General features: G+C 42.1%; 1 protein-coding gene and 1 pseudogene across 1 annotated transcript; both read left to right on the top strand.

Moving 5' to 3' along the window:
• Positions 1 to 29,942: 29,942 nt before the first annotated feature.
• LOC118584657 lies at positions 29,943 to 33,923 on the top strand (annotated as a pseudogene).
• An 8,986-nt stretch (positions 33,924 to 42,909) lies between these two features.
• LOC118584003 (cytochrome b-c1 complex subunit Rieske, mitochondrial) lies at positions 42,910 to 47,653 on the top strand. The gene is made up of 2 exons (XM_036187889.1): positions 42,910 to 43,211; positions 46,760 to 47,653. Exons 1-2 carry the CDS (start codon positions 42,998 to 43,000, stop codon positions 47,368 to 47,370), a joined length of 825 nt encoding a protein of 274 aa, XP_036043782.1. The 5' UTR covers positions 42,910 to 42,997; the 3' UTR covers positions 47,371 to 47,653.
• Positions 47,654 to 72,089: the final 24,436 nt, after the last annotated feature.

Genomic DNA, 72,089 nt, shown 5'->3' with positions numbered 1-72,089 from the left:
GCTTGCCTTTGGAGTGGCAGTGTGCTGGTTATTAAGTGGCCTGTTCTGCTGGAATGAAATGCTGGCCTTTACCAGCTCCATTCCTAACACAGACTTGGATCTCTTAAAATGAAAGCTAGCTCTTTCTTAGCGTCATCTGTCAGGTTGACACAGCCCAGATTTATCTGAGAGATTCTGAGTTGGGGATTGTCTCAATCAGATTGGCCTGTGGCCATGTCTATGGGGCATTTTCTTGATAATTGATGCAGGAGTGCCCATCCTAATGTAAGTATAAGAATGCTGCCTGAGCAAGAGCCAGAGGGTGCAAGCCAGTAAGCAGCATTTCTCTGTGGTTTCTGCTCAAAGGCCTGCCTTGAATTCCTGCTCTGGCTTCCCCCAGTGATGAACTGTAACCTGTAAGCTGAGACAGGCTCTTCCCTCCCCTAGGTTGTTTTGAGTAGGTGTTTTATCACAGTGACAGAGCAGCAAGCTAAAACAACAGGCTTATTTTTCCTTCCTGCCGTCTACCGAGACCTATGACCAACAAGTTCTTGAGAACTTTTCTATCTCACCGCAGAGCCCAGGGCTTCCAGCCCAAGCTGAGAAAGGCCAGAGCACCACTTTCCTCTGGGAATTTGAAAATGCCTTCCCACTTGGCTTGTTTCTTCACTGCAAGGTAATGTCAGCCTCTGGCCTGTGCACACAGAAATGGCTCCTGAGACCTGCTGTGAAGACAATCTAACCACATTTGACACTGACTTCAAAGTCTTCCTTGGCTAGTGGCCTTCCCTGTTGCTAATAGAAATCAAGAGGCCCATTGGCTAGTGTTATCTTGAACTATGTTTACATAGAACCTTCAGTACAGCTGTAGTTAGATCCTTGCCATCTGGGAAGCCGACTGGAGTACTCTGGATTGTTCCTTGGTCAGGGGCTAAGGTGAGTCACTCTCTAGGTATCAAGACCAAACCTACCCAGGCACTGTGGTGACTGTATCCTGAAGATCACTCCTCCTGTGCAGGTAGAGGGTAACAATGCAATACTCCCCAAAGCACTTAGGTTCCAGGGCACAGGGCTGTGTACCGTGGTAGTGTGAAGCTTCCAGGCCTTTCTCCATTCCATACTGAGCCAGAGAACTCTCTCACCTCCGTGTGTCCTCTCCAGGGAGGAGGAAAGCTGAGAGTGGCAGCCCAATCCAGGGGTGCACTGCCTTAATATTCAGAAATACGGCCATTTGCTCAATCACCAGATCACAGGTTCATTCAGTGCCCGTGTGAAAATCTTTTCCATGTCTCAGTGCTGGTTAAGGTGAGGAGGAAGACATGAGAAGAGATAGGCACAGCCAGCTTAGTGGGACTGACCTGTAAAAATAAGAAGCCCCCGATGACAGGACTGCAAAGCTCGGGCAGCCCTCATGGAAGACAAATGTCAGGGAAAGTCTCACTGAAGAAGTGAAATGGGTTGGCCTCCAGTGTGTCTGCCTGTTTGGAACAGGCAGACAAGGGCGTTCTTGGCAGTAGAGATAATAGCAGCTGGCCTGGGAAGTAACTAACTTATATGTGGTTCCCCAGAATCCACTGTATGTCTCCAGTATGGTCACTTACCAGAAAGATAGGCAGTGCTTCTGGGCAAGGCAGAAGCTTCTGACATCCTGGTGGAAAAATTAGGAAGCCACTTGTCTATGCTGAAGCAGCCAGAGCAATGTAGCAGTGTGAATAGATTATGATTTCAGGCTCCATGGGACTAGCTGGAGAGAGAGTCTAGATGTCACCTGCAGAGGGAGGTGCTAACGAGCATGTAAATGGAGTGGATGTGGGAGAGACATACTTGAAGATGGGGCAGGGAGTAGGAAGACATAAATCTTGAGTTTCTAGCCAGGAAAATATTATAACTTGAATAAACTTTTAAAAAATTACATTGAAGTGCAAACCTACAACAAATTAGGATGTGATCTTATTTGGGGGAAAAAGGGTCCTCACACATTTATTTAAATAAAAATTAGTTGATTGAAGGGAACACCAATACGATAATCTTACAAGACAAAGACATTTGGAGATAATTCCTGGCACCAGTGATTGCCTGGGTGGAGAGAGCAAGGGCTGTGCAGTGTGGAAAGTGTTAGAGAGAGCTTGGGGCTGAGGCCAGAAGAATGTGGGGGTATGGTCAAGAAGCATGAATGTGGGAGAATGTCACCTAAAGATGCCGGCAAGTTACCAGAAGCCCCCAGGCCTGGACCCCAGTCCTCTGGCCCTTAGATTCATGGCAAAATAAAGTTTCAGTTGCCTGAAGCTACCCACTCAGTGGTAATTTATTGAAACAGCTCTGACAAACTAACACTGTATCTATAAAAGGCTGGTAATTCCAGAGAGCTCCTGGCACCAGCCAGCTGCTGGGCTGGAGACAGACAGCAAGGGCTGTGCAGTGTGGGAATTATTAGAGAAGCCTTGGGGCTGAAGCCATCAGGAATGTCAGGTGCAGTCACACTTCACTGGGACCCTCATTCTGGGTGTGGAGCAGCAACTGAGCGGGGAGGGGACTCTATAGGAAACAACCAAACACTGGGGATAAGACTCTGGGTGGGAGAGTTTGCCACAGCATGCATGAGGGCCCGAATTTGTCTCCTCAACACCCATGCAGAATGCTAGGCACGGCTGTACACACCTTGGCATCCCCAAGTTGATGTAGGGGAGATAGGAGGATTTCTGGAGCCTGCTAGCTGCTAGCCCAGTGTACCCCATGTTCAGTGAGAGACCCTCTCTTAAGGAAACAAGGTGGCTAGTGATAGAGAACAGCATATGACAGTCTCTTCTAATTGCCACAGGTACTCATGGGTGCACCCACAAATATGTATACACACACACACACACACACACACACACACACACACACACACACGAGAGAGAGAGAGAGAGAGAGAGAGAGAGAGAGAGATCAAGCAAGCCAGTCACAGAGGTAAAAGTTAGGAGGAAGATGTGGCCACAGCAAGTCCAAGAGAAGAAGACATTGTCCTGATGTGTCTGTGGACCATCTGAGAGCTCCAGCTGAACAGAAGGTCACTCTGCTTCTCTGCAGCAGCCAGAAGCCACCTGGGAGACAGGGACTGCCTGCCACCTTCACAGGACTCAGTGAAAGCTCAGAGTAGAAGGCTTTTGCTGCCAAGTCTGGTGTCCTAAATTTGATCTCTGGAGGGTAGGCTGGAACTGACTCCTTCAGGTTGCCGTCTGCCCTTCACGCATGCTCTATGGTGCTCTACCTCCAGTAAAAAACGAAAAATTGTAAAAAAAAAAAAAGGAGCTAGTGAGCTGTTTGTAGTAAGAGCCCTTGTTGCAGGGACAGGCTGTTTCTTTCTATGAAAGTTGAATTTAAACCCAGCCCCTGAGCCTGAAGAACAAGATGACTTCTTCATTTTTCCCCTTTTGTCTCACAGGCTCTCTGACAATCAACCAGACCTCACATTTAGGTCATCAAAGCTGTGGACCATGAAGGATTTTCTGTGATACATTCACATTCTTAGTCATCTGAAGAGTCACGCTTCTATCAGCCTGGGAACTAGTTCTCCATGGAAGCCGAGGGCAGTTCTGGTGGCTTCATGTTCAGTGTCCTCTGTCACACGGCGCCTCCATTTCAGACTACCTTTCTCTGAGTCACATCAAGGGAGGGGAAAAATAAAAAGAACTGGGTCCTGAGAACTCTGTGGCAAGCCTCAGAACAGCAGCCAACATGAATCAGAACTCAAATGTGAGCAGGGCTTTGCCCAGAAGGACCCACTTACTGATCAGTTTTTAAAAGGCAGAAATTGTTGCCTAAAATCAAGAGCTATCAATAGATACATATTTCATTTCTACATCAAATAAGGAAAATAAGATGCTTGGAAAGAAAAAAAAAACTCTTATTTGGGGCATCATTTACAATTTATCTGCAATGATTTGGGAGTTGGCCGAGTTCCAATGAAGCCTTGGCAGGACACAGACTGCAGATGTTGCCGCAGAGGTGGTGGCCCTCCCACAGCCCTCTGGCTCCCTCCAGAGGACACTTTGCCACCGGATTAGTGAAAACAATACAGTTTCACACAAGCGATCTGACTGGCCTATTTTTGTGTCACCCGCCCAGAGCTGGGAGGAAGAGTCATCACATTTCCTAGGATGAAACTCTACACTCAGGTCCTTTCTGAATCTCCCTGTGCGGTTCACCCTTTCCCATGTGTGCTGGTGGTGGAGGGTTACTGTGTGGACTGGACTATGAACTCCTTGCTCACTGTTGTTTCAGCAAACATCGTGAGTGTTTAACAAACACATGTTTGTTAACGTAACAGTCAGTGGGCTTCTGTGGAATAAAGGGTTGACACTGGCAAGGTTGCTTTCCTTCAGCCCAGTCTTTTGTCTCTAAGAGAATGGAAGTAGGAGGAGAGTATTAGCTTTTTGTAATAGACGTGATCTAAGAGAGAGGCATGAGGTCTCCCAGGAGAAGGAAATTATTAACGAGATGACTAAGGTTTTAACCTATGTGATAAAAATATAAGCATCCTTAGTCACAGAGAAGCACGGGGTCCTGAGAGGATGAAACACAGGGCAGAAAAGTCTTGATTGTGACTTTACTGGGAAAGCCCGGAAGTGGCTCAGGGTAGGCAAGGGTGGAAGGGAAAATTGGAGACAAAGAAGGGGTCTTCAAAGCAGTCAGAGACATGTGCTGGGAGGACGTGTTTTCTATAGCTGAGCTGCAGTGATGGGGGAGAGTTGTGCTTCAGAGGCTTCTTGGTTCTGTCTTCTCTATAACATAATGATCCTAGAAGGGAAATGATTGATCTAAGTCACATGGTGCTAGGACCAGAACTCAGCAACCTGCCCTTTGCTTCGGAACCTCTGTCTCTAAATCATGCCTTCAAGTTGAGGGCCACCAGTGGAGGAATCTTCTGTGTTATAGGAACTATCCCTGTTCATCTAGATCATTCAAAACCATGGGCTATTAGAATATGACATCAGCAGTGGCCACTGGGCAGGGGAAATTATCAAGAGTCACCAGAAATCCAAGATGGCAGAGCTACATAGTTCTTCAGACCACAGGAGCATCTCAAGGATGTATCTTTGTATACATTGTGATTATTAGATGTAGGTTTTGGGTTAGAGTCCAATCAATGTTCATGATTGAGCTAGACACTGATCCCAGGTCTGTCTCTGGTTAGCTGGATGATTTCTACAGAAAGGTTGACTTTCACTTGCTTCCTTATCCTCTTTGAGACAGTATATCCCAGTAGTATGAGCCATGACCTGGAGTTTGACTGCTCATTTTTATTCCAACACTGCCACCCAGGAGCAGGGTGATTGCAGGCTTATTTCTCTCTTTGTGCTTTACTTTTTATCAGCTGTAAAATGAAGGCAATCAAATCACCCACACACAGAGCTGCTGTCCTGGTAAAACAAGTTAACAAGTGTAAGGAGCCTGCAAGAGTGCCTGTTACTTGTCTTTACTGTTGGCTACACATAGGGGTGACAATATGGTCTTAAGTGATTCACAGGGTTGTGATGAGCACAGATGTATGTGTAAGTACTTTGAGACTTGGAGCAGGGAGGGCTGACCATTTCAATGGAAACCAATCTTCCAGAAGAAACCTGTTCTGCCGGTACTCAATATATTGTTGTGGTTTTGATCTCTGTGGTTTTAACAGTAAGGTGATATCATTGCAAAAGGTCAGTCCATCCTTCAAACTGTTTGAAGAGCTTTATGCTTAGATATCACTGTTCTTTCCATCTAGCCACTGAGGGACATCTGCCAGTTGGTCCTGGCTCTCTCTAGAACTGGAAATAGAGATACAATACACAAACATCGTTCTTACTACCTCTATCTGTAGTCTTGTGGGGAAAGAGATACAAAACAATTTCAAATTGGTTTCTACAGTAAGATTAAAGACTAGTCTGGTGTTTGATTTTTCCCTACTTACAAGCTAGCAAGCCAGCCAGCTACTGTTTTGTGAATAGATCCCAGGGTCAGAAACCAAGGGCATTGTTATTGTAGCACATAAGCAGTCACCCACAGCAGGCTTGTGTTCACTCCACTTGTTCCGATTCCCACAGATATGCAGTATGCTCAAATTGATGCTGGGCATGTAAAGGAATGTGGAAGGTGGGGGGGTCCCCTGCTTTTACACCAACCAGTCAATTACAAGTGTTCTTTATCTGGAGGGCTCAGGGAAGGTAAAATGCTACATCATCTCTCAGGGTTAGAAGCTGCACAAGTATCCCTCAGAAATGGACTAACAAAAGCAACCACCAGTCAAGTTCAGGAGGCTGCCCCAATGAGGACTCTCACTCCCAGTAAAGACACTGCTGATGCGCATAGTGACTGTGCCTTTTCTTGTTAGTTTATCTTCTTTGAGAAGAGCCAGGCCAGCCCTACACATGGCAAAGAAGAGACATTGATGGTGGGCAGGGCAGACCACACCTCCATGTTTGCTTCTAGCTCAGCCTCCTGCTATCAGGGTTCTCTTCCAGGTATATGAGACTTCTGGAATCCCAAGGAGTCTTCTGCCTAGAACTGAAGACACCCAGGCCCCTGCATTCTGTGGAGGTGATATCTAATGCCAGTGCTGTGTCTTCTATATGTATAAGGTCTCTTTTAAAACATCAAGGGCAAGAAATGCAAAGCCAAGGAGTCTTCATTATCGTGTGCATAGCCCTTACTGGGAGGTTTGAGAGAAGGGAAATGGCCTGCTGTTGAGTTACAGGTCTGTGCTTGCTCACCAAGGGGACCATTGGGATTGGTTGGGATGTCTCAGCAAACTTTTTCATCTGGTTCTCCATCTCTGAAGCCTGAAGATTTTATCCACAGTGGTGTACACTACTGTATTGTTATCTCAGTAGATGTCTGGTGTGTCGAAGATCAACGTGTTTTTCAGGTTCTACATGTATAACAGATGATTAACTCAAATGTGAACACTAGGTCAGGGACCTCAGTGTGGAACATATGTATGGAATCCCAAAGGGAAGGAACGTTTACTCCTGCCTTTGTGTCCTTGTAATGGGGACACTTTTTAAAAACTCGTCAGACAGTTTCATATATTTATATAATGAATTTTAGTCAGGTTCACCCCCATTCTCTTTTTCACCCCCGTCCCCACACTGGAATCCTTCTCTTCCACAAATCCCATCTCCATGACTTTCTTCTCTCTCCCTCTCTCTCTCTCTCTCTCTCTCTCTCTCTCTCTCTCTCCCCCGTTCGTGTGTGTGTGTGTGTGTGTGTGTGTGTGTGTGTGTGTGTGTGTCCCACTGAGTTCAATTAGAATTTCTCAAAACAGGTGGAAGGTGATTTACTTGAGCAAGGGCAACTTGTCACTGGATACACCACTGAAGAAAATGACAGCTTTTCTCCAATAACTGTCAATTGCCAATAGTCCCTCAGGGAGGTGTGGGGCTTCATGGTCACTCCCCACGCATGATGAAATGTTAAACTTTTCAAGTTTGTGCTGGTCTTATATAGACAGCTACAACTACAGGGATCTCATGAATGCAATGGCGATGTCATGTCTGGAAGACAGCTTTCTGTGGGACATCTCCCTACCCTCTGGTCCTTGCATTCTTTCCACCCTTTTCCCAGAATGTTCCCCAAACATCTCAGAAAAGGGACAAATGTCTCTCTGGAACCTCTTAACCAGGGATGGAAATTCCTGTCAACCACCACCTTTCCCTTCACAACTTCACTTTTTGTTCCAGCAAAGGCTGGTCCAGAGCCGGCTTCCCCTGGACCCTCACCCAGATACTTGGTGAACGAGCACAAGGGATCTAGACCCAGCTTAAGGACTGGACAGGGAGGCAGAGGTGCTGTGATAGTGACACTCTTATTGAACAGTTCAAGTGTCCAGAGCCCCGAGAGGGCAGTGAAAGGGCCACATGGAGAGGACTGGAGACCCCTGGGCACACATAGCACCATCACAATGGAGTTGGACGTCTTCTCCTCCGGATGCCTACTGTCTAGATGCCAAAAGGCATTTGTGTCCCCTCAGAACTGTCCCCCAGTACCCCTGGCAGAGTGAACATAAATGAAGATTAGTTCAGAGATGTGGGAGGAAGAAATATGGCATGAGATTAAGGAGACAGTAAGTTTCTCAAACAGCACAGCACATATCCTAAGTTCATATCCTGCTAGAATGAGACAAGCATGAAAAACTAATCCTCATCAATAAGTGGGGATGATAGTAGTCTGACTCAAATTAGCTCAAAATCACTCCAGAGCCTTAACATCAAAGGTCAGCTGCAAGAGAATGAGCCTGGCCAGGTGTCTACAGCGTGTGACAGATTTCAGTGTTCCCCTCAGTTCACTTTGCTCAATGGCCAAGTCTCGGTTTCATCAGCTTCTACCCTCAGAGACCCAGGAGGGAGAAAAGGCTGCGAAGAGGTCCTATGGAGATCTAGTCTAGCTAACCTTTCTCTGTGACCTTTGACCAGTTCCTCCTATCTTGCAGTTCTTGGAAATATCGTTTTCTCTATAGCTATGTAATGGCCCAAAAGGAGGTCTCAGGCCACCTCAGAGGTTGCCTAGCACCTGTTTGATCAGCACATCTTCCAGCTGCAGACCTGCTAGGAAAGAACAGGAGTTAGACAGGGTGTCTCCCCAACCCTCACCCAGCCCTACAGCTGGTGCGGGTTCCTCATACTCTTTAATCAAATCTTCAGATGAGGTGAGGAAGAGACCAGCTACAGACCAGCCTTTCCTGGGGCAGGAAGGTGAAGTTCAAAAGGGAAGCTGGTGGAGGAATGCATGGCCCTCCTTCCCACATCAAGAGGTTCTCAGTAGTATACCAGTCCCTCTTCCAAATTATGAAAGTGTCACCTAGGAGAAGAGGGTAAGAACGAGGTTTGGAGAAAAGACCAAGGAATGAAATTTCCAGCTAGTGCCTGGCCCCAAGTGACACTTTGTCAGGGACCTTTTTGTGAGTCAGGTGGATAAGATACACAATCATAGATTTCTCTTAATTTTAAAGGGTGTGTAGAGATGAAGTAGTATGATAGAAGGATGCCTAAGGTGCTAGCATCTGGAAGTAAGGTCCGTGTCTATCCGAATAGTCTAGTTTGATGAGATATTAGAAAACCTCTACCTAAGCCTCCAGTTGAAGGGCCATAGTCACTTCCCGAGAGTCATTGCTATCAGAACTCGCCTATCATTTTGTTTTACACAGCTCTTGATGTCAGAAGATGCCACCTGGTGTTTCACCGAATAGCTCAAGATTAAATTAACTGCTGCTTCACTAAACAGGAAGAAGAACATATCAGCCTCGGATGTCTTGTGTTCAGCATTGAGTAACATTAATTTAAGCCCTGGCATTCAACCTTCAGTAGCAGGGACTTCAGGGGACACCACTGCTTTTGAGAGTTTTAGCCAGTAAATCAACTGGCCATGGGTTTTCCGCTTAGAAAGACACAGCTGGGGGTGGGAGCTGGAAAGGTGGCTCAGAGGTTAAGAGCACTGGCTACTCTTCCAGAGGTCCTGAGTTCAATTCCCAGCAACCACATGGTGGCTCACAACCATCTGTAATGAGATCTGGTGCCCTCTTCTGGCCTGTTAGGGATACATGCAGGCAGAATACTGTATACATAATAAGTAAATATTAAAAAGAAAGAAAGACAGACACATCCTGTCACTCCCAAGATAAACATTCTGTTCCTAGCTGAATTCATTTTAGGATGTGGTAGAACTGTATGATGTTTCACCAGACAAAACCACAGTATTGGAAGCCTTTAATGATGACTATTCTGTCATTAGAAACAAATATTAAATGGCCAAACCACCTGCGCTCTTCCTTTCTGGTGCAAGGCTGAACCATGCTGAGATTACAGTTCCACTACTCAAGGCTATTTTAAGAACACGTAGGGGAGTTTTAAAAATTCTTTCTGTGACTTTCATAAAGGAAATGAAAGAAGTATGGAAACTGAAACAATTTTGTCAGGTGTCTGTGTGGACCTGATTGTACTTGAAGGGAGATGACTGATTTGGGCCCTATTTCCTCTGATTTTGTTTGTGCTGAGATCTTATGCTATTACAAAGCATTTTTTTTTTTTTGCTGAACCCCACACAGAAGAAAGAAAAACACAGATTTTTACCCTGGAGACTGTGTCCCATGTGCTTAGGATATGTCCTAAGTGTGGTGCTTTGCCACTCTACGTCACTGGTCCGAAGCCTCTGCACACCTCTTACATTTCTCTGGTGGAAAATTATTATTATTATTTTTAATGAGAGAGGGGATTCTCTACTTTTTAAAAAAAGGAATTTTAACTTATTCATGAGTATCGGGTCCCCTGGAACTGGAGTTACAGAGAGTTGTGAGCTGCCATGTGGATGCTGGGAATTGAACCTGGGTCTCCTGGAAGAGCAGCCAGCGCTCTTAACCCCTGAGCCATCTCTCCAGCCCCTGGAAAATTGATTTTTAAAGCTAATTTCTGTATAACAGGTCCTCCAGCTGCCCTTTCTGCTTCTATATGCATCTCTACTCACAGGGTTTAACCTCTCCTGAATACTCAGTGGAGAACTTAGCTGGCACACAAGCCAGATTCTATCCCTTCAGACCTGATGTGTCCATGAGCAAGTCTTCTCCCAGGAGTTCCCTCCACTGTGTGCATTTGTGCCCCCTGCCATCTTCAGAGATGCAGATTTTTGTCTGTTTATCTGAAGTTTTACTCCATATTAATCCCCCAATAAGTCATGTTCTGGCAGGGACTAATTATTTTGTTGGCCAAAGATATTGGGTAGAATTGATTAGATAATGTTTAAGGCTTATGCATGCCTGGATCTCCTCATCTCCGATCACAGATGTTCTCGTGGCTATGCTGTTAAACCTAAGCATCCCCCTGTCCACTTCTGTTTCTGTCAACACCACGTGAGTGACTCCCACATACATACCTAACTTCTGGTGCATGTGAAATTGTATTTGAAGTTCAAAATTGAAATCGCATTTGAAAACCACAAAACATACTATTTGTAACTGTGGAGATCCCCGGAGTTTTTCATTTGACATGGACGTTACTATCTTCCCACTCTTTCTGATGCCTCTCCATTAAATCCACTTGGTGTCCTTGGTCTCATGAGAGTTTTATCTCCAGTCTAGATATCTCTTCCAAATCCTCAAACCTATTCAGGGTAGGGGCTTGGAGCTAATCCCAAACTAAATTTGTAATTCTACCTCCAAATCTGTTTCCCACTTTTTTTTTCTTTCTGGAGCTGAGGACCGAACCCAGGGCCTTGCGCTTGCTAGGCAAGGTCTCTACCACTGAGCTAAATCCCCAAACCCCTGTTTCCCACTTTTAACATGCCTGATGGTGATGGAACAGGTCATGGAAGCATGCTGCTTCTCCTCTCTTGTCTGGATTTGCAGACCTTCGATGCCCTGCCACATGCACTCGGCACTATTTCAGTTCACTTTAGACACCAGTTCTCAGGCAATGGAAGACCAAGAAAATGCAGAGCTCAAACCTAAACTCATGAATATTATGGATTTTGAAGGCAGCCATTGACAGGCAAAACCTTATTTTTGCTTTGGGATTATAATAATATATTAGTTTATCTAATTCTTAATCATTAATACATTCATTCACTCATTCATCCATTCATGTGTACAGCAATTTATTTATTCATTCAGAAAACACTGAGTTCTTCCCACACAATTAATTCTACACTTTCTGGACAAGTCACAGCAATCTTAGTTGACTCTTGAAAGGTAAGTGTGCTCACCAAAGACTGAAGCATTAGCACAGATACCACCTGTTCAGAGCAGAAGACACATTCCAGCATATGGTGGCACATGTACGTAGAGTGTATGGACATGGCAGTGTTGGCAGATAATACACCTGGAGCCTGGATTTTAACCTGCGAACAAACTGGAGTGGCATGATCTAATGGGTTAGGTCTGGGATCATGCTAAGGTAAAGCACAAGTATATGGAAGGGATGAATACTAGACAGGAAGGCCATTCACCATCAGGCATGTTAAAAGTGGGAAACAGGGGTTTGGGGATTTAGCTCAGTGGTAGAGCCCTTGCCTAGCAAGCGCAAGGCCCTGGGTTCGGTCCTCAGCTCCAGCAAGAAAAAAAAAAAAAGTGGGAAACAGATTTGGAGGTAGAATTACAAATTTAGTTTGGGATTAGCTCCAAGCCCCTACCCTGAATAGGTTTGAGGATTTGGGAGAGATATCTAGACTGGAGATAAAACTCTCATGAGACCAAGAACACCAAGTGGATGAGACAGTCTAGAGATAAAAAGATAGAGAGGAAGAGAGGAGGGTGAGGGACCAAAACAGAAAGGGGGGAGGGAAAAAAGGAGAGATGTAGAACAGAAACATAGGGTTCTGGAATCTGAGAGACCCTTAGGGGGAGGGTGGGGCAGGAAAATTAGAGACGAAAGAGGGAGAGGGAGAGATGTGACTAAGGTGGTAGCTTAGAATATCTGAGGGAGATGATTTTTATGTAAATGTCCCTGGTTTGCAGGTGAGGGGAACTGACCAGTTTAAATCAGTGGGTCAGCAAAGTGTACATGGATTGAAGGGTGTTGCACTCAGCCCTTGTTCCGTTCTGACTTGTAGCTGGAGTTTTCTCCAGTCCTGCCCAGCCCCACAGACCCCACAACCGCTTATAAAATAATCAGTCAGAAGCTTATATTAATTAAATTGCTTGGCCATTAGCTCAGGCCTAGCTCATTATCTAGCTCTTACACTTATACTCAGCCCATTTCTGTTAATCTATATGTCGCCATGTGTTCTGTGGCTTTACCTGCTGCCTTTTACATGCTGCTCCCTAGACAGCCAGCTGGCGTCTCCTGACTCAGCCTTCCTGTTCCCAGAATTCTCTTCTCTGCTTGTCCCGCCTATACTTCCTGCCTAGCTACTGGCCAATAAACATTTTATCTATACAGAGCAATATACACAGCACTGACCTCCATGCCATGCTGGTCCATCAGGAAAAAAAAATCCAGGTATGTAGACATCACCGTCGGACCAACACTTCTAGATGGCCGAGCTCTGGGGGAAGGGGAGGAGTGATGAAGAAAGTCTCTGCATCAAGGTTCCTATAAAAGATTTGGGGGGCCACAGATCAAGTATCTAAGAAGCAGCAGGCTACAACAGCTGCCATTAAAAATACACATTCTACGACAGCCTACAGAATGGGAAAAGATCTTCATCAACCCCACATCTGACAGAGGGCTGGTTTCTAAAATATATGAAGACCTCAAGAAACTAGACATCAAAAGCCAAATAAGAGCCAGGGTCCTTGGGATCGAGCCTACCTAAAGCATCCACAGGACCCTCTGATGCTATGCTGTTTAAACAGACAGCTTGAGTCCTCATGGTCCAGCCTGCCTGAAGCATCCACAGACCTGTTCGGCACTGCAAGGTGCTAGGCAGGTAAGTGCCATTATGATGAGCAAGTATATGATGGAGAAATAGGGGAGAAAGAGAGGTGGAATGTGTGCTGTGGTAAGAGGCGGTTCTGAAGAAGCGGGGGTCAGGGGTGATGAAGAATGGGCTGATGTTGGCAACGTGCTTGCTACCTGGGACCAGGGTGGAGTCTGGGCTGCTGCCATGGGCTATGACTAGGTATGTGGCCCAGCAGCAGCCAGAGTCTGGGTTTATATCCATGGCTCCTGTTGTCACCAGAGGCTGAGCAGATGTCCAGGATCTAGACAGCCACCTGAGACCATATTCCATGTTGGTTTCCAAGGGCATTGCTACTGTTGGGGTCATACAGATCTGGGTGGCCTGTGATGCCACTGGGGCTATGGTGATGTCCTGGCCCAGGCTGCTGCTGAGGGCATGTCTGAGTCCATGTTCCTGCTGTAGCTGGGGTCTGTGATGATGTCCATGGCCTATGTTACCACAGTGGGTAACAGGAACCATTCCTGTTGAAATCCAAGGGCCATGCTGAGCTGACCCTGCCCCTCACTGGCCCTGGGATAGCTAGCCCTCCCCCTCACTGGGCACTGCATCAGGAGATCTGGTCCCACCCCCACCCCCATGGTAGAGATGGGTGCTGCATTCAGGAGAGATAGTCCCACTCCTCATCACTGGTATGGTAGAGCTGGCCCTGATGGCATGGGCCTAGGAGAGCTGGCTCTGCACCTTGCCTGAGGGAGACAGTCCCAGTGGCCTGGACCAACCTGCTCAGCTACTACACAGACCCATATCCTGGGCCTTGGGTTGGCCCACTCTAAAGTCTACCATGTCTACAGCCTGCTGGAGTATGTAAAGTGACTGGTCCTTTGGAACAATAACCATAGAATCTTCATGACCCAGGGCAATAGCAGGATATCTGAGAGGAGTTTCAGGGAGGGTCCAGTGATGATGGTATGTCAAAGGACTTGAACCAGACCAATGACTCATAGCAATGAGCATTTTGTGGGTGAGGGACAAAAAAGTATACTGCTTGACACACTGCAGCTCCCAGTGCCACTAGGATGAATGAAGAGGTGTCTGAGAGATGTGAAAAACAGAGAGTCAAGGTGTTTTTTTTTATTGCTTTGTGTTTAATTAATTTGGGGGGTGGTGTTTCTTTTGGGAGTCATTGCAGGGTAAGAGGTGGAAATGGAGGGACTGGTAGGTGAATGGGACTGGGGTACATGATGTGAAATTTTCAAAGAATCAATAAAGAATTATGTTTAAAAAAACAAATAATGTAATGTTAAAGTGGGGTACAGATCTAAACAGAAAATTCTCAAGAGAAGAATCTTGAATGGCTGAGAAACATTTAAAGAAATGTTCAACATCTTTAGCCATCAGGGAAATGCAAATCAAAATGACACTCAGATTCTATCTTACACCTGTCATAATGTCTAAGATCAAAAACACAAGTGAGAGCTTATGCTGGAGAGGATGTGGAGCAAGGGGAACACTCCTCCATTGCTAGTGGCAGTGCAAACTTGAACAGCCACTTTGCAAATCAACATGGCAGTTTCTCAGAAAATTCAGAATCTATCTAACTCAAGCCTTAACTATAACTACTCTTGGGCATAGACTAAAAGGATGCTCAATCATGCCACAAGGACACTTGCTCAACCATGTTCACAGCAGTTTTATTTGTAATGGCCAGAAACTGGAAACAACCCAGTTGTCTCTTAATGGAAGAATGGATAAAGAAAACATAGTACATTTATACAATGAAGTATTACTCAGCCATTATAAACAATGGCACCATGAAATATGCATGCAAATGGATGGAATTAGAAAAAAAATCATCCTGAGTGAGGTAACCCAGACACAGAAAGACAAACATGGTATGTACTCACTTATAAGTGGATATTATCTGAAAAGTAAAGGATAACCATGCTACAATCTGTAGACCCAGAGATAACAAGAAGGGCTCAAGGGGGGAATGCTCAGGTCTCCTTGGGAAGGGAATATAGAAGAGATTTCATGGGTGGAATGGGGATGGGTAGGGAAGTAAAATGAGGGATCAGGTTGGGGAAATGGAGGGAGAGAGTACTGAAAGAGATGACTGGAAAGGAGGCACATTTAGGCATGAGGTAGAAACCTGGTGCAAGAGATGACCCCAGTTAAGACTCCTAGCAATAGGGGGGGCATGTAGCCTGAACTGGCCATCTCCTGTCACAGGCAAGACTTCAAGTGAAGGGATTGGGACACCAACCCAATCACACAACTTTTAACCTACAGCCTGTCCTGCCTATGGGATGTGCTGGGGTAAGGGTGGTGCAGAGATTGTGAGAGTGGCCAACATATGACTGGCCAGTCTGAGACCCATGCCACAAGAGTGAGTCCACCCTTGACACTGTCTGGAGGGTCAGGACACAGAGACTGGATGACCCAGAGACCTAGGATAGAACTAAACACGACTGGGGAAAAATGGCAATGTAATGATGCCTAATGATATTCTGCTCTGCTCAGAGATTGGTGTCTTGCCCAACTGTCATCAAAGAGGCTTCATCCAGCAACTGATGGAAACTGAGACAGAGGCCCACACCTAAACATTAGGCTGAGCTTGGAAGAATCCTGATGAAGAGAGGGAGGAAGCATTGTAGAAGCCAGAGGGGTCAAGGACATCACAGGAAAATCCACAGCATCTACTAATCTGGGCTCATAGGAACTCACAGAGACTGAACCTGCAATGGGAGAGCCTGCATGGGACTGACCTAGGCCCTCTGCATGTATATGACAGTTGTGTAGCTTGGTCTTTTGGTGGGGCTCCTAACAGTGAGAGCAGGGATCGACTGTCTGACTTTTTTGCTGGCTTTGGGTACCCTATTCCTTATATTGGGTTGCCTTGTCCAACCTTAATACAAGGTTACTTACTGCAACTTGATATGACATGTCTTGTTGATATCCATGGGAGGCCTGCCCTTTTCTGAATAGAAATGGAGGAGTGAACATGGGGGAAAGGACAGAAGGGAGGTTGGGGGGGGGGGACTGGGAGGAGAGGGGGTAGGGAAAACTTTGGTCAGGATGTAAAATAAATAAATAAATAAATTCAAAAATGAGAGAAAAGAAAGGGAGGAGAGAGAGAGAGAGAGAGAGAGAATATTCTACTGGGAAGGCCCAGAAGCTCATTATTCAGGCCAGGTGCAGTGCTGTTCAGAAATCAGGCAGTCTCAGAAGTTCCCTTTACATACGCCTCTTCAAGTATCCGGTGAAAAAAAATTGCTCAGGACTTTAAAACAGAGCTTTCTGTTTCCAGAGAGCACCTGAAGGTGCTTCGCAGGGCAGAGCTGTGGCCCATCTGGTTGGCTTTTTTATAGACACTTACCTCTCTGTGAACCATGCAAACCTGACATAGCTGTGCCCAAGCAGCCAACCGCATGCCACACATGTGGAGCTGTGCATGAGAATCTACTGTCACGGGATACCCTTCATTCTCTCCTTCCCGATATTAGTAGTTCCGAACGTTCTTTGACCACACTGGATGAAAAGATACCTAGTAGATGATAAGTGCAAAAATAGAGGACAGAGAAATCAAGTATTGGCAGTTTTCCACTTCTATTTGTGGGTTAATGTTTGATAAACTAATGTAAGGCATGGATTCCGGATAAAATGTTTCAGTTGACAAGTTTTAGTGCCCAGTTAGCTCAGTCAATAGAACATGAGACTCTGAATCCCTTGGTCGTGGGTTCCAGCCTTGGGATGGGTGTGTTGCCTTTTTCCCCCACCTTGGTTGTGATCAGTGTGCAGGTTTCAATAGCTCAGTATTCTAGCCTTCTAGCAATTACAAGTAAACCTGTTCAAATTCTACAAAAAAAAAATAAAAAATAAATAAAAATAAAAAAATAAAAAAATGCTAGCATTTGGATTTAAAAAAAATAAATTTATATTGATGACAACAAAATAGCATTTTAGAATTCCTGTGACACAGAAGATTATAAAACACTTGCAATATTATGTTTATCCACACCCACTGTGGCCCTTTATGTTCCATGTTGTTATTACAATATATTAAATCTTTTTTGAAGAAAGAAGGAAAGAAAGAAAATGATCAAGATGAAGAAGGCAAGGCAGGGAGGGGTCCAAGGCAGCCGACTCTGCTGTGGGCGTGAGTGAAGAGCCCAGGTCCTGGGCCTGTGCTGCTGACTGGGGCTTTGCTGGATCAACCACTGCATGGAAACTCTCCCATCCTGACCAATACCGGACATGTTTAATGATGGAGTCATGCAACAGAGAACTAAAATCACCTATGGCCATTGACTTGTACATATACCGTTTGGGTTGGTTCGGTTGTCGTTACAGCGGAGTATAACTGAGCATCACAAATCTCCATAATAAAGTGCCTATCTAGAGCAAAGGGAATTAATGGGGGGGTCAAGAAACAGGTAATTATTTTTCATATAGAGATATTCAGTCCATGCTTGGGACTTAAAGAAAATAGAGAACGTGAAAGGGTGGGGAGGTGTCTCTCAGATGAAGGTCTGAAGCAGCATTGCTTTTCTTGCTTCTAGATGGCTGAAGGGATAGATTAGAAGGTGCTCTTATTGACCCTAAAAGCATGAAGCCTGTAGCAGTCAGGAACCTGTTTTTGTGCAGTCAATTATGCTGTTTTTGCCAACTGTAAGACAGATTGCTAAACAGTCTTATTAATTAAACAAACAAACAAACAAAAAAACAGAGTCAGATATTGTGGTGAAAACTGAGAGATCAGAGGAATAGGACATACCACAGACAACCTCACCTCACTAACTCCTCAGCCTCCAGAGAGAGTTACTTCCTGTATAGCCACGTCTATATGCCTTTCTATCCCTGCCCTCTTACTGCCTCTTCCCACCCAGCTCTATCACTTCCTGTCTGTCTGTACAGACCTCCACACCTCTATGGTTAACTAGTGCTGGGATTAAAGGCATGTGACACCATGCCTGGCTCTGTTTCCAGTGTGGCCTTGAACTCACAGAGATCCGGATGAATCTCTGCCTGACAAATGTTAGGGTTAAGGGTGTGTGCTACCACTGCCTGACCTCTATGCTTAATACAGTGTCTGGCTTTTTTCTCTGATCCTCAGATAAGCTTTATTGGGGTGCGCAAATAAAATATCACCACAGCCACCAAAGGAGTGAGTCTTTAGGAGGGCGAGCAGAGAAAATGTACTATGTGTAGTATATGGCACAGTTGCTGGGGATAAACAGGATTTCTGAGAGTTTTTCAGTATTACCTCAGAAAAGCTTTTGAGGTAGGAAGAAGTAAAATTAAGGATGGTTTCCATTGGTCCTGGGGCACCATTTTGCCTCGGTCTCTCTTCTACTTTCTACCTCCTGCTCTAGATCCCCATCTCGGAACCCTTCAGTTCTGCTCTTGCTGAGCTAAGGGATCAGTGGAGCTCACTAACGGTGTAGCCATCCCGTGATCCTGTAGGCATTGTGCAGAAGTTTAAACTTGGGATCCTAACTACATGTGATTCTGTCATGAGCACCCTTGGCCCTTCATGGCCTATGATTTTTCATTGGTTTAATTTCATTTAAAATACTGATTTCTACAGTTATACAAGGAATGTATGAGCTTTTTTGGTAAGATTTTTTAAACAATAAAACGGCAGAGTGCTCTAAATATCCATTTTTACCACTCACATTAGCTTCCTTCTTTGTAAACAACTTTCAACAAGCCCATGCTTTCTGCTCATTCTTTGTGCATTTACAGTTATGTGCATGTAGGATTTTGAAGAGATAGTTTTCTGGTACTTAGTGGTAGTGAATGTTGCGTTGACTTACATTTCCTTGGTTGCTGGTGAGGTTGGGGATTCTTTCATGTTCATTGGCCATTTGTTTTACTTCCATAAATTGCTTGTGAACATCATTTGTTAATATGCTTAAAGTGATTATATTTTTCATATTAATTTTAGGAACTCTATGTAAAATAGATATCTCCCCTTTTATTAGTTGTTAAACTGAACACTCAGTTGTCAAAGAGTCTATGCTTCCCTTTCACTTCTAAAATGCCACCATTAAAATAAATTCCTGTGGCCAGGAGGTGGTGGTGGTGGTATGTGCCATTAATCTCAGCACTCGGGAGGCAGAGGCAGGAAGATCTCTGTGAGTTCGAGGCCAGCCTGGGCTACAGAGTGAGTTCCAGGAAAGGTTCCAAAGCCACACAGAGAAACCGTGTCTCAACCCACCCCCAAATTCCTGTGTATAGATCAATATAGAAGATACTTTGGCCAGGCAGTGGTGGCACAGGCCTTTGATCCCAGCACTTGGGAGGCAGAGGCAGGCAGATCTCTGTGAGTTCAAGGCCAGCCTGGGCTACAGAGTGAGTTCCAGAACAGCCAGGACTGCTTCACAAAGAAACCCTGTCTCAAAAAACTAAAAAAGAAAGATACTTTGTTCTGCTGATTAATTTATCAAGAACACTTTTACTTTTGCCTAGTTTTAGATCCCCCAAATGTCCTCCTATGATTGTTCCCCAAACTCTCTCTGGTTTCATTTAGCAAGAGACATTCTATGTCAGTGTTCTTGAGTGGTTGTAAACTTTCTGAACTTTGGTAAGAATAATACAGCTTCATAAAATTAATTGTGAATGAACTTTTCTTCCACTTTCTGGGGTATATATAGAATTGATATTAATTCTTTAATACTTTCTAACACTATAGTATGACCACCTCAGTCTAGAAACTATTTCTGATGGTTATTAACATTTTGGGGGGGTTCAAAACAATGTTTCTCTATGTAGCTTTGGCACCTTTCCTGGAACCCACTCTGTAGCCCAGGCTGGCCTCGAACTCACAGAGATGCGTCCGCCTCTGCCTCCCGAGTGCTGGGGTTAAAGGCGTGTGCCACCACTGCTGGCTTATTTCTTTGTTTTGTTGCTCTTGACAAAACTTTAAGAGCAGGGAGTTGGAGAAATGGCTCAGTGGTTAGGAGCATTGGATGCTCTTGTAGAGGAAGCAGCACCCACTGGACAGCTTACAACTGCCTGAAACTCTAGTTCCAGGAGATCTGCTGCCCTCTTCTGGCCTCTGAAGGCACCAGGTATGCTCATGGTGAACATGTATACACACAAGTAAATACACAGAAAATAAAGTAAATCTCTAAAAACGACTTCAAGTATTAAATATGAGTGGGAAAGGGAATATACTTGTCTTGCTCTTACTCTCAGTGAGAAGACCTTAAGTTTCCCACACCGTGTAATGTCAGCTATCTGACTTGCCATAATTTTATTATGCTGAGATCTGGTATTTCTATTCCTAGTTTTATTTTTTATATTAAGAGATGATGGACTTTTCTGCATCTATTCAAGTGACTATGTGACTTCTGTCCTTGATTCTATGTGATTAATTGATTTGTGTACTCTGAAGCACTCTTGCATCTCTGGAAAAAAGTCCACCTGGTCACAGGGAATGATTCCTCTAATTTGTTGAATTAGGTTTACAAGCATACTGTTGAGAATTTTTGCCATCATGTTTATCAGGAAGTCTGGCTTCTAATTTTCTTTGTATGTTGTGTCCTAGTTTGGGTATCAGGGTGCTAAGACTGTGCAAACAGACTAATAGCATTCTTTTATTATTTTATGCAATTACTTCAGTAGTATTGGTGTTGGGTCCTTAAAGGCCTGATAAAATTCATCAGTGAAGCTATCTGGGCTGTTTGAAATCACTGTTTCAATCTTGTCAGAGCTCTGTTATTGATTTGATTTTTTTTTTGGAGCAGAGGATCGAACCCAGGGCCTTGCGCTTGCTAGGCAAGCGCTCTACCACTGAGCTAAATCCCCCAACTCCTGATTTGATTTTTATAGGCCATATATGTCTAGAAATTTACACATTTCTTTTGGATTTTTTCCAGTTCAATGGAATATGAGTCTTCAAAGTATATGCTAATGATCTCAATTACATTGGTTGTATTGTCTCCCTTTTGATCTCTAATCTCATTAATTTGGATCTTCATTCTATCTCCTTTGTTTGGTTTCACTAAACGTTTATCAATTATCTTTTCAAAAAACAATATTTTATTTCATTCTTTATATAACTCTTTTCATCTCCATTTAATTAACTTTTGACTTTATCTTTAATTTTTTAATCTACTTGTTTTTCTAAGAACTTGAATTGAATCATTAGGTCATTCGTAATTTCTCTGATTTTTTTTTTTTAAATGTAACTACCAACTTCCCTTGTAAAACTGTCTTCATTGTATCCTATATGATCTGACACATTGTTTTTCAATTGGCTTCATAAATTTTTAAGTTTCTCATTGATTTCTTCAATATCCAGTTGCATTGAATTTATCTATTTTTGTGGTTTCTTGCTTTTGATTTTTTTAGTTTTGTTCCACTGTGTTAGAAATACAAGTAATTATTTCAAAATTTTGTAAGATCTGCCTTATTTAGAATGTGACCTACTGAGAAGAATGTGTATTATATGATGAGTGGAATGTTCTGTGATGTCTATTGAGCCCATTTGATCTAATAACATCATTTAACTCTAATATTTCTTTTTATTCCTTTTTTATCTAGATGGTCTATTTATTGGTGTGGGTGAGTATTGACTATGTTTTTGTGATGAGTCTGTGCTTTACATACAATAACATTTTTAGAAAACCAGATTGTGTTTATTCATATTTGCTTAGGATTGTAATGTCCTCTTAATGAGCATGAAGTGACCTTATTTACTACTACTGATTAATTTTGCCTTGAAATCTGCTTTATCACACACCTGCTTGCTTTCAACTTCATTTTTCTCAGAATGGCTTTTCTCGTCCATTCACACAAAGCCTGTTTGTGTTTGTCAGTGCGGTGCAGTTCTTCCAGGCAAGCATATTTAGAGTAATTTCATACTCATTTCCTCCCTTTTTATTAGTAGAGAAAATAATTTTGAGCAGATTAAAGTTATTTTATAAATCAAATCGGGATTGAAGTTGGATGTAACGTGATGTAAAATGAGCACTTGGGTTACAGGTGAGTTGCAGGCCATCCTGAACCACATAGGCAGACCAAGTTTTAGAGCATAAACAAATGAACAACAAAAACAAAAATTCAAAAGAAATCAAGTAACAACAACACAAGAGGACTGAAGTGCTAGGTGCAAAAGTGTTATAGGAGCTCTGATTATAGCCGGAGCCTTTGTCTAAGACCTGAATAATAAAAGGGCTGTCCCTGCTGGGTTTTTGTTTGTGGAGAGTAGGATTGCTAGGAAATGAACCCTGGGCCTTGCACATACTAACTAGGCAAGCTGTGCTCCTGTGTTTAAATTACCTTAGCAACTCAGAAGTGATTCCCTCACCCATTTTAGTTCTTAAAATACAACAGTAACACTATGGTACCAGTTAAGTCTATCATAGATCATTCTGGTGTTGTGTTATTTTCAGTTGTGTCCAGACAGATTTCAACCACGTCTTTCATTTGGCTTAGTTCAGCTGGCCCTTCTCTGAAGCAGCTTTCTCTGACTTGATTCAGGGGTAGAGCAGCTTGTGAAGCCAGTGTCATGTGCCATTAGCTCCTTCTTAGGCTGTTATTTACTGCCCTCTGTCTCTGTTACTTGCTTTTTTTTTTTATTTTAAAAGTCATATATGCTCTAGCACATGAACCATGTTAGGACTCAGTAAATATGCTGACTGGTTGAATATTTGTGGAAACATTGCCATAATGTATCTGCCATTAGATTGCATCATACAAGATTGTGTGATGGAAGATAAAAAGCATCTGTCACGAGTCCTCTGTGTGAAGCTGGCAGGATGCTGCATCACTGGCTTCCCACCACATCTTGTACCTAGTGGCTTTCTCAGCCACATCAGTTTGTACATATTGGACTTCCCCAGTCACCTTTTTCTTGCCCTTTCCTCAGCATTCCATGCTCCATGGCCTTAGGTTCTGGCAATGGGTCCTTTCTCCAGCTCTGCCCATTTAGGACAATAAAAATTGGTGGTCAACCCATGAAGCCAATCTTGCTATTAATGGAACATGGAGTCTTCCACCTCATCATTTGCAGGATGACAAGAAGTCCCATCCAATGAACCCTGTCTAGCCATTACCTGGATGCCTTTCTTAGAGGGACACCCTAAGGCTGTGAACACCTTAGTAGAAGCTAGCTTTGTCTAGGATCTCTTGTCTCTGATTAGAAAGGAACAAGATGCCACCCTGATCTGAGATGGCTCTGAGTACAACCTAGCCTCTGCCCTACTGTTTGCCCTTGCCCATCCCTTCTATAGGACTCACTAGGAGAGTAAAACATAGCCTTGCTTTTAAAAATTAATCTTCTATGCCAGGGAGTCAATCCTGATGAGAAGCTTTTAGAGCAGGAATATTTGGGAAGCCACAGGCCTAGGTTCAAGCTGGCTTGCCTTGTATATCTTCCTAGGTCTCAGGAAAAGAAATGAATCCACCTTGGATGTGACTGTGCAGAGGAAATGGACTAAGGCCTAACAAGAGCCTGGCAGTCAACTGTGGGGTGTGTTCATGTGCTTCCAGAGTTAGATGACCCCCAGTTGAGCCCTAGAGAAAGAAAACACGAACAACCCTTATTTTTGAGAAACAAACATTAAATGAAGTCAGCAAATAAAAAAGTCATAGAAGAACATACACTTCCTTAGGTAAGAGAGAAAGGATTTTAAGAAAGGAAGGAAGGAAGGTAGTGTCTCTCACAGATGTCAAGAACTCTGCACCTTGGAAATGGCACGGTCCTTCAGCAGGTAGTGGTAAATGCTGTATGTGAAGAAACTTGTGCCGAGGAGGATGATTGAGATGGACAGGGTGATGAGGATGTAGATGGACATTTGCTTCTCCATCGAGGCCCTTATGAGGCAGCAATAGGGGCCAGGACAGCTGCTGGTGCTGCAGTGGACGCTGCTTTGCTTCAACAGGGGAAGCTGCTGGAAGAGGAGTATGAATAAAAATATGCACTGGGAGATGACCTGCAGGAGGAAGTAGAGGAGGTACAACAGCAGGAGAATCTTCTCCCGGTGCAAATTCAGGATAGATTTCTGCCAGGAGGCACTCAACTGCTTAGTTGGCGCCATGGAGCCTTCCTCTAAGTCCCTTGCCATGGACATCATGGACACCATGGACTTCATTGCCTTGACGTGCTTCTGCCGGAGCTGAGTCATGAAGACTTCTACAAGGCAGAAAAGTGCTATGAAAACAAAGTAGAAGAAGTACCATGTCCCCAGTATAGGGATGGAAAATCTCTCCCCGAAACACTTCATCAGGCACGGCAACGTGATATTTCCATGACAGATGAAATCTTCCCTGATGTGGACCCAGGGGATGTAGGCCACATACAGCACCATGCCATAGAAAACCACCAGCCCAAACCATAGCTGCCGGCCAATGTAGTAGCCAGATTCCCTGCTGGCCATTGAGTGCAACTTAGGAATCAGTCTGACAATCACTGCTGCTGCCATTTTTCAGACTCTCGGGGCACCCAAGGGATTGAAGAGCAGCACTCTGATGGACCCTAGGAAGGAAACAAAGCAAAGAGAGAACATGAGAGCAATTACCAAGCATCCAAAGCCCACTTAAAAAGCATACTCAGCTTCCAGATCATCAGCAGCAGCAGCTCTGCCTCCTGTCTGCACAGCTTCTTCCCTAGGCAACATGCCATTGTCTCCCGGTGATGCCCACCTCTCCAGTTCAGCCTGTAGTGGAGATCACCACTTCTGGCCATCACTCAGCCCTACTCTGTTCAAATCACAAGTATAGATCCTGCTTCTTTTTGCTAGGTTATGTATAAGGTGCTCAGGACTGAGAATCTGACCTTTTCTACATTTACAAAGCCTATATTATTCAGCACAGAGCATTATGTCTATAAGGGTAATTATTATATTTTATAAATGAAGGACAGAGGGAACAAATCAATTTGAAGACTCACACTGTGTTTGACTATTCCAGAAATCCCAAGGAGAGCTCCACACTTTACACTTTCACCAGGGAACGTCCCAGGACAAAAGGAAAGAGAGGTAGAACTGTTACATCTCAGAAGCTAGACAGATAATAATCGGATCTCTGGCTTTTGAAAATGCTAATGCACAATGCAAAAGGATAATTAGGCCATTAAAGGCAAGATCAGCACCCTTAGAGGAATGGTCATGAGATTCAATATTAATTATATCTTGGATCCATTCCTCTACTCTTTCGACTGAGGATTTTGTTGAGGTAAGAATTCATGGCTGGCTTGCTCTGTTTCTCTGATCTTTCAGCTTCCACCCCAATATCTGGCTCCAGGTTTTCTATTAATAAGACCTTTAAAGATTTATGTTACACAGAACATTCCTTTGTGCTGCTTGTGGACAAGTACAGTGTGCATGGGACTTGTCTTTCCCCCAAGCTCTCCAGGGTGCAGCTGCTGCCCAGCTCTTTATAGGGACAAGAATGCTGACTGCTCACACTGTAGACATAGCATGGTCTGAGCTGCTGTGCTCTGTCTCTTCAGTAAGATTTTCAATCTCCTTTAGGAGCTTAATCTGGTTAATTGTCAGTGTTTCTCCCCTCCTCCTTCTCATGTATATATCACCCGAGACCACCATATGCTAAGTGAGTATTGTTCTGTCCAGCTGCACCCTCAGTTCTCATTTTTATTTTGAGAAAGGATCTCACTGTGTAGCCCAGGCTGGTTTCCAGCTCTCCATCCTCCTGCCTCAGGATCTGGAGTGCTGTGATAATAAGGTATATGCCACCACAATTTGCTCTTATGTCTGTTCTTTACATCTATCAATGACCAGTCATTTGAGGTTTAGAGTGGTTAATAAATGCCAATGCAGTAAAGTATATATAATGTAAAAGCTGTCATTTGAGCCACTTAAAGTGTGTAGTTCTGTGGCATGAATCTACCTCATCCATCTCCAGAACTTTTCTCATCCACAGCGGAAACTACTCATTAAATGATACCCTTTCCCCACCTTGCCCCAAGCTTGACTACTCCAGGGAGTTCATGAAAGTGGAATAGTCCTCAAGACGGCTTTTTTTTTTTTTTTTTTTTTTTTTTTGACAAGCTTATTTCCCTTAGTGTGATGTCTTTGAGGTTCATTCATGCTGGTGCACTTGTCAAAATCTTCTCTCATTTAAGAATCTCTCAGGGAGAAACTACTTTTACCGAGGGCCGTTTTCCCACAAACTGGCAGCGATGAACTCATTAGCATCTTCAGGTCTTAGACCAACCTTGTAAAATGAACGTAAGTGTTCTTGTTTTATGAAAACCAAAACCAAGATCGGATCTCTGTTTCCAACTTATTTTGGAAGGCTGGCTGCTTATTTAAGAGCCTTGACTGCTGTTATAGAGAACCTGGGTTAGGATCTTGGGGCGGGCATAGCCGCTCAAACACATCCGTGACTCTAGTTTCAGGTGATCCCATGCCTTCTTCTGGCTTCCATGGTCACCAGGTACACTGGCGACACACATATATACAAGTTGGCAAACATCCACTTAAAATAAAAACAAACAACTCGTCCCTCCCCCCAAACTCTTACTTCTAAAATCGAATCGGCAGGTAGACAGCAATCTTTTGGGGCCACAACTCCAAGTCCGCTCTTCCTCTTGGCCGGATGAAGCTTAGCACTGCTCTGGGAACCTGTTCCCGCTGCCCAACCGCCTTGGAATCTCTCTCGAACGGCCAATGGGCTGTACCACGTGCGCCCTTTGTGCTCCGAGGGAATGACCAAAGTGCTCACCTTGCGGGCAAGGAGGAGGCAGGACGAGGGAAGCGGCCCAGATTCCTCCTACTCAACCCAGTCTGCTAAGTGAGCACGTCTAGGACAGGGGCCACAGAAGGGAAAGCTCAACACCTAACCTTGTTGATCACCTGCGGCGCAGGAGCCCCTGAACAATGCCGCATCCCAAGGGACCCGGCTTGAGTGGCCGCTCCTGGTTTTGAGAGTCCAGCCGGCTTCTGGTCGCACCTCCCTGTGGCCTTTGGACTTTCCCAGCTGTCTTCTCCTCCCAGGAGGTGAGACTTAGAGGCACCCCAGACACAGAGCTGCAGCCAGGATGTGCAGAGGGGGCTTCGTGGGGGTCCTGAGGGGGACTCTGACACACATGGTAGACTGAGTCTTTCTGACCAGTTAAGAGAACTAGGGCTGGAGAGATGGCTCAGAGGTTAGGAGCACTGGCTGCTCTTCCAGAGGCCCTGAGTTCAATTCCCAGCAACCACATAGTGGCTCACAACCATCTGTAGTGAGATCTGGTGCCTTCTTCTGGCCTGCAGGCATACATGCAGGCAGAACACAGTGTATGTAATAAATACATCTTCAAATAATTAATTAAATTAATTAAAAGAGAACTGGGGCTCGCTGAGCCTGAGTTCTAGGGTTCTTCCTCATGGCCCAGTCCTCTAGAGGACAGGTGCTACCTGGATGTAGCATGGAGGTGATTCTCCAAGCCCCGATGCCAGCCTAGTTCTTAATTTTCTCAGGGTTCTGTAAGCTCTGGTAGTTCACTTGATTATTTGTCAAATATATGAATGCCTGCCTGGTGTTTGAAATGTTTTTGATACAGGAGTGAAAGCTTGTCTGCACTACCAAAGGGGGGGAAGAAAAACAAACAAACAAACAAACAAATAAATAAATAAACCAACAAATAAATAAATAAATAAAACACTGTTCTCACCTCAAAGGTGATAGATTATTCTGAAGCCAGATATGAGTGGCTATGGCCAAGTAAAACCTATTTAATTTACCTCAAGTTCCATGTTCCAACCCAGTAACAGTTTCCTGGAGTTTCTATAGTAACACAACAACTCATGAATTAGCACTTTCAAATGCATTGGTGCAAACACCAGGTAGGTAGTTGATAACAAAGTGGAGAAATCTCTGTTAAAGGCTCCAGATGCTGTCTAATGACATTCTCAGCCTTGGGGTTGGTGGTCTGCCAGTGGGGATCTTTTCATACATTCCAAAAGAATTTACATAAGATTTACTCCAAGATTGTTGGGAGGTACACAATAAACAGCTATTGAAGGGGGCTAAGACAGCCTCAGGTATTAGGATCTGGATCTGCAGCATTCCAACATCCCTATACCCTAAAGCTCTAATTAGTCTATCAGCCTTTCTAGAATGTTCAGTGTAGGCGTGGCTTTCTTCTTCTCCAGCAGAGGAGGCAAGCTCCTGGATACCTTTGCTCCTGTAGCTACTCAGGTTTTATGACAGCGAGCACAGTGCTTGACTAGGCAAAGGGCAGATGAATACTTGAAAAAAAAAACAAAAAACAGATAACTTTTCTGAGTCTAGTTTTCCTCTTGCTGTCAACCTGCTGGCTGTGGTCTCAGCCCGCCTCCGGGGAAGCACAGGTACTGCTGCCAATCCCTTCTTTTTTCCACTAGAGGGAGCTAGATAGCTTCCTACCTTAACAGTGGCCCTACCCAAAGAGCAAGTAGGGTCAGGTGCCTGGCGGCCCCAGGCCATGGTAATAAGAGTTTCCTGACACTCCTCCCTGGGCATTTATTTGTAAGATAGCTCTTACAAAAAGGGGTTAGCACCTCATCAGTTGGACAGGTACACCCAAACGTTCATGACAAATTCTTACTGTTCGCAAAGATCTATGAAATTAGTGGGTCGGGGTGGGAGGCAGGAAAGGGCAGATAGGGGTGTATGGAGGAGGAAGACAAGAGGCTCAGGCTCTGCTCCTCAGCTCATTCTTTCCCACAACAGGAAGTGATTTTTTTTTTTTTTTTTTTTTTTAAGGAAAGAAAGGTTTGTTCTGGCTCCTGGTTCACTATGGAACAGTGAAGTGGCCTGGCTTTCCCCAAAAAAAGCAAACTGGAACCTGAATATCTTATGGGAGCATTGCTGGTATTTAATATCGATGATGATGGGGCTGTAAAGATGGCTCAGGGGTTAAAAGCACTGGCTGCTTGTCCAGAAGACCCAAGTTCAGTTCCCAGCATCCTCGTGGTGGCTCACAACTATCTGTAACTCTAGTTCCAGGGGATCCCACACCCTCTTCTTAGTCTCCACAGGCACCAGGCATGCTTGTGGCACACAGACATATAGACATTGTTGTTGTTTTTTGTTTTGTTTTTCGAGACAGGGTTTCTCTGTGTAGCCCTGACTGTCCTGGAACTTGTTCTGTAGACCAGACTGGCCTCAAACTTATAGAGATCTGCCTGCCTTTGCCTCTGCTGAGATTAAAAGCCACCACTACCCAGTTGACAAAATACTCTTACACATAAAATACAATTTAAAATATCAGAAAATAAAATGTAAAAATTGACAATGAGCTCAAGTTCAAACATATGGTAAGGTGCTTCATACAAAACACCACCCATACAGAAAGCACTGGAATTTTTTTTTTTTAAATCATGTCCACTGCTAAAAAAAGCCCATTTTACTTACTTTCAGGCAGACACACAGCTCTGCAGTGAATCTTTGTTGTGGCTAACCATGCTCCTGAGCTACACATCCCCTCCTCTCTCACGTTACAATCCACCGCATAGGCACCAGCACACACGGGAACTTAGGAACTCAGAGGCGGTAGCTTGGAGGAAATGGTTCCCATTTCTCAGGACACTGCAATTAACAGCACCTGTAGTAGAGACAATAAGATGTGATGGATAGTTTTCATGGAGCTTTGGGTTGGGGCACAGGCTTCACACGGAATGAGTGTGGATAGTGGAGTCATCTTACAGTCCCAGCTCCCTGGAGAATCCTCCCTGGAGTCTTTTGGACTTAGGTCCATCCAGGTCCTGGTCCAATTCAGGTCAGTGATAAAATCCTCTTTGGACTTAGCTTATTTGGATTTTTGTCTCCTTGAATAAAAAATAAGTTAGCAGATTGAGGATGCCTTCTTTTCAAAGAAAAGAAGAGAGAGAGAGAGAGAGAGAGAGAGAGAGAGAGAGAGAGAGAGAGAGGAAGAAAGAAACGAACATGATTGGCAGCTTCTTTGGCATGAGTGTTTCACACTCTACAAATTTGGAATTTGAAATTTAATTCCAAAGCAAAAACATCAGGAGGTGAGCATTTGAGGAGTTGGTGGCGGGACCCTGTTCCCTTGTATCACTCCATCTTCTACCACGCATGGAACAGTGTCCCTGCCTACAGAGAACTCAGCAATAAGTTCTGTCTTGGAAGCAGAGAGCAGCCTTGCCTAGGCAACTCTCCCTTCTGGTCCCTTGATCTTGGACTTTCAGTTTCCAAATCTACAAGAAACCAGTTTCTATTCTTTCAAAAATGATCTAGGCTCAGAAAAAAAAACAAGGAAAGGGACTGGCAAAATGGCTCAGCAGGTATAGGAGGCTTTTGCCAGGTCTGATGATCTGAGTTCCACCCCCAGAACCCATGTGATGGAAGGAGAGAACTAGGTGCCACAAGTTGTCCTCTGATCTCCAAGCATACACGGTGGCACATTCTTGCCATGGAATACATATGGCACACTCACACACACACGTAACTAACTAACTAGTCTTAGATGTCTAGTGATAACTGCACAACAGACTAAGATAGCAACATTAGGAAAGGAGTCCACCAGCTTTCTGTTTGTTCTGAAAAGCTGGTGAACTGAACCCAAGTCAGACGTTTAAAACCCAAAGCTTGAGGACATCTGCTTGGCTCCATTTCAGTAAGACATGGAGGATCATCCTGGAGATCATAGGAGGAAGTCCAGAGAATTGGCCTCTGGTGTCCTCAGACGCTGATGAAGAACAGACATCCCTAGTCCCTGCCTCTTCATCAGACTGTTTCTCAGCTGAGGCTATGCCGTCTAGGGCCAACTCAAATGTATGTGAAGTCATGTGCATCCCGCAAAGCCTCAAGGTCCGTCTCTGCATGGACACAGCCACCACCAGCAGCAGTTGGTATCTAGCTGAATATTTGGTTTTGTCAGGAGACAGAGCTGCGACAGGCAAGGGCAGTTTGAGGTGGAGAGTCTCATCTGGGGATTCAGCTGAGAGAGAAAAGGTTGAACTTGACCTTGAACAATGACAGATTTTCACTCCTGGTTCCTTAAAAGATCTAAACCAAGAGTCTGTGTTTTTGCCAGGTTATTCCAGGTCCTGTCCCTGCAGGGGACACAAAGACCAAACATCCCCCTCAGACCCATCTGCCCAGTGTTGCTATGCCAGCATGCCTACTCCAGCAGACTTTGGAGATTGTCCCCACTTCTTCTCTTGTGCAGTCTTCTGTCTTAGGCTTGTGTTCTCTGTCCCTCTCTTCCCTCTTCCCTCCCCTTCTCCCTCTCCCTGTCTCACCCCATCCAGGGAACTTTGGTTGCTACCACCTCCAACTTGTGAGAGGAGGGAGGATAATAAGGGTTTGTTTGTTTCCATAAAGAAAATGCCTGGGCAAGTTTTTCATCAGCTTCAGCATTGGGAAACTTGTAGTGATATATTGTGTACCCTAATAAACTTGCATGAAGATCAGAGGACAGAGCCAGCCACTAGATTAGACATAGAGGTCAGGCAGTGGTGGCACACACCCTTAATCCTATAACTCAGGAGGCAGAGATCCATCTGGATCTCTGTGAGTTCAAGGCCACACTGGAAACAGCCAGGCAGTGCGGTGGCATACACCTTTAATCCCAGTACTGGGAAACACACACGCCTTTAATCCCAGGAAGTGATGTCTGGACAGAGAAAGGTATATAAGGCCTGAGGAAACAGGAACTCACTCTCTTTAGACTGAGGATTTCCTAGAGGTGAGAACTAGTGACTGGCCATTCCGCTTCTCTGATCTTTCAGCTTTCACCCTGATATCTGGCTCTGGGTTTTTTATTATAAGACTGTCTAAGATTTGAGCAACAGAAACTGTTGCAACTGTGACCCAAGGGAACAAGTTTCATCCCAAGCTGGCAGCATTACTTGGCAGTGTCAACCCCTTGGTACTGATTTGGGAGACAAGAAAAGTACAAGACCGAAGGGGTCGTGGATTCTTCCTTCCTGGCTTCAAAGAGCAGCTGAAGCCAGCCAGTACGTGGCAGGGTTGGGCTCCCTGCAAGGAGGCCCTAGTGTGAGGCTGTAGCAGCAAAGTCTGGATTGCAATGGTGACCCCAAGATGTTGGAGATACCATAGCCATGAGCCATCTGCCCGGAAGAGCTGCTGCAAAGAGGGAGTTGAATTAGAGAGAGAGAGAGAGAGAGAGAGAGAGAGAGAGGCCAAGCAGCAAAGCTGGAGGGGAAAGTCATCTAAATCCTTCAAAACTGAAACCTCAGGTACCAGACACAATGTCAGTAGCTCCCTGGGAAAAGTTTGACTCTGTTCAAACTTCATGTTTAAGAGACGAGCTCTCCCTGCCGGCTGAGGTCCCCTCCTGGGTTCTCTGACCCACCTGACTGCACCCTGACAGATCAGGCCCTTTGTGACACTGACCGCAAACGATGCCTATGCATGCCAAAGGCGCACTGGTCCTGGGCTCGTCTTCAAGACAACACAGGACAGCCAGGAGGATGGTTTTATTCACCACCCCTCAGGTCTCAGACTCCGTGAGAAAAGTTTTAGACTGTCTTTGATGAAATCATCATGGTAGATATCTTAGACAGTGGCAATTCTGCTCATCTAACCTTAATGAAGAGGCCTGAGTTGGGTGTCATACTGAGGAAACACCTAGGCTGGGCACTTACATAGTATTCCAAATGTGTGTTCATGGGTGCAGATACTCTGGTCCTCACAAATATTGATGATCTTTTTGAAAGGGAAGAATTGTCAGCAGCATCAGGCCCAAGGTGGCCTGGCTACTTCAATTCTGGAGGCTTTGTCTATCAGCCCTCAACTGAAATGTATAACCAGCGTCACATCTTCCTTTTGTGCAAGGTGGTTTTGATGGTGGGGACCAGAGCTTACTGAGTATATATTTTAGTGGCTGGGTAGCAACAGATATCAGGAAACACCTGCCATCTGTGTATAACATGAGCAGCATCTCAATACACTCCTACATCCTGGTGTTTAATGTGTTTAGTGCAAATGCCAAAGTCATGCACTTCTTTGGATGAATCAAGGCATGGAATTACACCTACAGTCCCCAAACAAAAAGGGTCAAATGTGAATCCCAGGACCCTACCATGAGTCACCCAGATTTTCTGATCCTGTGGTGAGACATCTTTGTATTGGGTAGCCATTCCAGCCTTGGCCTGGAAGTTCCAACCCCCATTGAGGCTTCGGTAATGGTCACACCTACAAGGCAGGGGTGAGAGAGGATGCTGAAGACACAGGATCAAGAGGAGAGGCTTCTCTTGGTTCCAGGACCCTGGACGCTGGAGGTAGACCAAGCAGAGTTCTCCAGAGAACACCACCGGACTGCGCCATACCTTTCCCAGACCCTGCAACCTATCCCTTCATTTGTAAGTTACCCCACAAAATAAACCTACCTTTTAACTACGTGGAGTGGCCTTCATAATTTTACCAATACATCTCCACCACCCATGTTTTACCCCTGCTCCAACACTATGACCTTGTCAAAGATGACCGCCCCTATCTAGTATCTCAGGAGCCTTCTCATGCCTTCTCTTGGGGTGGGTCCAGCTACAGCACAACCTCCTGTGTCTTCAGAAAGAAGGCAGGAGCAGTGGGAGCAGGGCCAGGCTGAATACATGGGAGCAGATTCTTACGATAACATCAAGAGAACACTTAACACTTACCTACAGTTTTAGCACTGCCATGTCCCTGGGGACACATCCCTGTTGTAGGCATGTTTCTGAGACTTAGTTTGTGAAGCTGGTGGAAAAGTCTGTTACAGTCACTAGAGACTTTCACTAAAACTCACCAGATGAGGGATTTTGGCAGGATGACAGGTAAGACCCCAGGCAAACATTGTGAAGTAGTAATCCTGTTACATGGAGGAGTGCTCTGTTTAAGTCTAGACTTTTTCGGAATCGCTGGATTGTGCAGTTACCACTCATATGATAAAGGAAAGCCAGCAATAAGATGCCCTGGAGTGGTGCAGAACTCGACTACGTTTATTTCCTTCAAAACAGAATGTGACATTGTCCCATATTTACATGTTGCACCCTTTACTAGACCTGCAATCTAGAATTGCCCAAAGCCTGTCAGAGAAGTAATTCCACTTCCAGGGTAAATTGGCCTTCATTGACTCTGTGGGCCGATTCATAAGCCTGCCAGCCAGTGTTAGCTCATCAGTTTCTATGCACCATGAAGGCAGAATGCTGACTCGCTTTTGGTTACTTCTGTTTACTGGAGAATTGCAGTGTGGTCTCTGATGGTTACCTTCAGTGGCACCATGTGTAACAAATAAAGACTTATTAAAATAAAAAAGGTGACAAAAATTAGCAAACAACAAAAAGAAATCCCATTTAAAGCAATGTCTACGTTCACAGTGCATTCCTCATCTCAAAAGCTGGACTCAGTTTTGCTTTGGTCCCAGTATTTTCGGTGCCATTCTTCACTTTTTGGAATGTGAAAATATGTTGTGTGCTATTGTATGTTAGAAATACATGATCTGGCTTTTAAAAAATAATTTACTGGGATTCACAGTTAAGAGACTGATTTGAGTCTTGGAAGAGACTTTGACTTTTGAGCAGCGTTGAGACTGTTGCAGACAATGGAGACTTTTGAAGTTGGGCTCAATACAGTTTGTATCATGAGACAGCCATGTATGTTGACCAGGAACAGAATGTGGGATTTGAAGGAGCTCTGTCTCCTACAGCCTCATGTATTTGAGTATTTGGTTCCCAGTTGGTAGAGCAGTTTGAGGAGGTTAGCATTATGAGGTAAGGCCTTGCTGGGGGAAGGATGTCATTGAGAGCAGGCTTTGAGATTTATAGCCTGGTCCCACTTCCACTTTCTGTTATCTATCTATCTATCTATCTATCTATCCATCATCTATCTATCTATCTATCTATCTATCTATCTATCTATCTATCATCTATCTATCTCTTATCTATCTATGTCTCTATGTCTCTATCTCTCTCTCTCCTCCCTGCATGTGAAATGGAGTGGGACCTTTATGCTTTCTGACTTCCAGACTGGCCTCATGTTCCTGCTTCCCTGCCTTCTCCACCATGATAGACTCTATCCTGATACTGTAAGACCCTTTCTCCCTTAACTTGCTTCTTGTTACGGTATTTTACCACAGCAACAGAATGCAATTACTGCACTCATCCTTGATTTTGAGTCCTTGGTTGCCTTGGAACTTGTGCAAGGAGGTAAGCAGTGGGATGGCCTCTTCTCCAGTGCTTCTTCCTGCCTGCATTTCATCTCTGTAGACAGAAAGTCCATGCTCAGTCAGAGCACTGTGCAGACCACGAGCTCTAGTCAGGCTCCAATATCCAGCCTTCAGCCATGATGTAGCACCTAGTAGATGCTCACTATTAATTTGATGAAGGACACTTCTCCTAAGCATTCCCACTTGTAAACCAGGAAATGATTGAAAAAGATGGCTGCCATTTTGTGTAGGTTCAAAGTGACATGAAATTGGTTAAGTTTTTTTTTAATCTTTCCCCTTAAACTTGATATCTTTTTAAATCATTGTCTTTTTTGTTTCTAATTAAAATATAGGCAGATCATTTTCCCTCTACCTCTCCTCCCTCCAACTCTCCCCATGTTCCCCTTCCTGCTACCTTTCAAATTAGTGGCCTCTTATTTTTTTAATTTTTTATATTTTTTTAAAAAAGATTTATTTATTTATTATGTATACAGTATTCTGCCTGCATGTGTCCCTGAGGACCAGAAGAGGGCACCAGACCTCATTACAAGTGGTTGTGAGCCACCATGTGGTTGCTGGGAATTGAACTCGGGACCTCTGGAAGAGCAGTCAGTGCTCTTAACCACTGAGCCATCTCTCCAGCCCTATTTTTAATTATTATTGTTATACACACACATACAAATACATTTATATGCCAATAAAATGTAAAGGCAAGATTGAAAGATGCTGGATTTGTTTATCATTGCTTGTATGTGTATTTTTTAGGACTGACCATTTGAGAGTGGATGACTATCTATTCTACAGTGCTCATCTCTGGGAAAGACTAATTCTCTTTCTCTCAGAAATTTTTAATTGCCCATAACTCTTTTTCTAGGTGTGGAGATTTATTTGATTTCTCCCAACCACATTAGCACATCAACTGGTGTTGTTATTGTTCAGGTCTTGTTCAGCCATATTGTTGAAGTTTCATGGGTGTAGATGTCCTATAGTATCTAGAAGACAATCTTTCAGCAGACTTCCTGGTCCTCTGGCTCTTGCAATTTTTCCACCCCTTCTGCAATGTTCCCCAAGTCTTAGGTGTAAGGGTTGTGTTGTAGATGCATCAGTTGGGCCTGGGTACCTCAAAGTCATTTGTTCTCTTCATTTTACTAGTTGTGGCTTTCTTTAATGGTTCTGCGCTGTATAGTTTTATGTCAGCTTGACACAGCTAGAGACACTGGAAGGGATGAACCTCCACTGGAAAATGGAGATAAGATTGGGCTGTAGGCATTTTCTTAATTAGTGATTGATGTAGAGGTGTCCCATCCATTATGGGTAGTCCTAGGTTCTATAAAAACAAACAAACAAACAAAAACAGACTGAGTAAGCTATGAGGAGCGAGTCAGTAAACTGCACTCCTTTGTGGCCTTTGTGTCAGCTCCTGCCTCCAGGTTCCTGCCCTGTTTGAGTTCCTGGCTTCCTTCAGTGATGGACTACAATGTGGAAGCATAAGGTAAATAAACCCTTTCTTCCATAAGTTGCTTTGGTCATGGTGTTTCATCACAGCATCTTCATCACTAAGACAGTCTCTGTCTTCTTCACCAAACAGCTTCCTTTTTTTCTGGTTTTTCCAGACAGGGTTTCTCTGTGTAGTTTTGGTGCCTATCCTTGATCTCGCTCTGTAGACCAGCCTGGCCTCAGATTCACAGATATCCACCTGGCTCTGCCTTTCGAGTGCTGGGGTTAAAGGTGTGTGCCACCACCGCCCAGACAAACACAGCTTCTTTGACGAAGAATGAGAGCTATACTTACATGTGTATATCTGAGCACAAGGATAGGAAGTTAGAGGGCAGTTAAGAATTATACTGGTTTAGGAAAGTGTCAGTAATAAGTTCTGCTATAAGATCTATGACCTCACAAGCCATTGATATTTGGCTAGGCCTATAGTATCAGACATGATTTCCCTCCTGCTTAATAGGCCTTAAGTCATTTTAGACAGTTGGTGGTTACTGCCAAGATGTAAGTGCCACTGTTGCCTCTTTAGGGATATCATACCTTGCTGGTCATTGCTGTGGTTCATAGGTGTCATAGCTAAGTAGGAATATTGAATGTTTTCCTCTTTTGGCAGCTTGTGTGGCACCTTCTCATATCATGAAAGCTAGTCCTCTGGAAGGAGGTATTGGGGCCATGTCTAGGTTGATTCTTCTGAGTCTTGTATCTGAAATGTGTGGTGTCTTCAGAAATAAAGACTTGTCCCTAACTTATGGGAAGAAACCTAAGGCAGTAGCAACAGCCTATATTGTTCTGGAAATCTCTTAGACTCCTCTGACCAACAACAGGAAAGCCAGTCTCTTATGACTTGTACTGGGGTTTTTGTTAGACAGTCTATGCCTTAGGAAGAAAACAAAATGCTAAATATACTAAAAAGAAAAAAAAAGGTGCCAAACAGGTACAATTATATTAATAAATAATAATTTATTGTATTTTTATTTTATATTGACTCATGATACTTATTTTTCTTTTACTTCCCAACAAGTAGAAATATGCTAAAAGCAAAACCCCTCACAGAAACACACCTGATATGTCCACACCCACTACGATAAAATCATTATTCATGCAACAACCATGACCCTGAATGAGTGTGTAGTTTATCATTTATCAAAGAACGGAAAAGGAATCTTAAAGTAGGTTTTGAAAGATTTTTTTCTAAAAGGTAAATTTTTATTTAAAAACTTTTTTTAAGGAATGGGAAGTTTAAGAGAAAATTATAACCATTCCTCTAAAGCATCAGTATTTCAAAAAGAGAAAGAATAATGCAGAAGAAGAAGACTATTTTCCTTAGTTTTAATGTTAAAAATAATTCTCTATAAAAAGAAGGTACATATTGTACTATAATTTCCAAAGGAGACTTTCTTATCCACATTGTTGGATAGGTTCTTATCCACATTAATGTGCACTGGTAGCCACAGAGACAATAATATTGACAATTTAGTTATGAAGTTAATCTTTATGCAACCAAAGTTCAAATTTCCAGATATTTAATGTTCATTTCAAGTTATATTCGAGACAAACAATCAGGATATAACTTTAAAAATCTAGCATCTTTTCTGTACAATAAATCTTCTCACAGACTTCCTTTTCACATGTAAGAGTTAGATCAGTATAATATTGTCTAAAGCAATAAGCATTACAAGTATATGACACCTTGAAGACACAAGTCAAATTGGCAATGGAGATCTTCCCAGCATCATTGGTGTTATGTATGTGAGTGTCCATTACCCCAACTCCTTTCTCCCTCACATTCACAACTCAGGAATCTCTATTTTCCACATACACACAGGGCTCTATATGCTTTGTTTTCATCTTTGGACAAGAAGAAGAAGAAGAAGAAGAAGAAGAAGAAGAAGAAGAAGAAGAAGAAGAAGAAGAAGAAGAAGAAGAAGAAGGAACAGCAGCTAACCTCCCTCCAGAATGGACTGTTTGAGCTGAGAGGAAATTACTGCTTAACACCGCTGGAGAATCCTAGGAAAGTCTTCTTAGAGCTCACATCCTTCCCCATCCATCAGTACCTGTTTGCCCAGATGAAAGCATTTCAGAATACAGTTCACTGTCTTGGAACTAGGGCAGCTGGTGCCTTTTTGCATCCTGCTACTTTTGACAATGGCTCCAGCTTTCTTGTGGAATTGTGTCAACCCAAAGCCCCATCTTCAGAAGACTCAGTCAGAAAGGTAGGAAATAACTAAATGAAGTGCCATCGGAAAAGGACTCAGACTAGCAAGCAAGTATCTTCCCTGGATAAGGACACCCACAATCGTTCCTCTGTGTGAGGATCCATATCTAACATGGCCAGATCTCTTGTGTGCAGATTTATATTGCTGCTCTAATAACCACACTGTCTTAAAACAACACAAATTGATTGTTTTACAGTTCCAAAGATCATAACCCTGACCTGAGGATCTAAAAGAGAATCTGTTCCAAGGTTTTTCTATTCCTACCTTACCACCATTCCTCAGGACCACTTTCATACATTTATACAATACATAGTGATCATTTTCGTCTGCCACTTCAACTCTTCCTTCCTCTTGTCTCTCTTCTTTCCCTCCCTCTCAACTTCATCCTGGTTTCAGCTTTCTTACAACAAACATTTATTAAGCCTGTTTTCTAAGCATTTCATATGCACTAGTTCTTTCAATTCTCACAGCAATCTCTGCTCCCACCCCAGGGATTGAATACAGGACCCCAAGTATATATGTGCTCTGCCCTCATTTTTAATGTCTGTTTTATAGATTAAAAACTTGAGGCTTTGCACTGCCAAGACACACATCTCATAAAGGGAGTCTGAACCAGGTTATTGGAATTCTTAGCCTTCAAGGAAGCAGTAGGCTAAGGCATGAATACTAACAGCCCTCTCATTTAAAAGCCAATGAGCCCTCTTCTTACCTTTGAGATGAGATCCCACTAAGTTTCTCAGCCTGGCCTTAAATTTCTGATCCTCCTAACTCAATCCACCAAGTGCTTTGATGACAGGCCTGTGCCTGAACCAAGCTTGCTTATTTATTATTATTTGTTTATTAAGATGTGTTTCATTGTGCTGTCCAGGCTGCTCGTGATCTCTCAATCTGCATGCTGCAGCTTTCCAAGCGCTGAGATTACCTGCATGCCCCACCAGGTCCAGCTTCTCTTAGTTCCTGTTAGAAATAACATATGATGCTATATTTTCAAAGATGCCTCAAGCTGTACCTTTTGTCTATTTAGGAATGAACAGAGAACACTAAAGCCCTGCTAATGCCTACTTAGACAATTCTTAGCTATTCTTTCCCCATCCAAACTATGCTAAGCTGCCCTGCCCCAACTCACAGCCAAGCTTTCCTGCAATGTCATGCACCTGATAAATTTTAAAATAAATGGGATGTAAAAATGTAGAAATGAAGCTGAACATGTTTTGCTGTTGAAAAAAAAGACAAATGTAAATGACAGAGGGAAAGATAAGTTCTGGATGGTAATAAGATTGTCCCTTCCTGATTATCCTAAAAAGGAGAAGCATCATGCATCCAGTTTATATTACTGTTCTCTGCTCTCAAATGGCTTACCTGCCACTTTAGGCTGGCACCTGGCCTTGCATGGTTGTAAATAAAACTGCTTTGCTTTCACTTCTTCCAGTCTTCAGTACTCTCATGAAGTAAGGACCATTGTTTCACACAGTCCATTAATCATCACAAATCTTTGGAATGTATAGTATTATTCCCATTTTATAGAGGAAAGACCAAAGCACACACACAGGTTACAGAACTTGCCCCAGATACAGTTAGTGTGAGTGATAGGTATAACTGGGGTTGAACATGGAGTTAACTGGGAGATAACTATTCCCACACCGGTCACTCTACTGGGAGATTGTGGGGCCCCCAGGAAGGCTCATTCATCCATTTATTCATTCAGTCTCCATTTACTCATATCACTCACAACAGGCTGTTGTAGGTTGAATCATTTCACCTAAAGCAATCAAGTTGTGCATTCATTGCCCATGGTAGTTGTTCAAGTGTTGCAAGGCAGGTCAGGTGGCTCCCAAGGAAACAGCACCGTCCTGAGAGTGCAGCACAGTACTGGGCTATGAAGATGGAGCCAAACAAGAGAGATGTTTGGCTACCCTAAACATGCTCGAAGGAAAGGCCTCTGAACTGGTGAATGCTGGTAGTTGTTAAGACAGCAACAGAAAAACCTTGGAAACAGATTCTCTTTTAGATCCTCGGGTCGGGCTTATGACCTTTGGAATTGTAAAACAATTGATTTGTGTTGTTTTAAGACACTATGGTTATTATAGCAGCAATATAATGTGGTTGGTGTGCTGCATTCCTAGAGAGAGGAATAGAAATGAGCAACAGAGGGATTGTTGTCATGGTCAGAACTAATCAGATGGATGTGGTGGTATTGTGTTCCCCAAAATATTGTGCACCTTAATAAACTTATCTGGGGTCAGAGACAGAACAGCCACAATATTAAACAAAGAGGTTAGGCAGTGGTAGCACACGCCTTTAATCCTAGCATTCCAGAGGCAGAAATTTGTCTGGATCTCTGTAAGTTCAAAGCCACAAGGATACAGCCAAGCATGGTGACACAAGCCTTTAATCCCAGGGAGTGAAGGTAGAAAGCAGAAAGGTATATAAGGCGTGAGGGCCAGAAACTAGAAGCATTTGGCTGAATAAGCTTTTAGGCTTTGAGCAGCACAGTTCAGCTGAGATTCATTCTGGATGAGGACTGAGAGGCTTCCAGTCTGAGGAAACAGGATCAGCTGAGGAATTGGTGAGGTGAGGTGGCTGTGGCTTGTTCTGCTTCTCTGATCTTCCAGCATTCACCCCAATAACTGGCCTCAGGTTTGATTTTATTAATAAGTATCTTTAAGATTCTTGCTACAGATGGACTCTGGGTAGCTTAGTGCATTCTATTCTCCCATAACTTTACAAAGTGGATAGCTCACATTTCTGCCTCCACTCTATGAGGAAACTGCAGCACAAAGGTTTGGAAACCTGCCAAGGTTCTAGTGTCCAAATACTGGCTTATACAAGCATCATGTAATAATCATGCCAGGCTCTGCATGGGCTTAAATTCATATTTTATGTGTAACTTGTTTTTAAAACCCTAAACGAAGAAACAAAGTATCATAGTATGGTATAGAGTAAAAAACCTGTATGCATAACTGCAGCCTGTGTCAATGAATGATCTCTCTAAACTCAGTTGTCTGCATGAACTTAACATCGAGGTTTATTCTATGTTAAAAACAGAGATTATCAAGTGTAAGAGGGGTTAATGCAAACTGAGACTTTGCTCTTGGTGAAATCAGAACTGAAAGAGAAGTCAAAAGTTCCCCCTTTGTACCACCTAAAATATCACTAGGGAAACCCACTGGTTCTGGGGACTATAGTACTCCACTGCTTGCTGAGCAAAGAGTCTAAATACCAGGAAGGTCCTTCACTGGTAAAACGCTGATAGCACTGGTGTCACTTGGAGACCATAATCACAAATGAGCAACGCAGAAAACCACCAAATCTAAAGCATAGTATAGAATGAATAATCGTAAGCCACTGTCATTGTCAAACTTAGCACACAGGTCTCTAGCCTTTTCGTTGTAAGATGATAAAAAAAAAAAATTCTTACAGGAAAAAAAAAAAAGTGGTTAGTATTTATTCCAGGTGACAGACGTTAGGAAGTAGTAATAGCCTGTTTTTTAATTCCGTAATAACTTTTTCTCATGCTTAGGTCGTCCCTGATTAAGTTTTTGCCCTAAACGAAGGATCCCAGTCACGACCGCAAGAAATTTTTCCCGACTAGTGTTTTCTTTGGGCACTGTCCCCAAGCCAGACACCAAAAGACAGCCGGCGCCAGGCCCCGCCTTTTCCTGTCCCGCCCCCAACGAGCGCCCGTAGCCCCGCCTCCAAAGCGGCGGTCCTCCAGATACGCTGATCCCTGCGGGGCTCCCCTTCCGGCGGCGCGCTGACGTCACAGGTCCTGCGCCTTCCGTGCCTCTTCGCGCCTGCGTTCGAGCGGAAGGTCGTCCCTGTGACCGGCTAGGTGTTAGGAGCAGCTGTCGCCATGTTGTCGGTCGCTGCCCGCTCGGGCCCATTCGCGCCCGTCCTGTCGGCCACGTCCCGCGGGGTGGCGGGCGCGCTGCGGCCCCTGCTGCAAGCCGCGGTGCCCGCCACCCCGGAGCCACCTGTTCTGGACGCCAAGCGACCCTTCCTGTCCCGGGAGTCGCTGAATGGCCAGGCTGCGACCCGGCCCTTGGTCGCCACGGTGGGCCTCAATGGTGAGCCGGGTTCAGGGGTGCCCCGATCTCGTTCCCTGCCTTTCCCGGTCCGGGGCGGTGTGCTGGGATGTGTCTCGCCGGCAGGAGTGGGAGGATGCGGTTCCGGCCTCAGCGACCTTGGCGAGCCGAGCGCCTTCCCGAGCAGGCGGGTTCACCGGGACAGAATGCGCTGGGATGCTCCAGCAGCGGCATCCCCAAATCCCCACCCCCGACACCCCCATCCTCCCCGGGCCTCAGGAACCTGTCTGCATTCAGGTTACACTTGACTAGCCTCCCGCTGTCATCCCTAAGTGACAGAGATACTGTGGCTTACAGGAGTTTGACCTTGGGCAAGTTTCCAACGTGTTTTTTGTTTTTTGTTTTTTGTTTTTTTTTTTTTTAATTTCTCACGAGTGAGGCGGACTCGTGGTTATAACAATTTTGGTGTCGTGAAGCTTATGTGAGAAAATTCTGTGTAAAATCATTGGTACGGTTTAGACGATAAGTGTTCAAAATAGAGATTGTAAAGAACACATAGGAAGTTGCCCGTTGCCCGGTACAGCTGCCTTTCAGCGTCTTAACTCCCCAGCGACCCCATCCACATTACCCATTCCCACAAAAACAAGAAAGACACTACCCCGAGGTCAGTTTCCACTGTAGAGGGTCAGCAACGTTTCAGATATCTGGGCTTTCACAACCCCACTTAACCATGAAGAGGCAGAGCTAGATACTACCCTTAGGGAAAACAGACCACCAGAGGTGAAATGACCCACATCGTGGAGATTCTGTCAGCCTGATGTCTTCCAAGTTTACCTAAGCCTACGCTTGGTCTGACATTCCTCTTCACATGCTCTTGTGATTTAAAAGTCCGGGAAGATTTCTGGTGTCTCACAATAATGGGAAGCAGCACTGGGCTCTTTGGTGTCTGCTCCCATAGTTGACTCTGCTTCACTCATAGTCCTCACTATGTTGTTACCTAGTTGGCACCGGTCAGTGTTGAGTTTATGACCTTTCTACATGTTAATCAAATTGCCCACTTGGGCAACTTTTTACTCTACATTTGTCCACTCACTCTGTATCTTTCTCTCTTTTTTTCTTTTCCTTTTGAGGCAGGTTCCCACTGTGTAGCCTAGGATGGCCTCAGATTCATGATCTTCCTGCCTCTTCCTTCCCAGACCTGGGATTTTGTACATGAGCCACCATGCCTAGCTTTCCTGCAGATTTAATGATCTATGGTGTGTTTCCACGTAGCTATATTTTAGCCTTTAGCCTTAGTTTTGGGTCAGATTAAAAATTTTATGTTTGCTGATACCATCACGTCATTATAACTCGATAACACTTTCCATTCTATTGTTGAGACTTCTGACCTTGATTTGAAGGGGATAGAACAGCTCCTTAACTTTTGTCTCCCAGTGTCAAATTTTATATAAACTGATACAAGATCTTTTTTCTGAGTAAATGTGAAGGAGCACTAATGGGTCTTTGAGAAACTGTTCAGGACAGAAGTGTAATACCCTAGCTTGTTCCTGTTTGGGGGATGGAGGGCTGAGAAATGAGGGAGAAGTTGCAGAAAAGTTTCACTCAAGTTTGTCAGATAGCCCAAAGTTTTCTTGTAAAGACTGGTGAGTTACCTGCTTCATAAAAGCATTTTCTAAAGCAGACAGTGTCAAAACAGCTAAAGTCCTTTTCTGAGAGCACACTTTACCTTGTAGCTTACTTGCACATTAAATTCCATCTAGAGATGGCTTATGGAAAGACAGGCAGTGACAACATGTGTGGGTTTGGATTGGAAGATGTGTAGAGGAAGAAGCTTGTATTATGGTAGCATCCCTTCCATGCAGATTTCTAGGAACATTGGTTCTACAACTACAAAAAGTGTACATGCCCTGGGTTTCCTTTATTTCTTTTCAAGGTGATAGTTCTATAATTGATAATTGATAATGATAATGCTAAAGGTTAGAATTAAATTAAGCATCCATGCTTACTATGCCTTGTGCAGATTACAAAGAGAATGACTTTTGCAACATGGTAATTTCCTAACAGTCCCTTGGTTGATGATGTGACCCAGTGAGTTATAACTTGCTATACAGAGAACAATCGATAACTGAATTTCTTTTGTCACCATAACTCTGAATGAGAATGAGTCATTCTGTGTAGTGTTCTTAATTACCTTGTATTGTCAAGGGTTGGTGGTTGTGGATACTGTTGATGTAGAGCTGTGAACTTGACTCCTTTCTGTTTTAGGTAGACAACATATTTTTTAGTGTAATCTCAGGCATTGTCATGGGGAAGTAATTCTTAGTTGATTCCAAATGCCAGTTTACACCATCCCATTGATAGTAGATAGAATAATACATAATATAATGTCAAGTGATCTGCAAAGTCCTAATTGTGACTCTCAGGTTGCCACTACCCATGTCTTAGTTCCTTCTCCAAAAGGATTGGGTTGTCAGAAAAGTAATTTTGATAGGTTTCATTCTTGTCCAAATTTGTGACTTCTGTAGTTACTCACCTTGAAGTCATGTGAAGAGTAGATGAAGTACTGATAATTGGGCGTTGAAAGAAGTATTTTAAGATGAGAACCTCGAGGACCAAGAGAACACTGTCACTGACAGTGGCCTTGTTTGCTATGAGTACATCTTCATTTTGAAGGACATAGTTTTCTGAAAATGAAAAATATTTTAACATTTTTCCCCTAAAAAGTAAGCCTGGTAGTGATTTCTAAAACATAAATTTAATGAAGATACATATTTTCATATATTTATAGGGCAGATTTTTATTATATATATTATTTTGTGAGGAAATTTATTTTCTAAACATAGTTAAAGAATCCTGCTGGTGAGTTCATTCTTTTTGTCAGAGAATTACAAATGGCTTGAGAGGATATGCTACTGCTGCTTTCAAAGTATGTATAAGCAGTAAATGTTCTTAAGTGTCCTTTGTCACAAACATTTGACCCATTGTATGACCTGCAAGTGTCCCTTTCAAAGGGTCCACAGGATGAAAAAAGAAAGATAATTTGTATAGATGCTATTGTTGTGCTGAAAGGGGAGATAGGTGAAAATTGCCCCCTTTCCCCTTATTAAATTGAATAATTACTTTGTAGATTCCATTGAGTGTTACCTATTCTGATAAGTTTGTTGTTTCTGACCACCAGTGGTTTTGTTTGAAGGTTTATGCCCTGGAATCAAAAATAGCAATCCTGAAGTTTTCTACAACTAAAGTATACCAAGACACAAGAGGGTTATTGTCTTGTAGTTAGTCTGTTATGAACCTTAGCAGTGCTTCCAGAGAGCACATAGCAGAGCTGCAAACCAGGCCTCTGCCTTGAGATGACCACACAGCTGTTGTTAGGTGGACTAAGTGTGTTTTGAGACCTAATCTAGAGAGGATGAGAAGCGATCAGTATAGATGGATAACCTATCTAAGCAGTTGATTAAAAAAAAATTTAAAAAACCCTTGAAATACCTGGTTATTGTGCTATTTGCTATTATAACTTAAAGTCTTTGCTGACATGTAGGCCTTCCAGGCCATTCTTTTAATTTCGTTTTCATGTGTTTGTCTTGCAGTTCCTGCTTCTGTTCGCTATTCCCATACAGATGTCAAGGTGCCTGACTTCTCTGACTACCGTCGTCCTGAAGTTCTAGATAGCACCAAGTCTTCTAAAGAGAGCAGTGAGGCTAGAAAAGGCTTCTCTTACCTGGTAACTGCAACTACTACTGTGGGTGTTGCGTATGCTGCCAAGAATGTGGTCACCCAGTTTGTTTCCAGCATGAGCGCTTCTGCTGATGTACTGGCCATGTCGAAGATCGAGATCAAGCTGTCTGATATTCCTGAAGGAAAGAACATGGCTTTCAAATGGAGAGGCAAACCTCTGTTTGTGCGCCATAGAACCCAGAAGGAGATTGCCCAAGAAGCTGCAGTTGAATTGTCCCAGTTGAGGGATCCACAGCATGATTTAGAGCGAGTAAAGAAACCTGAATGGGTTATTCTGATAGGTGTCTGCACTCATCTTGGCTGTGTACCCATTGCAAATGCAGGAGATTTTGGTGGCTATTATTGTCCCTGCCATGGGTCACACTATGATGCCTCTGGCAGGATCAGGAGGGGCCCTGCGCCTCTCAACCTGGAAGTGCCTACCTATGAGTTCACCAGTGATGATGTAGTTGTTGTGGGTTAGACACTGGACTCAAGGCCTAGGTTTCTTTCGGTCTTCCTGTTCCCTCAGAAGAGTTGGGAGTAAGCCTTGTGTACATGTAGGTTCGTTGATTTAAAATATTTAAGAATTGTGAATAATGTATTGGCAAACATTAATGTGAAGTAATTGAATTCACTCTTAAATATTGTCAAGCATTATTGTAATAAAGCCACTGTTGAACATCATTAAATTCAGTCAGACTTGAAAGGTGCAATGTCTTTGATAGCTAATTCTAATAAAACATCACAGATTGTTGTACAAGGTATTTGTGAAATCTGTAAATGGCTTTCTCATTTATCATCTAAATTTCTTCTCATATCTTGAACTTGAAAAGAGGCGGGGACATCAATTTTTAGGACGGAGAGGGTTATTTTAGTGTCAAATGTTTTTTCTGTTTTGATAAACTTTTCTAAGTTTTGGGAGATGATAGTTATCTTAGAGATAAAGTATAAAATATAGTATTTTATTGAAATATTTTTTGTTTTTAAAGATGGTTTTATTCTGTAGGCAAACTAGCCTCAGACTTGTACCCTTGCAGTGTGCAGGATGACAGGCACATGACAAGACAGCCAGTTCTTCAGTTGCTGTCCAAACCCAGAGTAACAGAGGACTGCCTTGAAAGCCTAGAGAAGACAGGAGAAAAGCAGAAGTCTGTCCAAATAGCATTCTACTCAAAGATAAACATTCCTCATTTCTGCATATGTAGTGTTTCAACATTTTTATAGAGATGAATCCATGGGCCTTTCTTGAAAAGAATTTTAGCCCATGCGCAAAACCACTTAGCTTGGGACTGTTTTCCCTATGCTAAAGGAAAAAGAGCAGTCCTTGAGACTGCAGGTTTCACAAAAACAACTCAGAACAGTCTGATTGCGATCTATAAAGCATTTGATTGGAAAGGAAAATCTTCAGATTGTTGATAAAAATAAATAAAGTCTTACTTTGCCTCCTAAAGTGTCAAAAATGCTACCTTTAAAAGTCCGTGGATCTTCTTTTAGTCAGGCTTCTGGGTTAATGTAAGCAGTGTGTCTAGCATTTTGCATTTGGTCTGCCCCCAACCCCTTGTATTTGACCTGGACAGAGGCCTGTCTTATCTTAAATTTATCAAACCAGCCTTCAGTTTTGCTTGTGGGTAAGTCTCGCAGCAAACTAATCATGCTGGTGGAGATTTGCAGAGAGTTTTGGTTAAAAAAGCAAAAACTACTAAGCAAAATTGAAAGTGTTCAACACCCCCCCCCACATATAAATTATTTAGCATATTTGTGGTTTCTTAATAAACACTCAAACATGAATCACATTGCTTTTAGTCTGTCAATTGATGTTGGAAAGTCTTTTTTCCAACTTGGAAGTCTCAGTTTTGTTGACAGTTTTCAAAATAGCTTGTTATCAGTGGTCCTGTGAAAGGTCTCCATATTAATTCAAGTCACATCAGAGGAAAGGCACCCACCAAGTACTGTTTTGCTCTCCTATTAGTTCCAAGTGTCCATTCATAGCTACTTTCAAGCTGCTTCAGTGGGGTATTTTGAGGCCTTCATAGTCCATTTGGAAGCTGGGCTGGTTATCTGAGTTGAAGTTGCTGTCTTGAGTTTTAAGTACAGACAGGTGTTAGAGTTACCAACATGGAGCACTACACCTGGCTCTCCTAGTCACTTACTGAGAACCCAGGACAGTGATGCAATGTGGGACTGAAACCATCAGCACTGTTACACGGTAAGCCTGGATTTCTATTCAGTAGTCCTTGGCTCCACTAGCTAGAAATTCAGTTTAGAGAAGAGCATATTGATTTAAGGGACCTGAGACCCTACTTTGACTTAGAGACATTTGGCGGAAGACGTGCACACTTTAACCTGTTGAGAATTTCAGAGAATTGCCTCATGCAGAAAATGGCATCTTCCTTATAGAGCAGCATGGCATGTACTATTTCAATGGCAAACATGATGGTGTACGTGTAAAATGCCTTCATAGGCTCATGTGTTGAATACTTGGTCCCCAGCAGGTAGCTCCTGCTGGTGGGAGGTCACTAGAGGTAAGCCTTTGAGAGTTATAGCCCCACCCATAGTTATGGCTGCCCTCTGCTTTTGGTCTGCTGTGTTGTGAACACATTCCTGCCACCATGGACTGAGCTGCTCCAACCTACCTTTGGGTCCAGTCTCCATGTTTGTATTTTTGTGATCTTGGCATCTGGAGTTAGGTCACTGTGGTGTTCTTAGTACGGCTCTCACCTTTTCAGGTGGATGTTTGGATCTTTTGTTAGGTTGTGGGTCAGCCAAATAATGCTTGGTTTTCAGTGTTGGGGCCACTCTGTGGTTTGGGGTTCAGACTTTCAGTGGTACCAGATCAACATGAAGAGTAGGGTAGTTGATAGTTGTACAGGTAAGTAAAGAAGGGACTGACTTTGGGTGTCTCTAACTGGGTTATGGGTCAGGCTCCAGGCTCTTGAGGGACCCAGCATTGGGTTGAGTGGCAGAAAGTTGGGGTGAATTGGCTTTGGAAGTCTCAACCTGAAGTTCTGATTTAGACTCCAGGTTCGGACTCCAGGCTGTCCTATCACAGAGTGTCAAAGTTGGTAAAGTTGATAGGTGAGTAGGTCGTGGTGAGGGGGACTGGCTGTAGAGGTCTTTAACTAGGATTCCCGGTCCAGCTCCAGATGGTCCTAGGCTGTTCTGGATAGAATGGCTTACAGTAGTTGGGGTGGGTTGAGTTGTGGACTTGCTCTGGGAATTCCTTCCTGAATTGCTGCTTCAAACTCCAAAAACATTTTTTTATATTAACTAATGGAAAATATAGGTTCCACTGGGTGGTGTCTTAGGGTTACTAATGGTGTAATGAAACACCATGACCAAAAGCAGCTTGGGAGGCTGGGGGAAGTGTTTCACTCACAGTTCCAATGTAACAGTTCATCCAAAGCTCTTCACTGTAAGTTAGGGTTACTTAAATTTTTAAATTTACATTGACAGTTCTTTTAACAAAACAAAGCCAACCCATTAAAATGTAAGTGTTAATGTTGTTCTATTAGAAAAGTAATTTTTATCTAATTTAAAAGAGTTTTTCAAAATTTATTTTATATGATTTTGAGACAATGTCTCTCTACGTATCCCTGGCTGGTCTGGAATTCACTGTAGTCACCAAGTCACAGAGATCCTCCTGCTTCTGCCTCCATGCCTGGCTTCAAAATATAATTTAGAAAAAATAACCTGAAATAAGTCAAAAGAAATCAATAATATAAAAAAGGTTCTAAGTAAATGATATATTTTGACAAAAAATAAAAATAAGATTTTGCATAAGAAAAGTGCAATAAAACATGATTTTTCCTAACTAACTAATGTCTATGACAAAACTATCGGCTCAGGTAATTAAAAATAATTTTATAAAGTATGGTAACTAGAGTACATCCTTGGAGAGTTTCTTATGTGTCAGTTCACTTATAACATCTCTTCCCCAAAGATAACAACAGTCTCTCTCCAAATCTGTAGATTCTGAGACCAATCCTTCTCACCTGGAAGGAACCTGGAAGGCATTCAGCAACAGATGCAATGAAGGAGGAAAAAGCTAGATAAAGGAAATAAATAAGGAAGTAAGCTGTCTCATTTGTGATTGCCATTTCGTCTCCTGCAGACACCTGAAAGGAGGGAAGAAGCCATTGTGAACCGTTCCCTCATCTCTGGTCCAGAAACAAGGGGACACTAGGAAAGCTGGGGCCAGAAAGTATGCACTGTGCAAGCAGGAAGGGCATTGGAAGATAGCTTGCCTAAGTTCCCCTCAGAGAAGGGTAGAGTTATGCTGAGTTTTACTGAACATTAGGGTCTCATCTAACCTGACTACTAAAACATGCAGTCTGACCAAGAGAGAATGTAATATAAGAAGGACATTGAAACAGAGACAAATGATTTCTTGAATATCTAGCCTGCAAAATGGGTTCGAAGCTTTTAAAGCACTATTTTTTTTGCATGTTCCTGAACCCCCTATTCTTTAAAAAAGATCCCCTAAATTATGGGGCAACCTGCACCACATGCCCACTTTTCTGTATTCTGAAGACAATGAGTATCACTGGCTGAAGCAGACAGATGTTGCAGGACCAGGTCTAGTTCCTAGATGCCCTCACCTGGCTTTGAACCCTTGTCAGACACTGAGTACAGCCCTACCACCTGTGTCTAAAAGACCCTCTAAAATAGGATCTCTCAGAACCCGATCAGATAAACCCAGAGAGAAAGGGCTTTCAGAATTAGCCTCTTGTAAATGCTGGAAGGTGTGGCTGGTTAACACCAATAACTATAACCCACATTGTTTAGACAAGAGCACTGGAAAGACCTCCCTGGTTCCCAGAATTTCAGCTTGGAACCTGAAATAATCGTCCTAGCTCAGGTGTCCAAATGAAAAGCAAAGGGACATTAACTCTGTGATTTCCAAATATGCCTTCTCAGTGACCCATGCTCATGGAAAGCAAGAGGGAGAGGAGGTGAGGTATTTTTTCCACCTTACCATGGCAGTTTTACAATTTATAGAAAACCATAAACAAAAGAAAGATGTGCAAATTTCATTGTGAGGAAGCTGAACTGACACTTTCCCAAGGAATGTAGTTGAGTTCCCAGCTTGCCTCCATTTTCCATTACAGAGAGTTTTTTTTTTTCTACATTCATGCTTGAGGAAAACAAGATAAAACTGAAGACCATCCCCAAGCCCCCACTCCCCCACACACCATTTTCAAGAGAAGAGACTCAGAGTTTTTGGTTTCATACAAATTTTAGGGGATTGTTTTCTATTTCTGTGAAGAATGTCATGGGAATCTCTATTGGGATTGCATTGAATGTATACATTGCTTTTCATAGACTGCTCACCTTCACAATATTAGTAGACTTTAAGTGAAAACCAAGAGATAAAAGACTTCATTCTAATCAAGGACCACATCTTGGCATTCTCTCGGCCTCATGATTTGTTAAGTGTCATGACATCACCTTGCCTATTCTATTTTAGCACAGACTTTCTTCTCCACAGGAGAAACCCTGGACCTCAATTCCTCTGTAATTTGACGTGTTTTTATCATATCACTATAACCACTGCCAGAGCCAGCAGTTTTCCCTGTGGTTGGCTTCCGAGGGAATTCTGTCTACTTTATCCTTTCTTTCCAGTAGGGGGCAGCAGGTGACAAAAAGACAGATTGGTGAGGGTTAACTTCCTGTGTTGATATTTTTTCCTGGTGACAAGTAAGAATTAGGGTTTTAGTGATCCAGTTGATCAGAAAGCCACATGATTTACTTGTGTTCATATTAACAACATAATTTCTATTTCCTCCAGACTATGGGGTTGCAGAAAATAACTTCTGCCCCATTGTTAGGAATTTCTGAAGTTTGACAATGACATGAACTGTACACTAACGAACGGGATTGATAGCAAATCATAGTTCTCCTATAAAACATTTACACTATATTCTATGTAGCCTTGGGTGTCCCAGCTAATTCAGTATGTGGTGGGGCTTATGTAAAGTTTGTTTAAAAGAGAGAAATCCTTTTTGCTATTGAGGTATTTAAGATACAAATGCCAGATAATAGTGTACAAATTGTGTATACAATTAAGAAGTTGCAAAGGACTTGCAGTTAGTAAAGAAAATACCAGGGAAATATATTTAACTTTGGGTGAGGATTTGGGGAAAGTAATGTCTATGGATTAAAGATTTAATAAATAGCATTCCTTTATGTCCTGAATAATGCATTATGTAAAAGGAAAAAAGACCGTGTTTATGAGGGTCTGGCACATCTTTTCTGTCCCCTACCTCTGCCTCATCCTCACTGCATGTGGAAGTCACTTATGTGAACACCCATGTCCTGTCAAAGGAGGGACTTTGCATGAGAAGGATACAGGTCTCAGGACTTGGCATCAAGGTCTTGCCCCCATGTTTTCTGAGTTCACATTGATACTTGCACCTCCATGTTTGCCTGGGCCAATTCCTCTAATAAATCTGTTCATATTTATTGCTATTTATCCTATTGGTTCTGTTACTTAGGAGAATCATGATAAATATTTTCATATGTATCTTCCTTTTAGATTTTTTTATGAGTGTTTCCCCTGCATGTATGTACGTGCACTATGTACATGCCCAGTGTCCAAGGAGGTCAGAAGAGGGTGTTGGATCCTCTGAAACTGGAGTTATAGATAGTTGTGAGCCACCTTGTGGGTGCTGGTAATGAAAACTGGGTCTTCTGGAAGAATAGTCAGTGCTCTTAACCACCAAGCCATCTCTGAAGCTCCCATATGTATCTTAATACATCCCACACTATGATATTGCTTTGAGAAATGTGTATGTAACAAAATATGGACAGAAACAATATATTCAAAGCTGGTGATAAGGTAGAGAAAAGGGTTGGGGAGGTTACAAAGGGATTTTGAATGTGTCTCTATGTTCTTTGACTTTAAAAACAGTAGAGGACAGGCAGACACGCAGGAGGAGGACCACTGTGGGGAGAAAGCAGTTGTGAACACAGCTGCGTGGGAGGAGAGCAGCGGCTGCTCCGCTCTTTTTCACTGGCTCTGCCTTTGCAGGTCTGATCCAGGGCCAGCAGTGCAGAGGGCAGAGCATCTGGCTACCTTCTTTTTAATCGCCTGGTTTGCTGTGACCCAGTGCCAGCACACTTGTGGTTACCGGTTGATTGCATGTCTCCAACAAAGTTTACAGCCTGTGGTGGTTATATAATCGGATCCCGTCAATTTGTTACCATTTTAAGAGGCTAAGTTTTCCCAATACAAATTAACAAATAGTTTTGATTTATTTTTTGCAAAATACCAATTTCATAAATACCAATGTAATAGGTGAAATACTACATGCAAACATTATATTTTGTATCTCCAGTCTTTAGCCATGTACAGTCTCATTTTTTACAATGTTAGTTCTTTTCACTTTCCATTATTTTGGTTCTTTTTATTTTTACGCTTTTTTTTGTGTTTATTTTAAATATGTTACATAGTATCTTAAATGTTTATATACACAAATATTGGTGAAATTATTAAGGCCACTCCACGTAGTGGAGGTTTATTTTGTGGCGTAACTTACAAATGAAGGGATAGGTAGGTTGTAGGGTCTGGCAAAGGGATGGCGCAGTCCGGTGGTGTTCTCTGGAGAACTCTGCTCAGTCTACGTCTAGGGTCCAAGCACCAAGAGATCCTTCTCATTTGGATCCAGTGTCTTCAGCTTCCTCTCTCGGCCCCGCCTTGTAGGCGTGACCATATCGGAAGCCTCAATGGGGGTTGGAATTTCCAGGCCAATGCTGGAATGGCTACCCACTACACACAAACCTACTAAACCTACATTACTGGAGAATGTTTAGTGGTTTTTCATTCTCAGAGACTACTATCGCATCTTTATAAATATATTCTTAAAACCAGGAGCTTAGATTTATTCCCAATAATAAGAGTAGAAGATCCATGCATATGGACACTTTATGCTCTTTGGTGCACATTGCCAAAATCTCCTTTAAAGAAAGATTCTATTCAATTAATAATTTTTGTAGTCTTACTTTTGTGTATACTTAGCTTCATATGCACAAACTTTTATATATGACTAGACAAATCCTCTTCCACTTTTTATACCACTATGATTATGTTTTTAAGAGCACATTAAGTTAAAATGGCCATAGATGCTCTCACTAAAAACAATTATTTCCAAATAGCCTTGTAAAATCTCTTAATTCTAATTTTAATTCATTTAACTAGGAATATAAATACAAAATAAGACAATGAGTTACTCTTCTAGATTCTAAGAATGTAGAGAGCATATGTTAGTCATTTTGAGATTTTAGGTGTCCCGCAAAAACAACGTAATTTTTGAATCAGTGTTAACTTCTCCAAGTCGGCTGAAAAACCTGGTCCTCCCCCTTGTTTAGAACTGTGTAAGCCTCAGGGGTTTGCATTACCCAAGTGAAAGGACTTTTTATCTTTCCAAGACCTGCTACTCAGATATGTAATTTAGTTCAGAATGAAATGTAAATACCTAACATCTTTTATCTAGAGAGTGGAATGCAGTACTTCACACAGACTACTGTCAAAGCCCCTGAAAGTGTTACATCTGTGTAGTGCAGTGTAGTTCTCAGAACTTTATGACCATTATGGCTCACAGGGACCAACCATCATTTCACATATTGTGATGGGCAGTTTTGTCAACTTTATATGATGTAGAACCATGGGGCGGGGCTATGGGGCACAGTGAGGCGTTATCTAGATCGCTTTGGCCCATGGCTCTGTCTGTGGAAAGCATCTTAATTGATGTGGAAAGATCCAGCCTGAGAGTGGATGGTACTGTTTCCTGGGTCAGAGCTCTGGCCTGTAGAAAGGTAGAGAAAGCTAGCCAAGGACTAAGCATACATGCATTCATTTCTCTTTGCTCCTGACTATGGATGTCATATGACCAGGTGTTACAAATTCCTGCTAAGACAGACTGAACCCTGGAATTGTGAGCTAAAATTAGAACCCTTTCTCCCCTAACTTGTTTGCCACAAGCAAAGAGCTCGGAAATGAAACTACATACATCTTTAAACTGTGAATCCTCAGATTCATTTTGCCTACAGAGCTAACATCTCAAATTCTTGTGGGTTGATGGTAATAAATACTTTCTCTCCATCATGGATCTATGCTGCAAGGCTTGAATGGGAAGTATCTCACATGGGCTTATGTGTTGGGACAGTTGTACTCCAGCTGTGGCTCTGTTTGGGAAGGCTGAGGAGGTGAGCCTCCAGGAGAAAGTGCATCACTGAGAGTGGGCTTCCGTATGTCAGCCCAGCCTCTCTTCTTCTCTTTCTGCTTATGGACTGCCACTCAGTGTGACAGGCTGTCTGTCTCCTGCTCTGCCTGCCATGCCTCCCCCATCATGATTAATGGTGTGCCAGAAGAAACCCTTTCTCCCATAAGTTGCTTCTGTCATGGTATTGTAGCACAGCAACAGAAAAGTGACCAAGACATATAGGTTGTCAGCTGAGCTCTGATTGGTTGGCCATGGCTCCATATACATAGGTTGTCAGCTGAGCTCTGATTGGTTGACCATGGCTCGCTCCATGTACATAGGTTGTCAGCTGAGCTCCAATTGGTTGGCCACGGCACCAGCCTGTGGGTTTCTATCTACTCAACAAGCACCATGCAACATGTGCTTCTTACAAATGTAAGCTGGCCAGTCAAACCACAAAAGGCATGTTTAGACATTTTACTGCTTGGGACAAAGAAGAGATGGTGAGAAGGTTAGTATGTTGTTTGTTGTCTTCCCCCAAACAAAAGCAGAAGGTTGAAACTTAGCGTGTCATTGCCAGCTCAAAACACAGAATTGACACTCTCTGATTTTGCAGCTCTTAATCCCAGTCTGTTTGCATTTCTGTCTCTGACAACTGATGGCTTGGATGCCACCTATACCCAGTGTAATACTCCAGTTCACTCTAAACCCTCACCAGCTCTGAGGCAATCAGTACTTTGGATATCTCACAGTGAAGTCTGTGTTCATCTGGTGAAGCTTGTCATTCCTGATCCCATCTGCATTGTGGTCTTCCCTGAAGAAATTGTTAGTCGAAGAAGTCCCAAGCCAGGAACATTATCCTCACTGTTAGGACATTTGAGGGAACAAAAACAAATTACATGTGATAATTGTTGATTTCTAGGAGTTGAGATATGTGCTTGGCAGTAACCCCATCCAGGGATCCTTTGCTATATTAGCCACTCAACCTCAGAAACACCGAGAGAAGACATCTTGAATATACTTGGGACCTTCTGGAATATCTTCACGAGGCCAGAATTTGAGTGGCAGAGCTGTGCTGAAAAGTGCTTTGTGAGGATACATTCATTTTGGAGCCTGGGATTTTCAAGCAACGTCATTTTAAAATGTGGTCTTTTCCCTCTCTCATAATAAAATCGCCAGTAAGTTCATTGCAGTCTGTAGGCCTAAATGCCACAGTTGCAGAGTGAGAGCGTGGTTAACACTCTTGAGGTTCCTTGGGTATGTTGGGTATGAAAAACTCGGTTTCTGAATGATGGCAGTTCTGGATAAGGGACTAAGTAGGAATAGTGGAGCCTTTAAAGGGGAAAATCTAGTGGGACAGCTAGTCTTAGTACAGCTTGTGCTCTTGATAAAGCCCAAACAATTGTGTCATGTGTCCAGGAATTTGTTTGGTGAATTAGAGTTGTGTGGGGCTGGTCAGCTCCTCCCTCTCCTTCAACGTGAAGAGAAACGTGAAATCCCTTACTGCTGCTTGAGGTATAATGTGAAACATTGGTACCAGTATAAGGTGTTGGGTGGGATGCTGACTCTTCCTCCTGTTTTAATCATTTCTGGAATGTCTGTTTTGTCTGTAACCTTCCACTTGTTAGAGGAAAAATAGTTCCCTTTTCATTGCTAAGATGTTGAATGATACACTGTTTGGTGGTATTTAAATATTTGGCCCCTAGTTGACGGAAGTGTTTAGGAAGGATTAAGAGGTGTTAAGGATTAATGGCTCATGCCATTCCCAGTTACTGCTCCCCTCCCCCTCTACCTGTGGATCAGATGTAAGCTCTCAGTTACTGCTCCAGCACCATGCCTGTCTTCAGGCTGCCATGTTTCCTGATATAAACGTTATGGACTCTAACCCTCTGAAATTGTAAGCTGAAATAAAACTCTTTCTTTTTTAAGTTGCTTTAGTTATGGTCTTCAAAACAATAGAAAAGTAACTTAGACACATGGTCACTTTGAGAGGGAAATGTGCCTCAAAGGTTCAAATCTTAAGACTGCTATTTTCTGGAAATCACAGGTAATTCACTTATATTAGTTGGATCTGGGTTTTCTTCTCTATGAGCAGTGGTAAACTATATCTGCTTCAAAGCATTGCTGAGTAATTCAATGAAATCATGATGTAAAGTACCAGAAACATCAGTTCTCTTTCAAGACAGATTAGTACCTCAACTATACAAACTATTACTCAAAGCCTTAGAAAAATCAATTTAAATTTAATGAAAAAGTGAGATATTTATACAGTACTTAATAAAAGAAACAAAATGAGAAAAAAACTTTAGATTTAAGCTGAGTAGAAGAAGTTATAGTCTTATTATAGAAGACTTTTTTTTGTAGAAGAAGTTACAGTCTTATTACTTAGGTGTACTTGTCTCCAGTCACGAATAGCATTAGTTTTATACTGAAAAACCGCCATGTAGAAAGGATGGCCTTGTTGTAAGGGCAACTGAAGGAATACAGCTAGCTAAGTATGTGGTTTGGCATACACTAATTACCCAGCATATTTTTGCACATAAAATATTTACTCTGATAGACGAAAGCTGTTACTGTGAATTGGATCTGAGCTGTTGCTGAAGCTGCCTTTAATCTAGGAAATGATAATGACTTCATCACATTGGACTTCCTGTGTCTGGTTGCAGCCCAGAAAGGGTCTTCCGTGGTGCTTTCAGCTTTTGCTAAGAGTGCTTGTTAGACTATTGCTGCTGGGGCCCTGGTTTTGAAAACACATTAAATACTTGCTATTTAAAAACTCTAAATCTATGCTACCTACAAGAAGTGAGTTTTCTGGTAATGGATTTTCCTCATATTCCAGTATAGGTGAAAACTACAAACTTGTACAGAACAAGAAATAGATCAACCACCACATTTCTTGTGGGTGGGTGGGGTGCCTCTTACCTATAATTCCAACACTTGGAGACTGAGGACAGAGAATTACTGGGAATTCAAAGCCAGCCTGGGATTTGTTATGAGTCCCTGTCTCAACAAAACAAAGCAGGCTGGAGAGATGGCTCAGTGGTTAAGAGTGCTGGCTGCTATTATAGAAGGTCTTAGTTTGGTTCTCAGCACCCTCATGGTGGCTCATAGCAGTGTGTAATTCCGGTTCCAGGGAACCTGCCTCTTCTGGCCCTGGAGGATACCAGCCATCCAGGTAGTGCACAGACAAACATGTAGGCAAGCCCACATACACATAAAATAAGAATGGAGAAATCTTTAAAAACAAAACAAAACAAGGTTTCTGTCAAAAATGCTTTGAACCAGGAAATAAGTACTGTGTTGGTCATGTGTTAAACATTATTTGTGAAGGAAAAACGGAAGCAAACTAACTGGGCACTTTAAGAAAAGCATTATTTTAGTTTATTTCCATTTCAAGTTACTTAGTTAATTCATTTAAGTACACTTTTGGGACAAAGTCTGGCGAGAGTTTTAGCACTTGAAATACTTCTTTTGATCAACTTTGGTTTCTTTCCCTAGGTCTTAGTAGCACTTAGAGACTCTGGGCTGGAGGCAGGTGCTCTCTCCAGTTAGGAGGTGGAATGAGGTTGTTTTGTTTGTTTGTTTTTTTTTTTTTAGTATTTTCTATAGTTCTAAATTCGTGAGTGTCTCCATGTGCCAAGGCCTCAGGGGATGTAGCACCTGTGTGGTTTCAGCACACACTAAGGTGAGTCTGGGTGTATGGTGCTGAGATTTTGATTTCTAACAGGTTCCCCTGTGACAGTAAGACTATTGGATTGCTTGCATTTGAACAGTTGTTTTACATATTTATGAGCTCTGTGAACTCGAGTTCACAGGGCATTTTAATTACTCTGCTTCTATGTTGGCTTCTCTCAAAATAAAAACTGTTAAAGTGGTATTTAGACCTTAGAGTTTATTTAGAGTATTTGATATAATTTATACAAAATAGCTATCAGTTGATAGCAAAGTGATGGCTATTAATAAAAAATTGGACACATTTTATTTGATGAAAATACTATCTTGAAAATTGAAAAAGAGGGGAAGTAGTGTTACCATTTGTTAGTTACTATTTTTAGTTAGTATTTGTTAGTATTACTGGAGAGTGATTTGAGTGCAAGTTGATGGCCAACTTGCCCAAGGCTGGTTTATCTCTGTAATCCTCACATTCTGGGAAAACCTTCACTTTTGAACTTACTGGAGACAATTGGTGACCCATATTTATATACTTATATTTTTATGTCTGAGCGTTTTGCCTGCATATATCTCTATGCACCATATGCATTGCCTCATGCCCACAGAGGCCAGAAGAAGATGCGGGGTACTCTGGAACTGAAATTTCCAAGGGTGGCTTGTGAGCTGCCATGTGGGTGCTGGGAACTGAACAGTGGTCCTCTGTAAAAGAAGCCAGTGTGCTTATCTACTGAGACATCTCTACAGCTACTTATGTACTTATTTTTAATCTTCATAATAGTCTTTATATATAACTACCCATTGCATGAATTTCAGGTGGGTTGATAGGTCATTCTTGGTAAGTGAAGTCTGTATTCAAACCCATCTTTGAGTGGCTTAGAAGTCCCTGTGTGCTCAACTACATGTTATACATTCAAATGTTGCTCATGTGTTCTTTGTTAATTAAATAAAGGGATTTAAATTAACTCAGAGGGATGAGGGGTATGGTTTACTGCTGAGAGTGCATAATAGATATGAAGGGCCCTACATTCAATCTGCACACACACACACACACACACACACACACACACACACACACTCACACTCACACTATACCTGAAATGTGTTCGGTTTAGGATAATATAAGGGATGAGAAAACTTAAACTTCCACAAGGTTATGTCATTAGAAAAGAAATACACAAATACAAACGTGCTGCACAGAGCAGAGTCACTAGGCTGCCTTGTCCAAAGGCAACAAGTCTCAAAGACTTCCTTTCTGTGTACAAATGGAAAGGTCAGCTATGTGATCACAAGGTTCCAGGCAGAAAATTCAGACAATCCCGAGGTAAAGTAGAGGTTTAGGAAGGAGTGCTGTGGGATGTTCTGTATGTCAAATGTGTTGCTCTGGTTGGTTAAAATAAAGTGCTGATTGGCCAGGAAGGATAGGGTAGGTGGGACAAGGAAGAGGAGAATGGGGGGGAGGGGGGAGAACAGGAAGGCTGAGGAGAGAGACACTGCCAGCCATGACAAGCAACATGTAAAGACACTGGTAAGCCACAAGCCACGTGGCAAAGTATAGATTAATAGAAATGGGTTAATTTAAGATAGAAGAAGTAGATAACAAGAAGCCTGCCACGACCATACAGTTTCTAAACAATGTAAGTTTCTGTGTGTTTACTTGGTTGGTTCTGAGTGTCTATGGGCCTGGCGGGTGAGAGAGATTTGTCCTGACTGTGGGCCAGGCAGGAAAACTCTAACTACAAAGGAGATTAGGGAAAATTGGATTTTATTTCACTTTCCTTCCTGTTTCAAGCCATCTGTCAAGATGACAGGACATGTGCACATTATCTTTCTGTCCTTTGTCTTTGTAGAACACTAGTTGAAGCAAACACATTTGAGCTTTGTTGATGGCAACTCAGGGACTGTCTGGCCATTAGAATGGCCTCCTGTTAGCCCATTACCTGTCTCTGTGGGAGCCCAGAACCACGTGGTTGGCAGATGAGAGCCACAGAACTATGCATTAGCACTCTCCCCTTACTTTCCTAATCAAATATTTTGCATCAAACTTCCCAGTTTTACTGCTAAGAAAGCTGTTCTCCACAGCCACAGGAATTCTAACAATGTTTCTAAGCCAGTTTCCTTAGTGAGATGCAATTATAGGGAACCAGGACTTGGCTCAAGGCAGGGTGCTTTGTGTTCAGAAAATGGCTTTGGACTGTATGTGAAATATCTTGAATTTAATAGACATTTGGTCCAATATTTCTTAAGAATAAGTAACTTTATAGCAAAAATTCAGTTCTTTGTGAAGAATATAGGAGGTGTCTTATGTATTGAATTAGTTCTTTGTGTTGTTTTGCTATTTAAAATAAGTAGAAAATTCTTTGGACTTAAAAAGTGAGTTTGGATGTGAAGATTAGGATTAAAAGTTAGTTCACTTTAAAATTCAATAGAATAATGCATAAAAATAAATATAAATAATAAAATTCTAATTAAAATGTGTAGAATCAAAATTTAAAGGTAGGGGCTCTGTTGTATTTAATTATTTCTGCATATTTCTAAATTATTTAAATCTTTGATGGATTTGGAATGTTCAGTCCTGTGTTTGAACACCTGATTTTATCTTTTACATGTATTACTTATAGAAGACAGAAATTGAAAGGGAAATTTTATGCCTTAGTTCATTTGTTATTGATTTGCCTACACTTTACATTTGTTTGGTGGTGGTGTTTTTTTGTTGTTGTTGTTGTTTTGTTTTTTTACTTTGTTTTCTTGTTTGTTTACTTGTTTTTTTTTTCTTTTGCTTGCTTTGAAATAAGGTCTTACTATTTCCCCGAGTGTGCTGAAACTCAGAGATCCTCCTGCCTCTGCTTCCTTAGTTCTGAGATTAAAGTCATGTACAACCATGAACTGAAGTTAAAAACTGAGTAAACTGCTTTTGCCAATATGTTTCACACCTGAGAAAGGACGACAAAAAATGTTTGGGGGGAAAAACAAACTACTGGGTCCAGCAAGGTGGCTCAGCAGGTAGAAGCAATCACTGGATAAACTTCAAGAACAGATTTCAGTTCTTGGATTCCATGGTGGAAGAGGAGGATGGGCTCCCCAAAATTGTCTCTCACCTCTATATGTGTGCTATGTGTTGTGATATGCAACACACACACACATACACCAATAATTACAACAATAATATTTTAAAATCTAATTATTGAAAAAAATAGAAGAAAATTTTGGAATTATTCTCCTGTTTGGAATCATTCTTAAAATGCGGTTCCTGGGCTATCAGCAGCAGTATTGCCCAAGAACTTGTGGGGAAGGGAGCTTTTTGTGCCTCCCAGAGCTCTTGGGTGGAGCCCCACAGTTTGTGCTTTAGTGACCTGTCAAGTGATTCCAGTGCCCAGTCAGTGGTGAGAATCCCTAGTCCAGACCACGTGGAAGATAGAGCAATGGGGTGGGGGTGGGGTGGAAGATAGAGCAATGGGGTGGGGGTGGGGTGGAAGATAGAGCAATGGGGTGGGGGTGGGGTGGAAGATAGAGCAATGGGGTGGGGGGGGGGTTGGTGTGATGGTGCAGCCTTAGCAGGGCTTGAGAATTAGCACTTGAGTCAATGACTTATGTAATCTACATTCCAAAGAAATGACAAGGGTTGAACAACTTGGTGAGATGAAAAATGATGAATTTGGCCACATGAAATTTAGTTTTCAGTTTGCACTGAACGTGAAAGTCCCTGAAGCACTTTGGGCAATATTTCCTACCCCGTGAAACATGCACAGTGGCAGACTCTCCCACCCATGTCTCAGACTTGGGATCCACACAGATGTGGACACAAGGACGAGCTTTGAGTCACCCAGTAGAGTGGTGTACTATGGTTGCAACCCCCATGTCAAAATTTAACTTTGTCCTCAAATTTAAGTTTTTTGAAGAAGAGATTTGAAAGAAGGAAGACTTCAGGGAAGAAAAGAAGCCAGAATTCTTGTCAATTATTTAATATCAAATGGTATACAGCGATATTTTTTCTTTGTTTCATAGTATCTTTTAAGCCTTTAGTAAATCCACAAGGTAAAATGAATCACTCGCACATTTAATGACCCCTTGGCAATAACAGTGCACATGGAATATAATATTTCAAGAACTGTTTTGCACTCTTCTAGTTCAGCCTCTCTTGACAGCCGTGAGTGTGAGGTTGTAAGTGAATCGAGTGTGAGGTTGTAAGTGAATCAAGTGTGAGGTTGTAAGTGAATCGAGTGTGAGGTTGTAAGTGAATCGAGTGTGAGGTTGTAAGTGAATCGAGTGTGAGGTTGTAAGTGAATCGAGTGTGAGGTTGTAAGTGAATCGAGTGTGAGGTTGTAAGTGAATCGAGTGTGAAGTTGTGAGTGAATCGAGTGTGAGGTTGTAAGTGAATCGAGTGTGAGGTTGTAAGTGAATCGAGTGTGAGGTTGTAAGTGAATCGAGTGTGAGGTTGTGAGTGAATCGAGTGTGAGGTTGTAAGTGAATCGAGTGTGAGGTTGTGAGTGAATCGAGTGTGAGGTTGTGAGTGAATCGAGTGTGAGGTTGTGAGTGAATGATAAGTGGGAAGAAGAAAAGTGGAAGTGATAGTATGCCCACTCCAGGTCCTAGTTTCTGGATGGGGAGCTGTTATCCTAAGTTCACGTAAGAGTCCATTTTTTATGATGAAATGGTAACTCTCAGGTTGTGAAGATGAAATTCAAGAGAATCTCCCAAAAATTTTTCTGGAGAAAATCCTGAAGAAGACTGTATGAAATTCACCAGACTCTGTTAAGACTCATCATGGAAGAGAGCCCAGGTAAGATCAGAAAGATGGCTCATCCCTTAACAACACTTGCCACTCTCATAAGGAGAACTGAAGTTCTGTTCTCAGCATCCAGATCAGACAGCTAGCTCACAACTGCCTGTTAGTCTGTCTCCACAGGCACCTGTATACACACACACACACACACACACACACACACACACAAATTCCCACAGGCACACACATATATACACACACGCATACACACAAGTAAAACAAATCTTTTAAAAAAGAAAAATGTATTTAAACCACAAAAACAGTTGTGTTTAGAAGAAGCAAGATGTGTAAAGACATAATGTTTTAAACACTGCTTTGATTGCTTTGCATTCCATTTGGTCTCACTAGTTGGAAAATGCTACTCTTATTATTGATTTGCACAAGACCCTTCTAGTTTGGGAAAGGGTTTCATGTATTTCTCCCAGTAATTTGAGTTCTACCCATAATTTTCTGCATGTTACCAGTCGATGGAAAGGCAGCATGCTCTTCACTCAGATCCAGTCTGAACTTCACATTGTCCCTTCATGCTGATTATGCTGTCACCTTGACATAAGCTAGGATCCCCTGAGAAGAAGGAGCCTCAATTGAGAAAATTGTTTCGTCACATTGACCTGTAGGCAAGTTTGTGGGGAGATTTTTTTTAAGTTATTAATTATTGATGTAGGAGGGTCTAGTCTACTGTGGGCAGAGTCATTCATAGTAAGGTGGCCCTGAAAGGTAAAGGAAAGGTGAATGTGAGCCTGCAGAGTAAGCTCAGCTTCAAGGTAGCAAGTCACTCTAGTTGCCTTCAGCATGATTTAACCCTTAGTTTGTAATACACTTGCTGGAGTCCTTTATTCATTAGGAGGACAAGGATTGCCAACTTTCCAGGCTGTTTTTGTAACCATCAAGAGGTAATTTCCTCTGAATATTGCAGATTCAATTATTTTTAAGTTAATGCACACCATGTTGATAAGAACCAGACTGGTTATTTAAAGCATTAATACTCATATCTCTACAAGCCAATTTCATTCTTATAGGATATCCTTTGCAGTTTTGAAAGTACAAAAAATGTGTACTTCAATCAAAAAAATTTTAAAGTCAAATTACATACTTGGATCAAATATATCGTCTTATTATCAAATTAATAAGAAGCATTAATCTTGGTTATTGATGCTAGTCAAAAGTCAGAGAGATTGCAGTTTTTCAAAAATGTTAAGATACATTTGTAAAGCACTGGAATGCATTTGATTTATTTTTTTTAATTTTGTTTCCACATGAAATGATGAAACCACATTGTACAAATAAGATTCTGAAAAAATTTGAAGGTTTTTACTTTCTTCTCATGCCCACTTTATACCAAAACACTGAAAGCAGTGTTTTCTGATGGGTTCAGATCTCACACAGAGCAAAGAAATGCAGTTTGATTTAAAGTTCCATTGCTCAGGTGCTACTGGAACTCAATAAAAACAAAGACAGAGAGTGTAAGACTGTGAAAAGAGGAAATGTTCAGGTGGCTGAGGCTCTATCTGGTGATAACTGAAGACTGACACACACAAACACTGACACACAAGAGCACACATACAGATGAACAGGCACAGTCCAAACAGAGCAGTTCAGGAGAAGAAATGGTAGTATTGCCCAGTATATACTTGCCAAAAAATTTGACAGCAAGCATGGTCTCTATAGGTTTGATTTACCTGAGATTACAGAAGAAAACAAAATGTGACTTCGTCAGGGACCTGAATGGCAAATGTGAGTTTGAGGCCTAGATCATAAGCCCAGCATAAGAAGAGCCTGGTACAGCCAGGTGTGGTGGGGCATGCCTTTGATCTCAGCACTTGGAAGGCAGAGGCAAGTGGATCTCTGTGAGTTCGAGGCCAGCGTGGTCTACAAAATGAGTTCCAGGACAGCTAGGGCTGTTACACAGAAAAACCCTGTCTCGAAAAACCAAAACCAAAACTAAAACACAAAAACAACAACAAAAAAAAAGAAAGAAAGAAAAGAAAAAGAAAGAGGAAAAACAAAGGAAAAGAACCCACAAAGAGCCCCTGGTGTTTGGTCTGCAAATATTTAAATAGAGACAAATGCTAGCATTTTTCTTAAAATGGAAACCACTGGTGTGAATTTGACAATAAAAATAATTATGTAAACAGTTAATTGCGGTAAGGAGAACAACAACATCAATATCTCAGAATGTATAGTAAAATAATCCTGAGATTGTAATCCAGTATATCCCTGAAATATGTGCTGCATTTGAAAAAATTACATTTTGGTTGGATCAGGGTTAAATTCAGTTTAGGTCTTGGTATTCATGTAGCTAGGCAATCATCAAGAAGGTCTAAGCTAGATACTTTAAGGTTGTATTTAATATTTTCCATATTTATTTCTATGAAATTTTACTAAAGATGCTATTATTTGGTAAAAGGAAAATATGAATAGACATTTATTATTGTGTGTGTGTATACATTCTGTATACAAATTTATTTATATGCACTAAAATGCATTTATATATTTTCTTGATGTAGTAGAAAATGTTTTTAAATTTGCGATCCTATCTATTTATTTTTATGTGCATGAGTGTTTTGCCTATAGTATGTATGTGTGTCATATGTCTGCCTGCAGAGGCCAGAAGAGGAAACCCTGAAACTGGAGTGACAGTTGTTTGTGAGAAACCATGTGGGTGCTGGGAACTGAATCCAGGTCCTCTTCAAGAGAATCAAGCCCTCTTAACTACTGATCTATCTCTTCAGTCCCCCCAAATATTTTTGTATGCAAAGTCATTCACATTGTAGAGAAATCTTAGCTGACCTTCACATTTTTAATTTGAAAGATAAGAATTCAAAGGTATGATGAAAGCAGAAAACATTTTGGTAGAAAGACATACAATTAAATTAGTTCTCCATCATATGCAGATCCTAGCCATAACACACACACACACACACACACACACACACACACACACACACACACCACACACAAACACACAGACACACACACACACATATTGCACAGATATACATATACAAAAACTACATATCCCAATGTATGCACATGGAGATAAATAAAAGACTAAGTATGATGTGCAACAAATTCAATTCTATAATAATGTATTATTGTGAGTAACAACATTTCAGTGTGATCTCTACTGTATACCTGCTCTAATGAAGGTTTTGATTATAAATTTGAGACCCATAAGGTGGAAGAAATTATAAGAAAAATATATTAGAATCCATAATATCAGATCATTATGAAAAGACATATATTGCATATATTCTCAGTAGCCACTGTTGATGATAAATTCACATGAAATAAATCTCAAAGTGGAATGGTCCTACCCTTGAGCCTTCTGAAATCACTGTAGTTTAATGGAGAACTTGGTACAGAAAGAATCTAGCCAGGTTTATTAAATATCCAACATACTCTGAATTTTATTTCAGACATAGCTTCTATTTTCTTATCTCCTTTTCTGGTAAGTTCTGATCTTTCTGTGCTTTTGGAAAACTGAAGTCCAGTTACCTAAGACTGATGGTCTTCTTGAATCCAGTATAGTTCTCGGTTCACAGGTCACAGATTGCTTGCAGCGTTTGACCCCATCGAACTCATCTTCTTTTTATAGCATTGAACAACGCTCCCCCCCCCCCGCCTCTACTTCTTTACTATTGCCCAGCCTCTTTAACTTAGGATTGTCCTGGTTCTCCCCATCACCTCCTATTCCATTGTTTCTTGTCACAGACTATAAGAGTAGACATGCTCCAACAGGTTGCTCATAATTTGTGTACAATATAGTTATAGTCTGGGGTGTGGCAAGCTATGGCTAGCCTCCTGTTTTTGTGAATGAAGTTTTATGGGAATATAACCATATTCGTTCGTTGACTTGTTGTGTGGCTGCTTTTGAGCTACAAAGTCCACAATGGTTTGATTTACCAGTGGCTAAATTACCACCAATGCCAAAGCTACAAACAAATACTTTACAGAAAACAAATTGCTGGTTGCTCATATATAGAATAAGAAACAAGAAAGTCAAGGCTAATAAATCTAAACAGCAATTCAACTGGATGGCTTGGTAAACAATAACTTCTTCCCACAGGAACACATGACTCCATGATGCTAACAATGGCCACCTACCATTCAATAGGTGAGAAAGTGAGCCCTACTTTCAGGGATACTTGTCTTTACTAAATAAATTGGTTTAGTTAAGTCCGATGTTCACATGCTCAAGTAATTTTCCCTGACGCCAAATCTGTACCACATAGGCTAGTTCCAATACAAGTGGAGTTTTGGTTATCAGAGCAATTTTCTCCCCATAAATGCTGTGGGATAGTGCTCTTGCACACTGTAAAGATTTTTCACTTGAATTGGTTTAATAAAATATTGATTGGCCAATAACCAGGCAGGAAGTATAGGCAGGGTGACCAAGCTAAGAATGCTGGGAAGAGGAAGGGTGGAGTCAGGAGTCACAACCCAGATGCAGAGGAAGCAAGATCAGAGTGCCAAACTGAGAAAAGGTGCCAAGCCACAAGGCTAAACATAGATAAGAATTATGGGTTAATTTTAGTGTAAGAGCTAGTCAGTAATAAGCATGAGCTAATGGCGGAGCAGTTATAATTAATATAAGCTTATGTGTGGTAATTTGGGAAGTGGCTGCTGGGTATTTAGGAGTTGTTGGCAGAACAGAAACTTCTGCCTACACACAAATGATCCCACTGAATGGAATGATCCAAGAGTTGACACGTGATAGGTTTACACTTCTGCATTTGGTTGTTTGATTCCCTCAGCAGGTGGCTGCAGCTTTACTCGAAATTGGTCTAGTTAGCTTGAGCCATTTATCATAAAGGGTTTTTTTATAATTTATAATACTTTCAGAATCACAATGCTTAATATTTATGTTCTCATCTCAATTAAATAATTCAGTTAGTTTAAATTATTGATCAGTTCTTAGTATTAGAAAATGGTCATGGGCATTCTGTAATTACCTGTAATTTAAATTAAAAGTTTATTGTATTTTTCTTTATTTATAGCTTTAAATAGAATACAGGTCAAGATATGGCAGAGTATAATCTGCAGAAGAGACCAGTGTGGTATTTGTCTAGAGTTAAGTATTAATCTTTTGCTAGCAACATCAGGGTAATAAGGCCTCCTGTTAAAGACACACACACACACACACACACACACACACACACACACACACACGTCTCTCTTTCTGTATATATTTTATATATATTTTATTTTAAAAGTAATATACTTCAATCCTGTTCCAAAATGATGGACTAAAATAACTTTTGCTTTGGAATCAATGTGTTTATAAAAGCGTTTAAATGACTGCCATCCAGAGCTTCCTGTAATTACATGATTCTTTAGGGTTACTGCTTGATTTCATTTCCATATTAATAGCTTCAGAAAGGACACATTTCATATTACCTTAAGGACACCCATGCAGTCAGAAGATTTTTTTCAACAATCTGAAACTGAAAAAAATTAAATATAATTTTCTGAATTGGAATTAACTAATTATTCAAACCATTAGCTTAATGAATAAGAATCATTGTCCATGAGCCAACAGATTATTCAAATAGGAACACACTGTGCTACCTGCACCCATGATCAAATGCACCCATTTATGCTGACTACAGGCAAAAATGAAACATTCTTTCCATCCAGAAGTTTGATCATAATTCTGTTTTCCCATAACTTTCTTTGTCTGTAATAGGGCAGGAAGACAATCAAACTTTGGGAATTAGTTACCATGCAAAAAAAGGCTGTTATATCAGCAACATCCACCATTCCTCCAGCTACTCACCAAACAGTTTCAAACTTATTTCCTTAAACTACACAAAATATCATGCCCATATAAATGACAAGAAAAGACTCCACTGATCAAAACAATGATATTAATTGAAATGAACACCCTTTAAAGGATCAGTTAGTTATCAAGACTGGAAGCATTCCCAAGACAGCATGCAAAACACAGTACACACAGATGGACAAGATAGGAGTCATGCAGAAATTAGAAATATCTACTTATAATGGATTCTTTCCCCTATAGCTCTTGCATAAATACAGTTTGAGTCTGTACATACAGGAATATGGAAATATTAGAAAGGACTCATAAAATACTTAGAAATGGGAATGAAAAAAAAAAGATTCTCTTCCTCTTTTCCTATCTCATATTGCCTCTATTTTTTGGCAGTAATGTGTGCTTGCTGATCAGTCACAAGCCTCTGAGTTCATAGCTAGTACCACTGATAAAACTAAAATCTTAGCAATTTAAAGACTGGCAAATGTTTTTCTAATATCTGTCTGGTTTCTCTAATCATCTGAACTTTCTGTGGCTACCAGAACACCAGATTTTGTTTGTTTTTAGATAAAGTCTCACTACATGGCCCATGCTGACATTACATTTTCAATCTTATTGCCATAGCATCCCAGATTCTAGGATTACAGAAATGGGCTACTGTGACTGTTTTCAAGTGATTTCTTGATGTATAGATTTTGGATTGAGTAAGGAGACATCATGTCTTTAGTTGGGAGAGCCCAAACTACTATGAGTGTAACTCAAGTATAAGGTAGACTCAGAGTGTAACTCAGGTATAAGGCAGATTATGAGTGTACTCGGGTATAAGGTAGATTATGAGTGTACCTGAGTATAAGGTAGACTCTGACTGTAGCTCAGGTGAAAGGTAGATTATGAGTGTACTTGGGTATAAGGTAGACTATGACTATAACTCAGGTATACAGTAGCTTCTTTTCTAGATAACATACCCATGGGCTGAAAACAAACTCCATGCAAGTTCCCATGTGTTATATGAAAAGTGAAAATTAAAAGACAGTAGGAGTCCATGTATATTAACGATCAAATTAAATAAATAAGCATCTGCTAAATGAGACTTATTTTTAGAAAACAGATCATTTCTCATTGAGAAAGGAAATTTAAATATGAAAATTCCAAGTTTAAGCATAACTAATACCATATATAAACAGAAACTGATTTAAGGTAAGTCAATTTCAGTTTATAAAACAAAGGAGGTGTTAGAATCTGCATACTTAAGCTGGGCACTGTTGGTGGACACCTTTAATCCCCACACTTGGAGGCAGAGGCAGGTGGACCTCTGAGTTCGAGGCCAGCCTGGTCTACAGAGCTAGTTCCAGGACAGGCAGGACTATATAAAACCCTGTTTTGGACAAAAAAGAAAAGAATTTGCATACTTAACTATAGGAAGAAATTTAGTATTCTAACAAAAAAAAAAAAGTTAATTTTACTCTTACAAACTTCTTGGAACTCAACAAATTTGAAGGAAGATGCCAATTCTATAAAAACTATAATAATGAATAAAATCCAGAAAGTGCTAAATCTGGGTCCTGTAGTTAAGGAAGTGCCACATACTTCGAGAAAAGGGCTCAACCTCTCAGAAAAGTACTGGAGACTCAACAGCTCCAGGATCATCACAAGACTGACAAAATGGGAGACCCATTCTTGTGCACAAATGTAATGTCCATAAAAATCTTTCCTAGTTCATCTTGTTTTTCAATTTTTAAAAAATAAAGATGATATATTGCTTTAGCTCTCAT

Source organism: Onychomys torridus, chromosome 5 (assembly GCF_903995425.1).
Source record: "Onychomys torridus chromosome 5, mOncTor1.1, whole genome shotgun sequence".
In the NCBI taxonomy this organism is placed as follows: Eukaryota; Metazoa; Chordata; class Mammalia; order Rodentia; family Cricetidae; genus Onychomys; species Onychomys torridus.
The sequence above is the reverse complement of the archived record's forward strand: the minus strand, read 5'-3'. Positions and strand labels throughout refer to the sequence as shown.

What these genes read in the sequence shown, in the direction of transcription:
- LOC118584003 (XM_036187889.1), top strand. Translation starts at nt 42,998, where the DNA reads ATGTTGTCGGTCGCTGCCCGCTCGGGCCCATTCGCGCCCGTCCTGTCG. An exon ending in CGCCACGGTGGGCCTCAATG is followed by an intron (nt 43,212 to 46,759) that starts GTGAGCCGGGTT and finishes TTTGTCTTGCAG; the next exon opens with TTCCTGCTTCTGTTCGCTAT.